This window comes from Mizuhopecten yessoensis, unplaced genomic scaffold, assembly GCF_002113885.1.
Source record: "Mizuhopecten yessoensis strain PY_sf001 unplaced genomic scaffold, ASM211388v2 scaffold11145, whole genome shotgun sequence".
In the NCBI taxonomy this organism is placed as follows: Eukaryota; Metazoa; Mollusca; class Bivalvia; order Pectinida; family Pectinidae; genus Mizuhopecten; species Mizuhopecten yessoensis.
This window is the reverse complement of record NW_018408902.1, coordinates 2,615,313-2,676,260: the sequence shown is the minus strand read 5'-3', so window position 1 is coordinate 2,676,260 and position 60,948 is coordinate 2,615,313. Positions and strand designations below refer to the sequence as shown.

General features: G+C 34.7%; 4 protein-coding genes across 7 annotated transcripts in view; all 4 read right to left on the bottom strand.

Annotated features, from left to right (window-relative positions):
- Window positions 1-779: 779 nt before the first annotated feature.
- Window positions 780-26,234, bottom strand: LOC110466834 (proline-rich transmembrane protein 2-like). Of its 3 annotated transcripts, none has more exons than XM_021523606.1 (12): window positions 25,957-26,234; window positions 14,917-14,992; window positions 11,288-12,568; window positions 9,844-9,938; window positions 9,457-9,552; window positions 5,767-8,381; window positions 4,659-4,727; window positions 3,251-3,364; window positions 2,818-2,877; window positions 1,786-1,877; window positions 1,411-1,506; window positions 780-1,130 (listed from the first exon to the last, which is right to left on the bottom strand). In XM_021523606.1, exons 7-12 carry the CDS (start codon window positions 4,723-4,725, stop codon window positions 990-992), a joined length of 570 nt encoding a protein of 189 aa, XP_021379281.1. In that variant the 5' UTR covers window positions 4,726-4,727; window positions 5,767-8,381; window positions 9,457-9,552; window positions 9,844-9,938; window positions 11,288-12,568; window positions 14,917-14,992; window positions 25,957-26,234; the 3' UTR covers window positions 780-989. The 3 variants fall into 3 exon arrangements, with proteins under 3 accessions (XP_021379281.1, XP_021379282.1, XP_021379280.1); XM_021523607.1 differs by having other exon boundaries at window positions 11,302-12,568; XM_021523605.1 differs by lacking the exon at window positions 11,288-12,568.
- Window positions 26,235-28,242: 2,008 nt separating this feature from the next.
- On the bottom strand, window positions 28,243-34,953 carry LOC110466833 (proline-rich transmembrane protein 1-like). The gene is made up of 8 exons (XM_021523604.1): window positions 34,926-34,953; window positions 34,071-34,180; window positions 32,490-32,558; window positions 30,491-30,607; window positions 30,155-30,214; window positions 29,196-29,287; window positions 28,847-28,942; window positions 28,243-28,561 (listed from the first exon to the last, which is right to left on the bottom strand). Exons 3-8 carry the CDS (start codon window positions 32,554-32,556, stop codon window positions 28,421-28,423), a joined length of 573 nt encoding a protein of 190 aa, XP_021379279.1. The 5' UTR covers window positions 32,557-32,558; window positions 34,071-34,180; window positions 34,926-34,953; the 3' UTR covers window positions 28,243-28,420.
- A 242-nt stretch (window positions 34,954-35,195) lies between these two features.
- LOC110466826 lies at window positions 35,196-44,350 on the bottom strand. The gene is made up of 4 exons (XM_021523592.1): window positions 44,320-44,350; window positions 37,973-38,067; window positions 37,612-37,707; window positions 35,196-36,800 (listed from the first exon to the last, which is right to left on the bottom strand). The coding sequence occupies exons 2-4, from the start codon at window positions 38,027-38,029 to the stop codon at window positions 36,513-36,515; spliced, it is 441 nt and encodes a 146-aa protein (XP_021379267.1). The 5' UTR covers window positions 38,030-38,067; window positions 44,320-44,350; the 3' UTR covers window positions 35,196-36,512.
- Window positions 44,351-57,621: 13,271 nt separating this feature from the next.
- LOC110466744 (alpha-protein kinase vwkA-like) overlaps window positions 57,622-60,948 on the bottom strand; it is a 32,308-nt gene continuing 28,981 nt past the window's right edge. For both annotated transcript variants that reach the window (XM_021523466.1, XM_021523467.1), the window contains exon 3: window positions 57,622-59,958. In XM_021523466.1, the coding sequence (XP_021379141.1) occupies window positions 58,942-59,931 (990 nt within the window). In that variant the 5' untranslated portion in view covers window positions 59,932-59,958 and the 3' untranslated portion in view covers window positions 57,622-58,941. The remainder of the gene's footprint in view (window positions 59,959-60,948) is intronic.

The window sequence follows — 60,948 nt, the reverse complement described above, 5'->3', positions numbered from 1 at the left end:
CGGTCCCTGGGTCTGTATCTAGTTATCGATTTATCAGTATAACCTATGAACATTCCATTTGGTTCTGAATAAGTTTCACATAAGAACCGATATCCGCTCTAATGCTGTTTTACCCGGTGGTTTTTTTTAGCTTTTATTCTGTATTTAACAAAGAATCGATAGGTTGATCCTCGGCATTGATAATGATTTGTCCAATGCAATAAATTTAAGACTCTTTTTGTTTAGCTCAAAAAAGTTGTTTTTACGCCTAAATAAAACAGATATCCATTTAAGGAAGGTAAATGATAGCTCAAAGATTTTCTTTCAAAGACGGAAGACAATTTTACGCAGAAGCATTCAAACGTAGCTTTATAATTAGTAGTGAATAGGCCATACCTATTTGAGGCCGGCCACAGACGAGATCCTTTTAGATTGCAGCGAAATTGAACATTTTGTCGAACTGAAGGGTGCGAGGAAAAAAACCCAATTACCTGTAACTGAGCGAGATCAGCTTTCTCAGTCTCGGGCTAACATTCTGTAACATCCCAACCTTTGCTAACGCCTCTGTTGGGATTATGTTACATAATCCTAGCCCTCGATTGAGATCATCTAAATTAGCTCAGTTACAGGGAATACATTTATTTGTGACTTTAAGTAAACCCGTTATACATGTCACATGTCAATTTTTACCGATATTTTGTGCTCTGGTCATCAGAAAACAATATGGCATACCATTCAGGTATTAGATCAGTATACACATGTCCTTCACTTTCCTATTGATATGTAAAGAATAATTTTGTGAGAGAAACTTTATTATACATTTAGTGTAGTAAACAACACACACTGTATAAATGGCATTACTGTTCTTACACTGAATGTACATACAATTTTATATATCGACCTGACATTACACACATCTATAATTCTGTTATATACTTTCATATACGATTATGTTCTTATTTATCCATCATAATTGTCATGTTGTACTGATTCACACGTAGCCTTTGGGATCAAACACCTAGGCCGAACCTGAGTAGACAGTACGTCATTAGGACAACTCCGAGCACCATGTTGATGAAGTTCAGTCTCAAAGCACATAGAGAGCTGGTTTTGGCATTGACCATATCTCCTTGGAACGCTGCTCTACGAGACTGAAAGAAAACACAAGTCATTTCAAACTGATGGGCTCTATTTACAAGATACAAACCAAGTTGGATATATATTACGTAATTAAACTAAAGTTACATGCTTTTTAATACGTAAAATCACAAATGCATTTCTACTCACTACTGATTTCTTCAATGAAATCAATTTTGAATTAATTAGTAAGCGTTGTTCCTCTTCAACGAGTTGTTTTTAAATTGGATTTTATTAATAATCTGCGAAAGCTAGGATAAAATTTAACTGATAGTTTTCTGCATGACTACTCACATCGTACGAAGAGATAATGGCGCATATTCCTATCGACCACACACAACACAGACAGCCACATATGGACCAGCCCAGATAATCATTAGGAGTAGAAGTCTGAAGTTCATAAGCAACAACAACAGGTTTTCGTCCTCATGGCACATTGTAAGCATGTAAGAATCATCCCCTTACTTTCTCAGGGATTTTTTTTCGCATATGATAATAACATTATTTATCGTTACTTATTTCTCAGTTTAAAACAATATGAATCGTTACAAGCACTTGGAAGTACTGTTTTCTATTCAATATTTGACGTTTGCACTATTACAGCAAAATCATATGCTTTGTATGATAGATTGGCTTGAAATGGCAAATAGGAAATGTGGATATATTTACGACTGTGGGTAGCTCAGTGCCATTAGGTTGTTGAATGGTTACGCTTGTGTCATTGGTGGGGGCGTTGTTAGTAGGATGTCCATTCTCCGTGTCTGTCATCGTGAATTAAAAAAGGTTAACAGTTATTGCGTACAGTAACAAAGGGCAATATATATACATCTATCCTTGATCTTAAGTATTGGTACATAACATATAAGTTATTCATAATATATAGGTTTTCACTATTGCATGCCATATACAGTGGGCAATACATACATATTCATCCTTGACACCTTCACATTTTTTTCACATGCTCTCATTGATTTATTATAGGTTTAAACGGTTGAGTGCTATGTATGTTTATATCTTGTTGAGTGATTTACAACATTTATTTACAACATGTTTATTATTGTAAAATTTACACATGATATTTGCGATTCATATCCAATTTCTTGTGATTTATATAATTTATTTTTATGTTATCGATATTCTAAACATTGTAAGGAAAATCAAAAATTTATTAATTTATATTTGCAGTATGACTAAATCACTTTTTTAGTAACCGCATTTTCCATTGGCTTGTTTACTTTATTTTAAGAAAAATTGGTATGTATGAAGTCCTTATACGGATACGGAGAACGAAAATTCACATTAGATGGAAAGACAATGTATAACATTAGATCATCAGCTAATGGCAGCAACAGACTTTTCTGCTACTTTCGCTTTGAAAATTTCTTAGTCGATGGAAAATTCCTGGATTTTTTGGAAGAAAATTCTTGAAATTATCCAAGATATATTCAAAATTCATCTGGAAATTTTGAATATGCATGTAAGTAGCATGATTAAAATAATACAAAACACATCATAAGATTAATCAAGAATACAAGTCACGTGATTTCGAATAATGAATATACATTACAGGACTTCCATTATAAATCAAAATTTTAATAAAAGAAAAAAGTTTCAAATATTGACAACATGCTTTGGATCCCAAATAAAATAAACTGAAGAACCAAAATCAAGTTTATCGATAAAATTGCATGTGGAACTTACCCTGTAAATTATATGGTGGCAGTGTATCATTGTCTCTATACGGTGGCGGTCTTGGGCCATCTGATATAAAGGAATAAAATGTCCATGTAAATCTCTCATTTGTTCATGTTTTGCCCTAGTTTTAATCAATTTTGAGTTCAAATCATGGTTTGGCTGTTTTTTCACTTCCTTGGTACGTTGATTAGAATGTTATTAATGCTATTGAATAAATGATATAATAACCTTTGCGTATTTACTTTGTCTGCGTCAGCTTTTTTTTAATAATTATACCACATTGCGCGCCTTACATCGCCCTAATGGCCTGAGTATTGTGCCATACTCATTCACCCCTCAAATTTCATAATGACTATTCCAATCATTGAATTGGAAAAGTTCAAATGTGTGTTCCGGATTGAGTGAGTTAAAGGTATGGTGGGCGAAGAGCAATGCTTACCAATTTGCATTGACGTCACACTCTGATAACATGCCGGGCGATCTCCCCACGTGTACTGTGCGTTTCCTTCGTCTGTAGGCGGAAAATATGGCGGAGGACAGTCAGCACTACGATCTAATTTAAAATAACAAAGACAGATGGATACACATGTACACAAAACTCGTATAAACTTTATATTAAGCCAGAGTCTCCACAGGTCTTGACACCAGTCTTAAACATTTTGACAAATATATGTCTATTATATCATTGTGCCAGGGTCAGAGGAAACTCTGACTACTTCAAACATTATATCGACTCAGTTGAAGATAGAACGGAAACATATTTAATTTGACAATACGTAGCTTAATCGAACTACTATTGATTATTAGGCGTGATTGCAAATTTGTATCTTTCCATTGATCGCAAATTTATAAGTTTTGAAGATAATTAATAACCCATTCACACAGGATATTGACCTTTGGGCCTTTTATGAGGCCTTAAAACGTGTCAGGTTGCCGTTGGAAACCGCAAGGTTCTCTAGGTCGTTTAAAGGTAGCATACAGGATTTTCAGACATGGTCATGGACGCCATGGTAGCCGTAAATGTTTTGAACATGTCCAAAACAGTCGCACAAAGGTAGCCGGAGAGGTTGGTTGTTAAAGTTGGCTCAAATGAGGCAGAAGGGAGGCCGAACATTGCCTTGGCTGCATAATGGATGCACGATGTTCGGCAAATGGTCGCCATCTAAATTTTTCTGTCAATCTGGGTGATGCTTTTGCCTCCCTTGTGCCTCCTTGGTAGCCGATGATGGAATAGAGGAGGTACATAGTAGGTACAATGTTTACCCAAACATTGCTTGGGGTCGTCTATGTTGCTAGTGGACGCACAGGTTGTACATAGCTCGACATTGAAATGCCCGACAATTGCAGTTTTGGTGTTTCAAGAGCCGCAATTCTGACCTCAGCGCGTAAGTCTACGACGTCATATACTTGTCCTTGGCGTGCCGTCTCAATTGAAACATACAACCAATCAAAGGGCTGATAGGTCATATTATATCGGTTAATACGCAAACATATCTGACATGGTTATATTCACTGGATATCAACTTAGGTGATAGATACGATCTTTAACCCTATTCTTCTCACGTTTTGTTGATATCTTCATGTCAAAAACACATATAAGAGCATAATTTTTTGATGTAATTAAGTTAGTAATTAATTGATAAGGAAAAGAGGAAACATCAAAGACAAAAAGGAAAGAGACAGCGTGAACTCCCCCGAAAAAAATCTATCATTGATAAATATGAAATTCATTGTGAAGTATAGCGACACTTTTAACTTCGAGATCGTTTATATACTCGCTGGAGTCAGTGTATTTCCTATCGTGTTTATCGGAATCCATTTTTTATTATCGTCATGATCGTACGTACCTGCTTGCAGCAGAGACGGAGACCCGGGGCAGGAGTCCTCATTAGGAAACTGGTGGTATTCAGACATTGCTGAAATTAAAAATTACTCTCCATTCTTTTGACATCATTACCTTTCATAACGACGGAACGTGTTGAAGTCATTCAACCTTCAAGCTCCAATCCGTAAAGTTATGGTGGCAATGCACTCTAAACAAAATATCTCCCTATGTGATTCACCCAGTGAATTGTCCAGAAACATACGAACATGTGACAAGATACCACGGAGGACCGATTGTCAGAACATAAGTGGAAGAGACAGAACGTTTACGACCACTAAAAGACTGAACACCAGTGGAAGAGATAGAACGACCGACGAAGGACAGTATATTTGAACACCAATGGAAAGATGAAATAAACATGAAGGAAACACTTGTAGGGTATACACTTATGAAAGACTAAGTGGTAAACATTCATGACCAGAGTTCCAAGTTACGCATGCCAAAGTATACATATACACATGATGATGATGATGATGATGATGATGTACACACCCAAACATAATGACGAGATTCACACATACGCATGATGACAATTTAAACACATACACATGATGATGATTTATACACATGATGTCGATGTACACCCACACACACACACTCACACACATACACACATGATGAAGATGTAAATACATACACATGATGACAATTTACACACATACACATGGTAACGATGTACACTCTAAAACATGAAGTAGATGTTCACACATACACTTCATAAAAGAGATACACACATACACATGCTGGCAATGTACACACCTACACGTGATGACGATTTACACACATACACATGATGACGATGTACACACATATACATGACGACGAGGTACCAACATACACATGATGACGATGTACACACATACACATGACGACGAGGGACACACATACACATGATGACGAGGTAAACACATACACATGATGACGAGGTACACATACACATGATGAAGTGGTAAACAGTTACACATGACAAAATGGAGCACAACATGCAATCGTCTGAATTATCATTTAAGGTGATAAAATATTTCAGAAGAATCATCCAAAAACATCATCTTGAATTCAGCTATACATACCTGTTTTGAAATGACTGGAAAAAATGGAGTAACTCAGAATAATTTATGCTGTTTTTGCGTAGTAATCATCACAGCGGCACTGTACTTGTTGATCATTCCACTCCGTTATAAACAATACAGCTCTGTGTCAAGAGTCCATGCAGAAAAGGATTAATTAGTGTGTCATGGCTCTCACGTAAACAGTTATCATTTAATAGGATTGATGTAATGATATATAGAGTGTATCGTATCTCTTCACTATACGACTAATTATATGTGATGAATTATATTATAATGGCAATAAATACGTAATGTAACATTTCAGAGAATCGTATTGATTTCCACGTTTCCAGGATATAAACATTTAAACTTATCATTCTTATAACACTTATGCTTGTGGAACATATTCCGAGGTCTGTAACATCATGTAATGAAATAATGACTTTGAATACTAAAGAGCTCCGTACTGCTGTGTTTGGTATGTCTCTTCAAATTATTGTATCACAGGATTTTATAATGTAACAATGACATTATCGAGTAAATCGTATCGTTTTAGTACAAAACTATAATGTTTGCCATATTTAGATAATGTGAAAGATTTCACCTTCCTGAATTGTTTTATCCTCAAAGCAATCCAAAATTCAATTTTTACTGTGATACTGCATGATCCGCACATTGTTTTGTAAATTGTATTGATACTCGACAGACAGAAATTCTTTATTTCTCCCTTTTCTTCATGAATTTCGAATTCATCATATACGATGCAGTATTGAAATCTTACACGATTCAATTGTCATGGATGTTATGGTTATGTAACTTAGGTATCGAGTATCAGACCCACATCAGGCACCAGCACAGGTAGCGATACATGTGTTGTGAAGCACACGTTTTTCTTAACTAACCCGTGCACCTGTTCAATCTCTCACCCCCTCTGTCCGATTTACCTGGCCTGTCGTCACTCCGTCACTGGCTGTACAGGTGAACATTCTTTAGTTTTCTATATAACTTCGTGGTGATTAATATTAAGTGTGAATCGGTGTGCGAATGGTGATTGTGTATCTATGTATTTGCAGGTCTATCGACCTAATAAATATGGAATAACCAATGACCTGTCTTGCATCATTTTTGGCATGGAACAAAATAATACTGAAATGTATATTGATGACACCACAATATAAAACAAAAAAGAATAAAGTTTTATTTTCGTAAGTGACGTTAATTATGCAAGGAGTTATATAATATCACCCATGTCCCAAAGCTTTTACGATATTGTTTTGTTAACGCCACTCCATAAATTAATTATAAAGTCGTTTAGCAATCCAAGTGACGAAATGTATCTTTATCAATTAAGATGAAAGCACAAACATTACCTTTGCCCTGTCGATCACATAGTATTGTGTAAACATTTGACCCCTTTGAACACATAGTCGCCATTCGTTGGATTCTGCTCTCGTGACACCTCGAGAATTCACGGTTTCTACCCTGCATCTGGTGAGATAAGTAGCAGCCGGAAAAAGGCTTCGCACGTTAATAATCTTAACCGCAGTTTTTACATTTAGCTACGGTGAGTTTATGACTTTGTCTCAAGCAATTTTATTGTTACGTGGTATGACTTTTACTAGTAGGAAAATAACCGGTCTTTTATTGTCGAAACATGTATGGTCAGCATTCCACACTTCTGGTTTAGTTATATCCGGCTAGTTAGGGTTATAATCATACAATTCACAACAGTTGCAAATAAACAAACCCGATATCACATTTGTAATTTTTCTGTATTTACACATTTAAACTGCATGTTTTAGAATATTTGAAACAAAAATTCTCGTAGAGGTTTTGTCAGATACTTTTCTACGATAATGTTTCAATAATGTTTCTATAATGTTTCTATGAAGTTTCATCACTTAAGTAGGTGTCAATTAATAGCACAATAATCCCGTCTCAGATTATTTACTAAGCAGGGTGACCTAGTATAGCTGTAGAACCGGGATTAACGTAATTCTATATAATAATAAGAAATTGTTCATGTATGACTATTGACAGCAGGATTAAGCAACAGATACATATTTTGTATGATCTTTATATACAAATTACAGGTGGCCGAAATGTACATATAATTTCAATATTATATACATAAGTATGGATAAACTTTGCGCCATGCTTTCAACTTACCAATATATTAATCAAGTGATATTCAGATATGAAATTGTTCTAAACTTGCCTAATAATGTCTTTAGAAGTCTTTCAAAGTCACTCGTTATCAATATGTCCTCCTTTCTACTAATCATGATAAGATAGAGACAGCCTTATTTTACTACACGTCGATGTAAATCAGTGCAATGCAACGTTATTCAAGGTTCGCCAATATAATATCTCCTATGTTCCAAAGTAACGATACAAATCACGACCACAGCCAACACAATTGACAGAAACAGATTTAATATGTTGATGGCTTGGACTGCCTTTGTCCCATTTGATGATTTGGCCAATGCTGCGTCTGTAAAAGATTGACATCGCATGCTAATGAGAGAGATAACCATCGCGGCTACTAGGCAGAGATTGAAGATATATACTCCTATGGCGCACACTGCTGCAATTCCTGCCCCGTAAGGATAGCCTTGATTCTTGCAGACATGAACCTAGACAGAAAAATGAATCATTGATTCACCTTATTATTTGCAATGCAACGTATAATAATAATAATACTTAAAGAGAGATAATTGTAAAAATAAGCATTCATTGTGAAAAACAAATAGGAAAATATTCTGTCAACTTAGCAAAATACACCGAATTCGATCCGTTCATGGCTTGTTCCGACAGTAAATGATAATTCAGGTAATGACAACATCTAAAAACATTTTATTAAGAAATTCTGTACCACAGTTTGGTCGATAAAGTAAAATCTTTATACGTTTGACTACATATAAAATACCCTGGAAATCATATTAACAGTCAATCGAGGACATGGGAAGTTATAAAATTAACTACTATGAAATAGTTATTTAATATTGATTTATTTATATATCAATATTTAATAACTCAAATACGTTTTCTTTACTTGACCAAAGTATTTCAGGATACAATTTCAAGGAGATTACTTCATGACTTATGCTTCGATATACACACAATATAAATCCCAACGGTAAAAAATATTTTCCAAGTGTTACCTATTTCTATGCACTAATGATTTCTAAAGATGGTTCTTACTAGGAAAGTTAGTCACATAACAAAGATTACGGTAAACAGTGATGAATATTAAGGAAAATTTTATATTAATTTCTTATACATGTTACATATAATGTAAAATTACAAATGTTATCGGTAGTCTTATCTTAGCGCTTTTCGCGCCTTAAATATTGCGCTTAATTATGACTGCGTCAAATGAATTGTTTGCTATTACATATTTTGTGGATGCCCCAACTGATCAATGCGCTAATCTGTTAAAACTCGTTAATGTGCGAACATTTGATTGCGCTATAATAAGAAATTTTGTTAGGATTTCAGACTTTATCTTTTTCATTTAGTTTAAGCCAGGCTCAAAATATAGGCGGAAGTCATTTGTTCTGTTGACTGTTTCACTGTCCTGTCGGGTTTGTCGTAAATGATAGCGACTTTGACAAGAATTAGATCTATTTTTCCACGTTTGAATTTGTATCAACTTTTGATGATTACTTACCTATAATATTTGACCACGACTTATTTTCATGAACTTACCGATATTATTGAAACAGCAGCACAAAGGACAATTGGCAGCGTACAGCAGAGGAAACGCCATATAGATATTCGAAAGGCTAGTGCGTTGGACTTCGGCTAAAATGTGAACAAAATCAGGCATCTCATTTTACAGCTTTTAAAACATTACAACTGCCAATTGTCAATACAGGAATTGGTAAAATGGCGATAAATGATACTTTGATTTAAACTCTATATCACATTTAATTTTACTGATTTCCATTGAATAAATAACACAAATTCAACAAACAATGACAAAGTAGAACTGTTTAACGTTATCCGAAACATACTGTGATAATTGCATAATTGAATGAAAACAACGTTGTGAAACAGTATATTTAAACTTAACGAATAGGATTAATGAACTACCGTATCGCCTGAGGGATTTCCCTCTGCACCAACGACCTGAAGAGGCACTTCTTGCATGTCACTTGCACAGTCCAGCAGTTCGTCAGATATTATAGCTAAGAAATACACAGAAACACAACATAGTTTACATGTTATATATACCCTTTTTACTAAAAAAATCACTATCTTTTACTATATCATAATAAAAATCATTTATTTCCTGCTTGTCTTTTTTATTGTGATGTTAACGTTAAACATATTCAATATTGAAGAATTTATATGTATTTGAAACAAATATACTTCACTTATACTTAGGCAAGAGGCAAGTGAAAATGTAGTGGTACATAGGTAGCAGTATACAGCAGAAATGGCCCGACTCTGATAAACAAGGCACATATCGAGGAAATGTAAACACAGCGGATTTACCCTACACAACACTTGTATAGATGTATATATATTTGTAAACTGCATTACATTTACAATACATATAAAGTACTGAGAAGTATATAAACCTCTTTTTTTCTATGTATGTCACTTGTGTGAAAACCATGCTTACCACATCAAAAATTACCAAAAAATGCCAAAAAATGCTATTTTTGACCCAAATTTTGACCCCCGCAACTAGTAATTTTTTTCCTAAGTTCTATCTAAAATTAAAGATTACCTTTCTGGTTGCAGAGTTATCTGGGTCCCAGTAAAGTTGTAAAACTTGATTTTTTGCAATTTTGCGTCGTGAGCTGTTGTCAAAATTGTACCTCCTGTAAAGCTAGCTTTTCATGTGCAGGCACCCTTTCGGATTATGGCCAAATTTTATTCTCGAACCAAAAAAATCTTTTTTTTTTTTACAAATGTGAAGCTCACATAGCCCACTTCATCATGCTTATACCAATTTTAGTACAGTTTTATTTTTATAATTTTTTTACATATCATTATAAAGGGGTTAGCCATTTAACAAAAATATCACCCATGGCCACAACCCTCTACTGTATACTGCTACCATAGTATTGATATTTGTTTCTTAGCTATTTGGTAGCTTTATATAGATTGTATTTGTGAGTATGATAAATATAACAGTTGGTCTATGAGACTAGATAGACTGTACATGAATGAGAACAATAATTTAATCCTCTACAAAGGTTTATTCCCTGAATAACAACGTAATGATTCAGACAGGATTTTATTAATTTCTTATATCACGAACATGTAGTTTGAGTGTGGCAATCCGTAAAAATACCGTTAAAGCGTAAGTAGACCCTAATGAGGTAACACTGTGAGACCATATAATAGTTAGCAGGTTTTGTAATGCGCACCCAGCAATATTTTTGTCTCCGTCAGACAATTACCACGTCAGTCGAGTAGCTACCTGTACGCTAGTACGGTGGTGAATCCACCAAAATAAACCACTGGTTGTGGCGTACAGAAATTATGTAACCTGATACTTTATTTCATTGTAGAAAGCAATTACTTCTTGCGATTTACCCTCTGGAAAATTATCCTGCTTCCGGCCTCCTTGACCCCTGCCTTGGACCTGCTCCTAAATTAATCCCTGCACGTCGTCTCGGTAGTTTCTTATGTACAAACATGTATTTTGTATTTGCCATGTTTTCGTGTATGTGTGTACTACTGTGGATGTACGATGCATGTGTTGGTCACAATAGTCTATATATATGATACATATGTTTAAAGCATGTTACTACTCATTACATGAATAGATCGGAGATAGGATTGCCGGTAACCGTATACATAGATTCACCTCTTATCTCAATTCGATTTTATTTTTCAAATAATGGTCGCGTGGGCTCACGTTTTCGAATGATTATTACATGTTACAACATTGTGTGAAGGAGGACATTACAAAAGTATAAGCTTATAAAATAGTGTATGTCGTATTAAAATTAATGTGAAAGGACAGAAAAAGAAATATGTTAGAGATAATTTTGGTTTCCATAAAAACTGGATTTATCTAAATATAGACAACAATCTCACTTTCATAAATGTAGCTACAATTCAGGTGTAAAGCGGCAAACAGAATCATGAGTTTTTGTTACTAATTGATGTGAAAGCGATCTGGTGAGATATATATTGAGCTACCATTGACTTATGAATGCAATGTTTCTAATCATCAAAGGATGTTAGATTTTTAGTCAATAACGATGTGTTACTAATGAGCTTCGAGTTTGAGGTGTGATCTAGTGAACTGTACTATTATGTAATTAAAGTTATATCACGATTCAATTATCTATGTTTGTTATGTTTCGAGAGAGCTTTGATATAATGTTATTAGTGAGCTACCAGTATTGTCACAAGTAAGCTATGTTTATTGTCTCTAGTGAGCTCTGTGTATTCTTTCTAGTGATCTACATGTATCAATTTTCGTGCTAGCTTTTGGTATTTTGTTACGGGTGAGCTATGAGCATTTTGTTGAATGTGAGCTGTAGCAATATGTTTTCTAGTGAGTTATAATTAGAATATTACTACTGAGCTATTCACATTAAGTTACTAATGAGCTGCAAGCATTACAGTATGTTGGTAATCAGCTGCGAGTGTTGTTTTGCATTTGTACCAAGGATAGTATAAAACAAAATGGTTTGTGAGTAGTGTATTACTTTGATCTACGGGTATTATATTATAGTGAGTTATGCATGTTCAATTGTTATATGATTGTTCTGCTGCTAGTGAACTATGAGAATTATGCTAAAAGTGAAATCATTTCAAGCTTCAAAGATACGTTTTGAAGAAATGTATCCTGAAAATAAACAAAACAATTATAGATCATAATTTATCAGTAATATTCTGTGTTATCTGTTTATTTTTATGTAATATTGTAATTCAATATTTGAAAAAAGACGAGAAATAAAATAAAGCAGATACAAAAATTGGTGAACAATATAAAGATATGAGACATATCGTAATATTAAATTGATAACCAGGTCAGCGGGCCTCACTTTTAAATTATTAGTAACTGTGGACATGGGCATATGTGTTTATCTCTGTTTTTTATTCTTTACTTACATACTTAGTACATATAGAGAGAAGCGACTTACACGCATGTTGAATACCTTTTGTACATGTGAACTGTATGACAGAGTATTGAACATTCCATACATATTTTACGTACAATGTACCGTCAAACCTCCGGGCTAATTTTCTAAATTATGAATGGCGCTATATAAATGATGAAAATGTTTAGTATTGCTGTCTATGCTATTACAGTAGTGATGACACAAACAAAAAAGCTTTTATGCCAACAATGAATCGAAAGATATCAATATTTAATTTTATAACTATATACATATGTTTAGTTTGATACTTATAGGTAATTAACACTGTGCTATGAAAGTTATCCAATTACATGATATGTACGTGGACTTCGGCTCCAAAATGAAGGTAATCCAATCACATGACATGTACCCGGACTTATGCTCCAACAAAATGAAAGAAATCCAATGCCATGATATGTACCCAGACTTTGGCTCCAACAAAAGAGAAGGTAAACTAATCACAGGATATGTACCTTGTCTTTGGCTCAAACAAAGGATAAAGTTATCCAATCACATGCTTTGTAGGTGGACTTCATCTCCAAAAGGAAAGTAATCCAATACCAAGATATGAACCTAGTCTTTGGTTCCAACAAAGGATACAGTTATCGAATTACATTATTTGAACCTGGACTTCAGCTCCAAAGGTAAGATAATCCAATCACATTATATGTTCCTAGACTTTGGCTCCAACGAAGGAGAAAGTTATCCAATCGCATGATATGCACGTTGAGTTCAGCTCAAAAGGGAAGGTAATCCAATCACATGATATGCACCTGGATTTCGGTCCAACAAAAGGCAAAGTAATCTAGTCACATGGTATGTACCTGGACTTTCGCTCCAAAGGGGAAAGACAGCTACATACCATAACGATAAGATGAATACTTAAGGCTGTGAAACAGCATATTTATATTAAACGATAATATAGCTAAGAAAAACACAGAGGATTTCGAACGGATGATAGGATGATTATCACCTAGAAGATTTGTTTGGGGGATTGACGTGGTTTGAGGCATCAAAGGGAGAAGTTAGCATGATGACATGAACAAAGATATTTTGGGGCTCGTGAGCATGCTGATGTACCTGGAATTTGGACCCAACAAATCGGAAAGTTATCCAATCAAATGATATGTACTTGGACTCCAGCTCCAAAAGGAAGGTAATCCAATCACATGATATGTACCAGGATCAAGTTTTACTAAACGTTGTAAGTCTACACGTAGACGTAAGCGTAACTTATGTGTAATACAAGTTACACTAAAGGTCGTAACGTAAAGTTACGTCTGTATTTACGTGTAAGTCTACGCCTGCCCTTATGTACACGTAAGATTAAACGTAACTTATGTGTAATACAAGTTTCACTAAAGGTCGTAACGTAAAGTTACGTCTGTATTTACGTGTAAGTCTACGTCTGCCCTTATGTACACGTAAGATTAAACGTAACTTTGAACAACAACACACGATGTCCTTGATTTTTATTTTGCCACGGAATATCAATAAAGCGAACATAAGAAGAGAATAGCTTTTCGTGCGTGGAGTCAGCCGTTAGATATGTTCAGAGTTGAAGAATTTATTAGCATGAATACGTTTACATTCAAAAGTACAGCCACTATGGTGCTTTGTGAGACGGACTTAGGGTAAACATAAATAAAATCCTAACTCCATTTACGTCAACGTTTACGTCTACGTTTACGTGTAACTTTACGACTTTTAGTGAAACTGGGTCCTGGACTTCGGCTCCAACAAAGGTGAAAGTAATCCGATCACATGATATGTACCTGGACTTTAGCTCCAAAAAAGGGGATGGTTATCTTGACTTCGGCTTCAACATAGGGGAACGATAACTACATGACATAACGATAAGATTGGCGCTAAGGGCAAAAGCTGATTTTGAACGGACCATAGGAGGATTTTTACCTGGAAGGAGGGGTATTATTTGGTCAACAAGTTGGGAAGTAAGCGCGCGATAAAAGGCGGCTGTTAGAATGCCGATGCGTCGATACGTACCTAGGGGTTAAAAATTGGAATATAAGCATGGTGACATGGCGATACATACCTTGCATGACTTCAGGAGGAGTGAACATATGCATTTCGAATATTCAATGGTTCGTCTGTTAAAATAACGTCGTTACCTATAATATAATAATGGATAATTAATTGAAATGATGACAATGTTGTGTATTTATCCATGCTAAACTAACGGTTGAGCAATACTTTCATACAAGGATCAGAAAGACAAAATTTTAACTAAAGAAATTGTTTTGACTGAACGAATATATACATCAGAATGTTAAATAGATACTTATAATATTTATTGAAATATATTGCAACTCACGCTGAGAGGAAAGTTCTTGGCATACACTAAAGGAAAGACTATTGACATTTCAGTAAGACAATGATATCGTTTTTGAAAAATCTGATTATCAAAAGGTAGATCGATTCATTGTTTGTGTTGTGAAATACACGAAACAAATCAAAAGGTTGTATTACAAATTATTCTTGTTTTCACTATGATGTATAAACCCTAGGTGTGTTACCTTTCATGCCGACAATAGATATGTTACAAAGGCAGTGTTATCCATAAAGTTATGCTACCCATCACACAGACTATAGCCTTAACACATAAAGTTATGTTACCTATCACATTGACTTTAGACAAAACACATAAAGTTATATTACCTATCACACAGACTATAGCCTTAACAGATAAATTATGTTACCTATCACACAGACTGTAGACATAACACATAAAGTTCTGTTACCTATCACATTGACTATAGCCTTAACACATAAATTATGTTACCTATCACACAGACTGTAGACATAACACATAAAGTTATGTTACCTATCACATTGACTATAGCCTTAACACATAGGGTTATGTTACCTATCACACTGCCATTAGTCTTAACACATAAAGTTATGTTACCTATCACACAGCCTATAGCCTTAACACATAAAGGTATGTTACCTATCACACAGACTATAGTCTTAACACATAAAGTTATGTTACCTATCACACAGCGTATAGTCTCAACACATAAAGTTATGTTACCTATCACACAGACTATAGTCTTAACACACAAAGTTATGTTACTTATCACACAGACTATAGCCTTAACACATAAAGTTATGTTACCTATCAAACCGACTATAGCCTTAACACATAAAGTTATGTTACCTATCACACAGACTATAGCCTTAACACATAAAGTTATGTTACCTATCACACAGACTATAGCCTTAACACATAAAGTTATGTTACCTATCACACAGACTATAGCCTTAACACATAAAGTTATGTTACCTATCACACAGACTATAGCCTTAACACATAAAGTTATGTTACCTATCACACAGACTATAGCCTTAACACATAAAGTTATGTTACCTATCACACAGACTATAGCCTTAACACATAAAGTTATGTTACCTATCACACAGACTATAGCCTTAACACATAAAGTTATGTTACCTATCACACAGACTATAGCCTTAACACATAAAGTTATGTTACCTATCACACAGACTATAGCCTTAACACATAAAGTTATGTTACCTATCACACAGACTATAGCCTTAACACATAAAGTTATGTTACCTATCACACAGACTATAGCCTTAACACATAAAGTTATGTTACCTATCACACAGACTATAGCCTTAACACATAAAGTTATGTTACCTATCACACAGACTATAGCCTTAACACATAAAGTTATGTTACCTATCACACAGACTATAGCCTTAACACATAAAGTTATGTTACCTATCACACAGACTATAGCCTTAACACATAAAGTTATGTTACCTATCACACAGACTATAGCCTTAACACATAAAGTTATGTTACCTATCACACAGACTATAGCCTTAACACATAAAGTTATGTTACCTATCACACAGACTATAGCCTTAACACATAAAGTTATGTTACCTATCACACAGACTATAGCCTTAACACATAAAGTTATGTTACCTATCACACAGACTATAGCCTTAACACATAAAGTTATGTTACCTATCACACAGACTATAGCCTTAACACATAAAGTTATGTTACCTATCACACTGACTATAGCCTTAACACATAAAGTTATGTTACCTATCACACAGACTATAGCCTTAACACATAAAGTTATGTTACCTATCTTACAGACTATAGCCTTAACACATACAGTAATGTTACCTATCACACAGACTATAGTCCTAACACATAAAGTTATGTTACTTATCACACAGACTATAGCCTTAACACATTGGTTATGTTACCTATCACACCGACTATAGCCTTAACACAAAAAGTTATGTTACCTATAACACAGACTATAGCCTTAACACATAAAGTTATGCTATATATCTTACAGACTATAGCCTTAACACATACAGTAATGTTACCTATCACATAGACTATAGTCCTAACACATCAAGTTATGTTACTTATCACACAGACTATAGCCTTAACACATTGGTTATGTTACCTATCACACCGACTATAGCCTTAACACAAAAAGTTATGTTACCTATCACACAGACTATAGCCTTATGATACCTATCACACAGACTATAGCCTTAACACATAAAGTTATGTTATAGATCTTACAGACTATAGCCTTAACACATACAGTAATGTTACCTATCACACAGACTATAGTCCTAACACATAAAGTTATGTTAGTTATCACACAGACTATAGCCTTAACACATACAGTAATGTTACCTATCCCACAGACTATAGTCCTAACACATAAAGTTATGTTACTTATCACACAGACTATAGCCTTAACACATAAAGTTATGTTACCTATCACACAGACTAAAGTCTTATGTTACCAATCACACAGACTATAGCCTGAGCACATAAAGTTATGTTACCTATCACATTGACTATAGCCTTATGTTACCTATCACAAAGACTATAGCCTTAACACATAAAGTTATGCTACCTATCACACAGACTATAGCCTGAACACATAAGGTTATGTTACCTATCACACATACTATAGCTTTAACACATAAAGTTATGTTACCTATCACACAGACTATAGCCATAACACATAAAGTTGTGTTACCTATCACACATACTATAGCCTTAACACATAAAGTTATGTTACCTATCACACATACTATAGCCTTAACACATAAAGTTATGTTACCTATCAAACTGACTATAGCCTTATGTTACCTATCACACAGACTATATTCTGAACACATAAAGTTATGTTACCTATCACACAGACAATAGCCTTAACACATAAAGTTATGTTACTTATCACACAGACTATAGCCTTAACACATTGGTTATGTTACCTATCACACCGACTATAGCCTTAACACAAAAAGTTATGTTACCTATCACACAGACTATAGACTTAACACATAAAGTTATGTTATATATATCACAGACTATAGCCTTAACACATACAGTAATGTTACCTATCACATAGACTATAGTCCTAACACATCAAGTTATGTTACTTATCACACAGACTATAGCCTTAACAAATTGGTTATGTCACCTATCACACCGACTATAGCCTTAACACAAAAAGTTATGTTACCTATCACACAGACTATAGTCTCAACACATAAAGTTATGTTACCTATCACACCCCCTATAGCCTAAACACATGATGTTATGTTACCTATCACACAGACTATAGCCCTATGTTACCCATCACACAGACTATAGCCTTAACACATAACGTTATGTTACCTATCACACAGACTATAGCCATAACACATAAAGGTATGTTACCTATCACACAGACTATAGACATAACACATACAGTCAGGCTACCTATCACACAGACTATAGCCTTAACACATAAAGTTATGTTACCTATCACATTGACTATAGCCTTATGTTACCTATCACACAGACTCCTTACCACATAAAGGTATGTTACCTATCACACAGACTATAGTCTGAACACATAAAGTTATGTTACCTATCACACAGACTATAGCCTTAACAGATAAAGTTAAGTTACCTATCACACATACTATAGCCTAAACACATAATGTTATGTTACCTATCACACAGACTATAGCATTAACACATAAAGTTATGTTACCTATCACATTGACTATAGCCTTATGATACCTATCACACAGACTCCTTTACACATAAAGGTATGTTACCTATCACATAGACTATAGCCTTAACACATAAAGTTATGTTGCCTATCACAGAGACTATAGCCTCAACATATAAAGTTATGTGACCTATCACACATACTATAGCCTTAACACCTAAAGTTATGTTACCTATCACATTGACTATAGCCTTATGTTACAGTTATGTTACCTATCACACAGACTATAGACATAACACATACAGTCAGGCTACCTATCACACAGACTATAGCCTTAACAGATAAAGTTATGTTACCTATCACCCATACTATAGCCTAAACACATAATGTTATGTTACCTATCACACAGACTATAGCCCTATGTTACCCATCACACAGACTATAGCCTTAACACATAAAGTTGTGTTACCTATCACACATACTATAGCCTTAACACATAAAGTTGTGTTACCTATCACACTAACTATAGACATAACACATAAAGTCATGCTTCCCATCACACAGACTATAGCCTTAACACATAAAGTTATTTTACCTATCACACAGACTATAGCCTTAACCCATAAAGTTATGTTACCTATCACACAGACTATCACACAGACTATAGCCATAACACATAAAGTTGTGTTACCTATCACACTAACTATAGACATAACACATAAAGTCATGCTTCCCACCACACAGCCTATAGCCTTAACACATAAAGGTATGTTATTTATCACACAGACTATAGCCTTAACACATAAAGTTATGTTGCCTATCACAGAGACTATAGCCTCAACATATAAAGTTATGTGACCTATCACACATACTATAGCCTTAACACCTAAAGTTATGTTACCTATCACATTGACTATAGCCTTATGTTACCTATCACACATACAATAGCCTTAACACATAAAGTTGTGTTACCTATCACACTAACTATAGACATAACACATAAAGTCATGCTTCCCACCACACAGCCTATAGCCTTAACACATAAAGGTATGTTACCTATCACATTGACTATAGCCTTATGTTACAGTTATGTTACCTATCACACAGACTATAGACATAACACATACAGTCAGGCTACCTATCACACAGACTATAGCCTTAACAGATAAAGTTATGTTACCTATCACCCATACTATAGCCTAAACACATAATGTTATGTTACCTATCACACAGACTATAGCATTAACACATAAAGTTATGTTACCTATCACATTGACTATAGCCTTATGTTACAGTTATGTTACCTATCACACAGACTATAGTTATGTTACCTATCACACAGACTATAGACATAACACATACAGTTATGTTACCTATCACACAGACTATAGTTATGTTACCTATCACACAGACTATAGTTATGTTACCTATCACACAGACTATAGCCTTAACACATAAAGTTATGTTACCTATCACACAGACTATAGCCCTATGTTACCCATCACACAGACTATAGCCTTAACACATAAAGTTATGTTACATATCACACAGACTATAGTCTTAACACATAAAGTTATGTTACCTATCACACAGACTATAGCCATAACACATACAGGTATGTTACCTATCACACTGACTATAGCCTTATGTTACCTATCACACACACTATAGCCTTAACACATAAAGTTATGTTACATATCACACAGACTATAGTCTTAACACATAAAGTTATGTTACCTATCACACAGAAAATAGTCTCAACACATAAAGTTATGTTTCCTATCAGACAGACTATAGCCTTAACACATAAAGTTATGTTACCTATCACACAGACTATAGTCTTAACACATAAAGTTATGTTACTTATCACACAGACTATAGCCTTAACACATTGGTTATGTTACCTATCACACCGACTATAGCCTTAACACAAAAAGGTATGTTACCTATCACACCGACTATAGCCTTAACACATACAGTAAGGTTACCTATCACACAGACTATAGCCTTAACACATAAAGTTATGTTACCCATCACACAGACTATAGCCTTAACACATAAAGGTATGTTACCTATCACATTGACTATAGCCTTATGTTACCTATCACACAGACTCCTTTACACATAAAGGTATGTTACCTATCACATAGACTATAGCCTTAACACATAAAGTTATGTTACCTATCACACAGACTATAGCCTTAACACATAAAGTTATGTTACCTATCACACAGACTATAGCCTTAACACATAAAGTTATGTTACCTATCACACAGACTATAGCCTTAACACATAAAGTTATGTTACCTATCACACAGACTATAGCCTTAACACATAAAGTTATGTTACCTATCACACAGACTATAGCCTTAACACATAAAGTTATGTTACCTATCACACAGACTATAGCCTTAACACATAAAGTTATGTTACCTATCACACAGACTATAGCCTTAACACATAAAGTTATGTTACCTATCACACAGACTATAGCCTTAACACATAAAGTTATGTTACCTATCACACAGACTATAGCCTTAACACATAAAGTTATGTTACCTATCACACAGACTATAGCCTTAACACATAAAGTTATGTTACCTATCACACAGACTATAGCCTTAACACATAAAGTTATGTTACCTATCACACAGACTATAGCCTTAACACATAAAGTTATGTTACCTATCACACAGACTATAGCCTTAACACATAAAGTTATGTTACCTATCACACAGACTATAGCCTTAACACATAAAGTTATGTTACCTATCACACAGACTATAGCCTTAACACATAAAGTTATGTTACCTATCACACAGACTATAGCCTTAACACATAAAGTTATGTTACCTATCACACAGACTATAGCCTTAACACATAAAGTTATGTTACCTATCACACAGACTATAGCCTTAACACATAAAGTTATGTTACCTATCACACAGACTATAGCCTTAACACATAAAGTTATGTTACCTATCACACAGACTATAGCCTTAACACATAAAGTTATGTTACCTATCACACAGACTATAGCCTTAACACATAAAGTTATGTTACCTATCACACAGACTATAGCCTTAACACATAAAGTTATGTTACCTATCACACAGACTATAGCCTTAACACATAAAGTTATGTTACCTATCACACAGACTATAGCCTTAACACATAAAGTTATGTTACCTATCACACAGACTATAGCCTTAACACATAAAGTTATGTTACCTATCACACAGACTATAGCCTTAACACATAAAGTTATGTTACCTATCACACAGACTATAGCCTTAACACATAAAGTTATGTTACCTATCACACAGACTATAGCCTTAACACATAAAGTTATGTTACCTATCACACAGACTATAGCCTTAACACATAAAGTTATGTTACCTATCACACAGACTATAGCCTTAACACATAAAGTTATGTTACCTATCACACAGACTATAGCCTTAACACATAAAGTTATGTTACCTATCACACAGACTATAGCCTTAACACATAAAGTTATGTTACCTATCACACAGACTATAGCCTTAACACATAAAGTTATGTTACCTATCACACAGACTATAGCCTTAACACATAAAGTTATGTTACCTATCACACAGACTATAGCCTTAACACATAAAGTTATGTTACCTATCACACAGACTATAGCCTTAACACATAAAGTTATGTTACCTATCACACAGACTATAGCCTTAACACATAAAGTTATGTTACCTATCACACAGACTATAGCCTTAACACATAAAGTTATGTTACCTATCACACAGACTATAGCCTTAACACATAAAGTTATGTTACCTATCACACAGACTATAGCCTTAACACATAAAGTTATGTTACCTATCACACAGACTATAGCCTTAACACATAAAGTTATGTTACCTATCACACAGACTATAGCCTTAACACATAAAGTTATGTTACCTATCACACAGACTATAGCCTTAACACATAAAGTTATGTTACCTATCACACAGACTATAGCCTTAACACATAAAGTTATGTTACCTATCACACAGACTATAGCCTTAACACATAAAGTTATGTTACCTATCACACAGACTATAGCCTTAACACATAAAGTTATGTTACCTATCACACAGACTATAGCCTTAACACATAAAGTTATGTTACCTATCACACAGACTATAGCCTTAACACATAAAGTTATGTTACCTATCACACAGACTATAGCCTTAACACATAAAGTTATGTTACCTATCACACAGACTATAGCCTTAACACATAAAGTTATGTTACCTATCACACAGACTATAGCCTTAACACATAAAGTTATGTTACCTATCACACAGACTATAGCCTTAACACATAAAGTTATGTTACCTATCACACAGACTATAAACTTATGTTACCTATCACACAGACTATAGCCTTAACACATAAAGTTATGTTACCTATCGCACAGACTATAACCTTAACACATAAAATTGTTACATATCACACAGACTATAGCCTTATGTTACCTATCACACAGACTATAGCCTTAACACATAAAGGTATGTTACCTATCACACAGACTATATCCTTAACACATAAAGTTATGTTATCTATCACACAGACTATAGCCGTAACACATAAAGTTATGTTACCTATCACACAGACTATAGCCTTATGTTACCTATCACACAGACTATAGCCTTAACACATAAAGTTATGTTGCCTATCACACTGACTAAAGACATAACACATAAAGTCATGCTTCCCATCACACAGACTATAGCCTTAACACATAAAGTTATGTTACCTATCACACAGAATATAGCCTGAACACATAAAGTTATGTTACCTATCACACAGACTATAGCCTTAACACTTAAAGTTACGTTACCTATCACACAGACTATAGTCTCAACACATAACGTTATGTTACCTATCACACAGCCTATAGCCTTAACACATAAAGTTATGTTACCCATCACACAGATTAAAACATAACACATACAGCTGTGTTTTCCATAACACATATTATAAACAAAACACATAAAGCCATAACACATTAATTATGATACCCATCATACATATTGTAGACATATAACATATGAAGTTATGTTAGCCATCACGCAGACTATAGACATAACACATAAAGTTATGTTCCCATCACACAGACTATAGACATTACACATTAAGCTGTGTTCCCATTAAACAGACTATATACATAACATATAAAGATATGTTCCCATCACACAGACTATAGACATAACAAATTAAACTGTGTTCCCATCACACAGACTATATACATAACACATAAAGATATGTTCCCATTACACAGACTGTAGACATAACACATTAAGCTGTGTTCCCATTTCACAGACTATTGACATAACACATAAAGTAATGTAACTCATCACACAGACTGTAGACATAAAACATTAAAGCATGTTCCCATCACAAATGATATAGACATAACACATAAAGCTGTGTTCCCATTATACAAAATATATGTATATATAACTTACAAAGTTAAGTTCCCACCACACATGCTATAAAAACGATACACAAAGCTGCGTTCCCATCATACAAACTATATATATATAACTTATAAAGTTAAGTTCCAATCTCACAAACTATTGACATATCACATAAAGTAATGTTACTCATCACACAGACTGTAGACATAATACATTAAAATATGTTCCCATCACACAGGCTATGTACATAACACATAAAATCATGTTGTTCCCATCACACAGGCTATTTACATAACACATAAAATCATGTTGTTCCAATCACACAGACTATAAACATAACACATAATGATGTGTTCCTATTTCACAGACTATAGATATAACAAATGAAGTTATGTTCCAATCATACAGACATGATTAGGTTATGGCCATGATTAGACATAACACATAAACTATCACACAGACTATAAACATAACACATAAAGCTGTGTTCCCATTTCACAGGCAGACAAAAGACATAACACATAAGGCTTTACCTAAAATAGTAAATATCACACTAAGATATACATGTTGGCAAGTTGATGGCACGCAGTAGGTGTACCACTCGTGAGACTACCTATTCGACGAATGGATAGGTAAAATACCAAGGATTTGAGAGGTCGGGGATGAATCATAATTCGAGAAACACGGGTATTCGAGCAATGGTAGTTCAAGTATTCTCAGGATAATTTACAAAGAATAATTACTGGGCGGATTGGTCGAGTGGTTAACACTCCGGCCTTTCACGTAGCCGGGGTTCAATCCCCGAAGTCGTCGTAGGCATGGATATTCAGAGAAAGGGTTTTTCTTCTGCCCACACAACTCCAACAACCCAGGTGGAGTATACAATGGTCTGGGGTGGATGTTGCGGTATCTGTACTGTACGATTCAAGTGAGGTGGTACTATAAATGATGCTGTTGGACGCACGGTTCCACTACAAACAGAACACACCAAATATCCAGCACACACGCAGGCATACACACATAGAGAGATTTTAGCCAGGTGGCATAGAACTAGTAGTTAGCGCCTGATAAGACAGCTCCTGCGAATTCCTAAAAAAATGTATTTATTAATGAAAATGCTAATTGAATTAATTGTTTATCTGTGTACTGTAAAGCGCTTTAGAGTAACTTAAGTTAGCTTGATAGGGCGCTATATCAAATGTTGTATATTATTAATATATATGGTCGGAACCAGGCGAACTCTTCGGGGAACAGGGGGTATTCAAGTAATGTAAGTTCGAGTAAATGGGGTTTCATTGTATAGCTAAAACTGCCTTATTCAACCATACATTATTCTGTCACCTTTTTCATCAACATTTTATGTAAACTACAAAATGAGACCCGTTTATTAAAACTTCCTTTTAAATCTGATCAGTATGATGCATCTCACAGGATCATACAAGTTTCATTGTAAATGAAACAGAATTCAAAATGCGTATAATATATACACTGATGAAATATTACAATGCTTTTAATTACTGTAACCTATACCAATTGAAAATATATATGATGTATGCTTATTATAAACAGGAATTCTAACTCTTAATTAGCTAAATTATTATCACTTACCCGAAAGCAGATTTGTTGTGTGTGTGGTTCAGCTACTTATACACGAAACCAACCAACCTTGACGCACTTCCTGGTCAAATATGCATACAAAACTTGTAATAGATACTGTAACGCCGTCTCAAACGTAACTGATATTTTGTAATTGGTTCAAACATGCGACAGGCTAACATAATGGTTATTTGACATTTTTTCTTATATTGCTGATTTTAGAAGATATGCTATTTAGTTATTATTTCTCCTGCGTAGGTTTTTCTTTGATAAATATTTTTCCTTTGTTGCCTTCTGTTTAGAATATTTTTCTGTGCTGGCTAAAGTTCATATTTCTTTCTGTTTATATTCTTTCTGTGTTGGCTTCTTTTAAGTATTGTTTTTGTGCTGGTGTCTATTACTTTATATTTCTTCCGTGCTGGCTTCTCTTTAGATAATATTTGTCATTTGTTGATTTCTCTTTAGTATATATGCCTTCTGTGCTGGTTTCGTTTTGGTTAATATTTCTCCTATTTTGGTTTCTCTTTAGTAAATGTTTCTTCAATCTTGTTTTTTTTTGTGATAATAATTCTCCTGTACTGCTTTTTATTTAATTAATTTAAAATTCCTTCTGTCCTGACTTTTTGTTATTCTTTGGTATGTATTCCTTCTGTGCTGGCTTTTCTTTAGTTAATATTTTTCTCTGTGCTGGATTATCTTCAATTAATTATTCTCCTATGATCTGTGATAGCTCATATTTATCATGTGTTTACATCACTTTGGTTTATATTTCTTTAGACGTGTATGTTATTTTGGATTTTGATATGATATTCTGTTATGGTGTTATTTCGAATATACCTGTTTCTTTCCATGTTTGTGTTATTTCGGATCATTGCTTTTCCTTCTGTAATTAAAATGTTCTTCTCTGGGCTTTTCTTTTCGGTTCACAAATCTCCTTCTATGTCGTTTTACCTTTTTTGCCACTTTTTGTCATTTTTGTGCACTTTTATTAACTTTGTCTTTTTATGATGAAACTTTTGAAATTCCTTGTCCGCAGCTTAGAACATTTGTTCATTAGACGTATCAAAGCAGCGAAGACTGAGGCATAAACAATTTCACCAAGGAATGATTACTGTTCATACTTATCATTTTATCTCATTATACGCGACGCTTGCTATTTCGATATTGTCTATTAGTAATCCTATTATTCTGCTGATATGTGCGTGTTGCTGAAATATAGGTATATCATAATTTGAGAGAAACATATCTTAATCTGTTGTTAATTGGACATTATAAACCTAACTGTCGATTTATCAGTATAACATATGAACATTCCATTTGGTTCTGATTGATAACAGTTTATTTTCTACACTGTATCATATAAGAACTGATGTCCGGTTTAATGCTGTTTTACCAGTTTTCTACAGCTTTTATTTAGTATTGACGAAAATCACTATTTCAAAATATCAACATTTTGATCCTCGGCATTGTTAATGAGATGTCCGATGCAATAAATTTGAGATTTACTTTGATTAGTTCAAAAAGGTTTTTTTCAGACTAAATGAAATAGATATCTAATTAAGGAAGGTAAATGTTAGCTCAAAGCTTTGTTTAGGTTTCAAATCTAAATAAATTGATTAATAATTGATGTAACATACATAGAACAGAAGGTGCTTTTTCGCACCTCATAAAGGGACTTGTCCTAACAGCGATGTATTTTTCCGCGCGATAACGACTTGAAATTGACAATGTGAATTATAAATAATCTGTTTTGTTGTTATATGTTTTATGTTGGTGCTGTTACACTCCCGATGTTGTCGAAAAATATATTCTTCACTGTAAAATACGCTGTCTTTCTTTCAAAGACGGACGACAATTTTACGCAGAAGCATTCAAACGTAGCTTTATAATTAGTAGTGAATTGGCCATACGTATTATTGGCTGGCCCCAGGTGGGATACTTGTAGACTGCAGCGAAATTGAACAGTTTGTCAAAATAAATTGCTAGAAAAGAAACAATTACCTGTAACTGAGCGAGATCGACTTCCTCTGTAACATGCCAACATTTGCTAACGCCTCTTTAGGGATTATGTTACATAATCCTCGCCCTTAATTACGATAATCTAAATTCGCTCAGTTACAGGTAATAGATTTATTTGTGACTTTAAGTAACCCCCCCCCCCCCCTTTACATGTCACATGTCAGTTTTACCGATACTTTGTGCTCTGGTCATCAGAAAGTTATGGAATACTGTCTAATTATTGATACACATGTCCCACATTTTCTTATTGATATGTTAAGAACAATTTTGTGAGAAAAACTTCACTTTATAATACATTTGGTATAGTATACAACACACACTGTATTAATGACACTACTATTCTTATATTGAATGTACATACAGTTAAAGATATCGGCCTGACATTACACATATCTTTAAATGTGTCAGTGACAATTACTCTCATATAGTATCATGTTCTTATATATCCCTTCTGGTATCAAACACCTAGGCCGAACCGGAGTAGACAGTACGTCATTAGGACAACTCCGAGCACCATGTTGATAACGTTCAGTCTCAAAGCACATAGAGAGCTGGTTTTGGCATTGACCATATCTCCTTCGTACGCTGCCCTACGAGACTGAAATAAAACACATTTGTCATTCCACACTGATGAACTCTATTTACAAGATACAGACCACGTACAATATTTCTAAAGTTGAACTTTCAAAACTGAGTTATGGTTCAATATATATTACGTAACTAAACTCACCACTAATATCTAAAATGGAATTAGTTTCGAATTAATTAGTTACTTAACCAAGAATTCACATTTTTCTTTATCGAATTATTTTGAAACTTATTCTATTTATAGTCATGAAAGCTACGATACATTTGAATTATATTTTTAAGCATGACTACTTACATCGTACGAAGAGAAAATGGCACATATTCCTATTGACCACACACAACACAGACAGCCACATATGGACCAGCCCAGATAATCATTAGGTGTAGAAGTCTGAAGTTCATAAGGTGCAACATCAAGTCAACGTCCTCATGGTACATAGCAAACATGTTAGAATCATTCCAATATTTTCTCAGGAATTTATTTTTGCTATCTTTCCTTTTTTCTCAGTTAAGTGCAATCTGAATCGTAAAAAACAATTTAAAATGCTGTTTTCTATATTCGAAGTTTGCCGTTTGCACTATTAGAACAAAGAAATAAGCTTTTTTTTTATTAAAGATTAGCTTGAAATGGCGGATATATTTACTACTGGTGGTAGCTCAGTGCCATTGGGTTGTTGAATGGTTACGCTTGTGTCATTGGTGGGGGCGTTGTTAGTAGGATGTCCATTCTCCGTGTCTGTCATCGTGAATTTAAAAGGTTAGCAGTTATTGCGTACAGTAACAAAGGGCAATATATATACATCTATCCTTGATCTTAAGTATTGGTTATTTATAATATATAGGTTTTCACTATTGCATGCCATGTACATCGGGTAATACATACATATTCATCCTTGACCTTCATGTTTTTTTCACATGCTATCATTTATTTAGTAAAGGTTTATACGGATGATTGCCATGTATGTTAATATCTTGTTAAGTGATTTACAACATCTATTATGTTTTTTATTGTAAAACTAACACATGATATTTGCGGTTCATATCCAATTTCTTGTGATTTATATAATTTATTTTCAAAATATGTTATTGACATTAAAAATTTATCAATTTATATTTGCAGTATGACTAAATCGCTTTTTTAGTAACCGCATTCCATTTGCTTGTTTACTTTATTTTAAGAAAAATTGGTATGTATGAAGTCCTTATACGGATTCGGAGAACGAAAATTCACATTAGATGGAAAGACAATGTATAACATTAGATCATCAGCTAATGGCAGCGACAGACTTTTCTGCTACTTTCGCTTTGAAAATATCTTAGTCGATGGAAAATTCCCGGACGTTTTTGTAAAAAGAAATCTTGAAATTATCCAAGAGATATTCAAGATTTATCTGGAAATGTTGAATATACATGTAAGTAGCATGATTAAAATAATGCAAAACACATCATAAGACTAATCAAGAATACAAGTCACGTCGAATAATGAATATCAATTATCAATCATATTTTTTATAAAAGAAACATGCTTTATGATCTCAAATGAAAACAAATTGAAGAACCAAAAATCCGTTTATATATTAGTAATTTTACATGTGGAACTTACCCTGTAAAATAAATGGTGGAGGTGTATCATTGTCTATATAGGGTGGCGGTCTAGGGCCATCTGATATAAAGGGAAAAAACGTGCAAATAAATATTTTCTTTGTTTATGTTTAACCCTAGTTTTATCGATTTTGAGTTCAAATTATGGTTTGGTTGTTTTTTCAAATCATTGTTACGTTATTTAGATTGTTAGGAATGTAATTGAACAAACGAGATAATACATTTTGCGTATTTGCTTTAACCACATGAGCCGTTTTTTATAAGTATACCACAATGCATCGCCCTAATGGCCTGAATATCGTGTTTAAATGTAAAGTGGGCGAAGAGCAATGTTAACCTATTGGAAGTAGTGATGTCACACTCTGATGACATGCCGGGCGATATCCCCACGTGTACTGTGCATTTCCCTCGTCTGTAGGCGGAAAATATGGTGGAGGACAGTCCGCACTACGTTCTAATTCAAAATAACAAAGACAGATGGTTACATATGAACACAAAACTCTTATCAACTTTAAATAAAGCCACAGTCTCCTCTGGTCCTGACACCAGTCTTAGACACTTTGACAAATAAATGTTTATTACATCATTGTGCCAGTGTCAGAGGAAACTCTGACTTCTTCAAACATTATATCGACTCAGTAAAAGATAGGACGTGAACATATTTAACTTGACAATACGCAGCGTATTCGAACTACTATTATCAGGCGTGATTGTAAATGTTTTACCTTTCCAATGGTCGCAGTTTTATAATGAATACCACCTTATCACAGAATATTGAGCTTTGGAGCTTATACTCTTGCGGCCTTAAAACTGTCCAGGTCACCATTGGAGACCGCATGGTTGCCTAGGTGGTTCAAAGCTGGTAAACAGGATGTTCAGACATTGCCATGGACGCCATGGTCGCCGTAAATGTTTTGACCATGTTCAAAACAGTCGCACAAAGGTCGCCAAAGAGGTTGGTTGTTAAAAGGTGACTCAAATGAGGCAAAAGGCAGGCACAAACATTGTCATGGTTACATTATGGATGCACGATTGGTGGTAAATTGTCACCTACCTAATAGATGCGTTTTGTTGCAAATTTTGCCGTCAATCTAGGTGTTGCTTCTTCCTCCCTTGTGCCTCCGTGGTCGCCAACAATGGCATAGAGGAGGCACAGAGGAGGCGCAATGTTTACCCAAACATTGCTTGGGGTGGTCTAAGTTGCTTTTAATCGCGTTGGTTGACGTAGGTTGCACTGGGGAAACACAGTGGTGGTAGGTAAGTGGCTAAATGGACGCGCAGGTCGTTCATAGCACGACATTGAAATGCCCGACAATTGCAGTTTTGGTGTTTCAAAGGAGGCACAACGATCGCTGGAGCAGTTACATCTATATAGGATCTTACATGAGTTTCCATTTCATATGAGATTTATGAAACGAGTCTAGGATTCTTTTTCTCAATATAACGAGCCTGTCAGCCTCTGGCGAGCTAAAATGAAAATGAGTTTAATGAATTTCATATGAATTGAAAACGAGTGTAAGATCCTTTTTATCACATGGTCAAAATTTATGGCATTTATTCGTATGAAACGATAATTTTCTTGCAACTTTGAAATGTAAAAAAGCTGCAACTTTGACTCCAGTGTGTAAGTCTATGACGTCATGTACTTGTCCTTGGCTTGACGTCCCAATTAAAACTTACAATCAATCAAAGGGCTGATAGGTCATATTACATACGCAATCATTTATGGCATGAGTATATTCACTGGATAACACAGTACATTATGTGATAAAACAGGATTGCCTGGTCTAAGGCGACCATTGAGCGTCCTGGCAATTTTGTTTGGTCGCTCATAGGTGGCACAAATATCGCATCCCTTTTGTAAAGGGGGCTTAACTGTTACTACACCACCTACACACAAGGAACAACATAAGTAAACGTGGCCGGTTATCTAAACTACCTTATAACTTAAATTTACTCTGCTGAGAAAACCGTACTCAGAGGTCGGAACTAGTTCAACTTAGATGATAGGTACGCTCTTTAACCCGTTTTCTATTCTTATTCACACTCTTGTTGATATCTTCATGTCAAAGACACATATAACAGCATTATTTTCTATCTGTTTAAGTGAGTAATTAATTGATATAGAAAAGAGGAACTTTCAAAGACGAAATGGAAAAAGACATCGTGAACTCCCCCGAATAAACTTCTACCATTGATAATATGAAATGCAATGTAAATAATTGCGACTCTTGTAACTTCGATATCATACAGATACTCTCTGAAGTCAGTATATTTCCTAACATGTTTATCGGAATCCAGTCACCATTTTTTATTATCGTCATGATCGTACGTACCTGCTTGCAGCAAAGACGGAGAGCAGGGGCGGGAATCCTCATTAGTAAACTGGTGGTATTCAGACATTGCTGAAATTAAAATTACTCTACATTAGCTTGACATCATTCCCTGTCATACCGACGGTACTTGTTGAAATTATTCAACATTCATCTTCAAGCTCCAATACGTAAAGTGATTGTGGCAATGCACTCTAAACAAAATATCTCCCTCTGTGACTCACCCCGTGCATTGTCCAGAATCATATATACGTACATGTGAGAAGATACCACGAGGGATAGATGGTCAGACATTGGTTGAAGAGACAGAACGTGTACGACCACTAAAAGACTGAACACCAGTGGAAGAGATTGAACGACCGATGAAGGACAGTTGGTTTGAACACCAATGGAAAGATGAAATATACATGTAAGGAAACACCTGTATGGTATAAACTTATGGAAGACTAAGTGTTAGACATACATGACCAGAGTTCCAACTTACGCATGACGAAGTATACACATACACATACACATGATGACGATGTACACACAAAAACATGATGACGATGTACACACATACACATGATGCCAATTTATACACATACACATGGTGACGATTTACACACATACTTGATGACGATGTATACACATGATGTCGATGAACACACATACACATGATAAAGATGTACACACCTAAACATGATGGCAATTTACACACATACTTGATGACGATTTACACTCATACACATGACGACGATATACACACATACACAGGATAACGATTTACATACACAGGATGAAGATGTACACACATACACATGATGACAATTTAAACACATACACATGATGACAATTTACACACATACACATGATGCCAATTTATACACATACACATGGTGACGATTTACACTTATGCACTTGATGACGATTTATACACATGATGTCGATGTACACACATACACATGATGACGAAGTATACACATACACATACACATGATGACGATGTACACACAAAACATGATGACGATGTACACACATACACATGATGCCAATTTATACACATACACATGGTTACGATTTACACACATACGTGATGACGATGTATACACATGATGTCGATGAACACAAATACACATGATAAAGATGTACACATCTAAACATGATGGCAATTTACACACATACTTGATGACGATTTACACTCATACACATGACGGCGATATACACACATACACAGGATAACGATTTACATACACAGGATGAAGATGTACACACATACACATGATGACAATTTAAACACATACACATGATGACAATTTACACACATACACATGATGCCAATTTATACACATACACATGGTGACGATTTACACTCATGCACTTGATGACGATGTATACACATGATGTCGATGTACACACATACACATGATGTCGATGTACACACATACACATGATGACGAGGTACACACATACACATAATGAAGTGGTACAGTTACACATGACAAAAGGAGCACAAAATGTAATCATCTGAATTAGAATTTAAGGTGATGAAAATATTTTAGAATAATAATTTTAAAACATAATCTTCAATTCAGCTATACATACCTGTTTTGAAATGACTGGAAGGAGGAATAGAGTAACTCAGAATAATTGATGCTGTTTTCGCGTAGTAATCATCACAACGACACTGTACTTGATGAACATTCCACTCCGTTCTAAACAATACAGCTCTGTGTCACGAGTCCATGCAGAAATGGATTAATTAGTGTGTCATGGCTCTCATGTAAACAGCTATTATTTAATAGGATTAATTTAATGATATATAGAATCTATCTCTTCGATATTCATGCAGTTTTACGACTGTTTATATGCTTTGAATTATATCATTTTTACAATAAATACGTAATATAACATTTCAGAGAATCGTATTCATTTAAACTTATCATTCTTATAACACGTATGCTTGTTGAAGATATTCCGAGGTCTGTAGCAACATGTAATGAAATAATGACTTTAAATACTAAAGAGCTCCGTACTGCTGTGTTTGTCTCTTTCAACTTACAGGATTTCATAATGAAACAATGACATCATTATCGAGTAAATCATACCTTTTTTAGTACAAAACTATAATCTTTGCCATATTCAGATAATTTGCAAGATTTCACCTTCCTGAATTGATTTATGTTCAAAGCAATCCAAATTTCAAATGTTACTGTGATACTTTATAATCCGCAAATTATTTTGTAAATTATATCGGTACTCGACAGACAGACAGACAGACAGACAGACATTCTCTATTTCCCCATTTACCTACTCTTCATGAATTTTGTATTCATCAAATACGTTGTAGTATTGAAATCAATTGATTATGTAACATAGGAATCGAGTATCAGACCCACAACGGGCACCAGCACAGGTAGCGACATCTGTGTTGTGAATCACACGTTCTTCTTAACTAACCTATGCACCTGTTTAACTTCTCACCACCTCAGTTCGATTCGCCTGGCCTGTTGTCAATCTGTCACTGGCTGTACGGGCGATTCTTCTTTAGTTTTCTATATAACTTCGTGTAGATTAATATAAAGTGTGAATGGATGTGCGAATGGTGATTGTGTATCTATATTTGCAGGTCTATGGACCTAATAAATATCGAATAACCATCTTTGGCATGGAACAAAATAATAATGAAATGTATATTGATGACACCAAAATATCAAACAAAAAGGAATAAAGTTTTATTTTCGTACGTGACGTACATTATGCAATGAGTTACATGATATCACCCTTTCCCCAAAGCTTTTATGATATTTTTTTGGTGACGCCACTCCATAAATTAATTATAAAGTCGTTTAGCAAACCAAGTGACGTAATACAGCTTTACAATTTAAGATGAAATCACAAACATTACCTTTGGCCTGTCGATCACATAATATTGTGTAAACATTACCTCTGACCCCGTCGAACACATAGTCGCCATTCGTTGGATTCTGCTCTCGTGACACCTCGTGAATTCACGGTTTCTACCCTGCATCTTGTGAGATAAGTAGCACCCGAAAAAAGGCCTCGCACGTTAATAATCTTAACCTCATTTTTACATTAAGCTACAGTCAGTGTATGACTTTGTCTCAAGCAATTTTATTGTTACGTGGTATGACTTTTACATGTAGGAAAATAACCGGTCTTTTATTGTCTAAACATGTATGGTCAGCATTCCACACTTCTGGTTTAGTTATATCCGGCCAGTTATGGTTATAATCATACAATTCACAACAGTTGCAAATAACCAAACTGAGATCCCATTTGTTATATTTCAATATGATACAGATTTAAACTGCATGCTTCAGAATATTTGAAATAAAAATTCTAGTAGAGGTTTTGTCAGATACTTTTCTACGATAACGTTTCAATAATGTTTCTATAATGTTTCTATGAAGTTTCATCACTTAAATAGGTGTCAATTATAAGCACAATAATCCCATCTCAGATTATTTTCTAAGCAGGGGGAGCCTAAGTACAGCTGTAGAGCCTGGATTAACGTAGTTATATATATAATTATATGGTCTCTTATATAATTATAAATATATTCTACATATGAATTAGACAAGTTACGCCCCTTTAAACGACAATGGGATTTGTAGAATTGTCAAATACACAAAGAGATTGTTCATTAATAACTATTGACAGCAGGATTAAGCAACAGATACATATTTTGTTTGATCTTTATATACAAATTACAGGTGGCCGAAATGTACATATAGTTTCAATATTATATACATAAGTATGGATAAACTTTGCGACAAGCTTTCAATTAACCAATATATTAGTTAGGTTTAGTATAATTAGAATGACATTCAGATATGAAACTGTTTTAATTTGCCTAATGTTGTGTTAAGAAGTCTTTCAATATATTCAGAATCTCGTTATCAAATGAAATTCAGCTGATTTACAATATTTCTGCCTTTCTACTAATCATGATAAGATAGAGACAGCCTTATACGTGAAACATCTTACTTCACGTAGATATACATCAATGCAAGGCAACGTTAGTCAAGGTTCGCCAATATAATATCTCCTATGTTCCAAAGTAACGATACAAATCACGACCACAGCCAACACAATTGACAGAAACAGATTGAATATGTTGATGGCATTGATTGCCGTTGTCCCATTCGAGGATTTGGCCAATGCTGCGTCTGTACAAAATGGACATCGCAAGCTGATGAGATAGGTAACCATTGCGGCCACTAGGCAGAGATTAAAGATATATACTCCTATGGCGCACACTGCTGCAATTCCTGCCCCGTAAGGAAACCCCTGATTCTTGCAGACATGAACCTAGACACAGAAAAAAAGGAACATTGATGCACCTTATTATTTGCAATGCAACGTATACTAATAACATTTAAAGAGAGATAATTGTAAAAATAAGCATTCATTGTGAGAGAAAAAAATATAAAAGACCCTGGAAATCATATTAACAGTCAAGGACATATGTAGTTATTAAATTATTAAATCAGGATATTATTTCAAGTAACTTACTTCATGTCTTGTGCTTCGATATACACACAATATTTTGAATTCCAAAGGTGAAAAAGCTTTCCAAGTGTTTCCTATTTCTATGCACTTATGATTTATATAGATTGTTCTTATTAGGGGCGTTAATCACATAACAGAAATTACGGTAAACAGTGATGAATATTAAAGAAAATGTTATATTAATCACTAATACATGGTACATATCATGTAAACGTACACATGATATCGGTAGTCTTATCTTAGAGCTTTTCGCGCCTTAAATATTGCGCTTAATTATGACTGCGCCAAATGAAGCTCCCGTCTATTGTTTGCTATAACATATTTTGTGGATGCGCCAACTGATAAATGCGCTAATCTGTTAAAATTCGTTAATGCGCGAACAGTTGAGTGCGTTAAAATAAGAAACTGTGTTTGGATTTCAGAAGCCAGACTCAAAATATAGGCGGAAGTCATTTGTTCTGTTGACTGTTTCACTGTCCTGTCGGGTTTGTCATAAATGATGGCGACTTTGACAAGAATTAGATCTATTTTTGACCATTGAATTTGTATCAACTTTTGATGAAAACTTACCTATAATATATTTGACCACGACGACTTTACATAAACTTACCGATATTATTGAAACAACTGCGCAAAGGACAATTGGCAGCGTACAGCAGAGGAAACGCCATATAGATATTCGAAAGACTAGTGGGTTGGACTTCGGCTAAAATGTGAGCAAAATCAGGCTTTTAAAATATTACAACTGCCAATTGTCAATACAGGAGTTGGTAAAATGTCGATAAATGATACTTTAACTTAAAATCTATATCACATTTAATATTACTTATTTCACTTAAATAAATAACACACAAGGACAAAATAGAACTGATTAACGTTATCCGAAACACACTGTGATAATCGCATAATTGAATGAATACAACGGTGTGAAACAGTATATTTAAACTTAACGAATAGGATTAATGAACTACCGTATCGCCTGAGGGATTATCCTCTGCAACAACGACCTGAAGAGGCACTTCTTGCATGTCTCTTGCACAGTCCAGCAGTTCGTCAGATATTATAGCTAAGAAATACACAGAAAAACAACATAGCTTACACGTAATATATACCCTTTTTACTACAAAATGCACTATCTTTTTCTATATATTTACATTTGCATGGCATTGTCACTATATAGGCTATTTGAAAGCTGTGTCGTTGATGGGACTTTAAATACCATGCACCACGATACATAATTATTAGCGTATTAATACAACATCGACCGGAACTATATTATCCAATGTAAACAAACATGACGGCTGCTGAAATATCGCTGGGCATCATGAGACATGACAATGTAATTGTAACTGTGTAAAAGAAAAGAAAATATTAAAAAAAAAACACTTTTATTACAACAAAAGCAAGACCAACGTCTGCAATCATAACCAATGCCAGCAATGGAAACAATTTTAACACTCGTGCAATTTATCAGAAATATCGACTGTTACACTGCACTGATCCACAGGGGTTCGTTACAAATGTCTGAAATACACATATGTTATAGACCTACTGATATGAGTCACGCAACAAATAAACATACACAAGGCATATTTCAGACATTTGTAACGAACCCCTTTGCTCTGTCGTAAGATCACTCACTTCAAACGCTATCAGTATCACGCGTCTATCAGTCACGGTTTCCTCAGTTTCTGACGTCATGTCAAATAACGAGGCTGTTGTAGAATCTACCTACTGTAGTCAGGTTCCAATACAATCAACAAAAAAAATCACGCCTGGTTTTTCACAAATTAGAACTTGCGTCCCTGATCATTCAACTTTCAAAAATAACTCGGATTACAGTGTACACTGTATTTATCCATGCGCGAAATTTGTTCCAGGGAAAAATCGAAACAATTTTAAATCTAACCTTCAGCTCAGATTTCTATTGATAAACTTAAATCACCATATAGACATAGCATACGCAATTGTATTAATACTGAATTGTGGAATAAAATTTAAGTGTTTGTTAAAGTTTCAAAATACAACTTTGTTTGCCAGTCAGCACGCGACAACACGTTGTTCCAAGCTATTGATCGAATTTGTGTGAACTGTCGATAAGGCGGGAATTTTAAACTTAAGATATAAATTGTAAGTTGAAAAAGAACATAAACGGCAGAGAAAACGTAAATATAAGTATTGAACTGATTTTGTATGGTATTTATGATCTATTTGTCATTCAAATAGATCATAAATACCATACAAAAACAGTTCAATGCTTAAATAATAATAAAATCCCTTATTTCCTCCTTGGTTTTTTTTTCTTTCTTTTTTTGCAATATCCCTATACAGGGTTGGTACATTGCTTTGAGAATACCTTAAAGGGTCCAACTTTATTGTGATGTTTTTAAACACATTCAAAATGAAGCATTTATATTGATTTGAAACAAATATACTTGACTTATACTTAAGCAAGAGGCAATGGTACATAGTTTTGCTATTTGTTGCTTAGCTATTTGGTAGCTATACCTAGTACATAGATTGTATTTGTGAGCATGATGTAGATATAACAGTTAGTCTATGAGGCTAGATGGACTGTGAATGAATGAGAGCAATAATTTAATCCGCTACAAAGGTTTATTCCCTGAATAACAACGTAATGTTTCAGACAGGATTTTATTTATTTCCTTATATCACGAGCATGCAGTTCGAGTGTGGCAATCCGTAAAAATACCGTTAAAGCGTAACTAGACCCTAATGAGGGGTTTAAACACGTTTCAGACTGACAATCAGTTGTTTTTGTTTTGTAGATACAGAGCGTAACACTGTGGAATTATATAATAGCTAGCAGGTTTTGTAATACGCAGACGATAAATGTCCTCGTCAGATATGTCCCACGTCAGCCGCGTAGCTGCCTGTATGCTAGTACAGAGGTGAGTCCAACAAAATAAACCACTGGCTGTTTCTTCAGCAAATATGTATACATGATATTATTGTAGAATGTCTCATTCTGGCAATCACTTCCAGTGATTTACCCTCTTTAAAAATATCCTGAGAAATCTAAAATTTGTATATTTATTTTTCCTCCTTTGGGCTCCGGCCCCGGACCCACTAGTCACTGCCTTGGACCCGTTCCTAAATTAATCAACTCCTAGCAAGGGCTCGCTACGTTCCTACCGACGTCGTCTCGGTAGTGTCCTGCCATGTTTTCTTATATATGTGTGTACTACGATGGATGAATTTGTACGATGTATTTGTTGGTCACAATATTATACAAATATGCTACATGATACATAGAAAGCATGTTACTATTCATTACATGGATAGGTCGGAGATATGATTGCCGGTGACCTATAATACATAGATTTATTTATTTAAATGATATTAAAACACCCTCTTATCTCAATTTTCATTTAAAATAAACAATGGTCGCGTGGGCTCACGTTTTCGAATGATTATAAGATATTACAACATTGTGTTAAGGAGGACATTACAAAAGTATAAGCTTGTAACATATTATATGCCGTATTACAATTAAGGAAACGGGAAAGAAAAATTAATATTTTGTAGGTTAATTTAGTTTTTGCATAAAAAAACAACTAAATTCCCACTAACATAAATGCAGTTACAATTAAGGTGTAATGCGGCAAACAGAATTATGAGTTTATGTTACTTATTGAATTTAAAAAAGCGATCTGATGAGATATATATATTATATATGCTACCATTGAGTTATGAATGCAATGGTTCTAATCCTCTAAGGATGCTAGATTAGATTTTAAGTGAATTATAAACGTTTTGTTACAAATAGGCTTTGAGTTTTATAGCTTGTGATCTTAAATATTGTGTTTCTGGTGAGCTGTATCATTATGTAATTAATTTGTTTTAACATCACGATTCAATTATCTATGTTTGTTATGTTTCGAGACAGCTTTGATATAATGTTATTAGTGATTTATCAGTAGTGTCACAAGTAAGCTATATTTATTGTCTCTAGTGAGCTATGTACATTGTTTCTAGTGATATACAGTTATCAATTTTCTAGCGAGCTATTAGTATTTTGTTACGAGTGAGCTATGCGCATCTTGTTTCATGTGAGCTGAAGCAATACGTTTTCTAGTGGGCTGAAACAATATGTTTTCTATTGAGCTATAATTAGTATATTACTACTGAGCTAAGAGCAGTATGTTGGTAATGAGCTATGAGTCTTGTGTTTCATTTGTACCAAGGATATTATAAATAAATCAAATCGGTCTGTGAGTAGTATATTAATTTGATCTACGGGTATTATGTTATAGTGAGTTATGACTATTCAATTGCTTATGATTGTTCTGCTGCTAGTGAACTATGATAAATTTGCTAAAAGTGAAATCATTTCATTGCTCAAAGTTAGGTTTTGTAGGAATGTATCCTGGAATTAAACAAAGCGATGAAATATCACAATTGTAACTGATTCAGTTATATTCTGTGTTTCGGAAAAAGACCAGATATATGATAAAGCAGATACAAAAATTCGTGTAAAGTATAGAGATATGAGACATTTCGTAATATTAAATTGAAAACCAGGTCAGTGGGCTTCAGTTTTAAATAATCAGTAACTGTGTACCAATAAATGTACATGGGCATATGTGTTTATCTCTGTTTTTTCTTTACTTACATACTTTGTACATAAAGAGAGTAACGACTATATAAATGATGAACATGCTATTTATTACTGTCTATGCTTTTACAGTAGCGATGACACAAACAAAATAGTTTTTATGCTAACAATGAATCGAAAGATATCAATATCTAATTTTATAACTATATACAATTATAAGTTAGATAATAATGGGTATTTACCATTCTGCACAACTAACACGACTGTTTCCCCAAATTACGCTCTAAAAATTATATACAACGATATCAATCAGCCATGCGCATATTCGCTCACATTCTTTGGTACTGTATTTTACGTTCACGCTAAATTTTTACTCGATGTTCTTGTACACATTCATTCTGACAAAACATAAACAGCCACAATGCTTAGTCTATGCATGGGAGAAAGGTTGGTACGAATATTATGCTAGCGGTGATGACCTACATGGCAAGTTATAAATACCATTTCTCTCCCGACATTGCTGCTATTGAAGTTCCCAATGAGAGTGATAAATGTTACTATTTTAGTATTTCTACATATAATACAAGATTTCGATGAATTTTTACTTACCACAGCAAATACTTTTCAGCTTAAAACATTCCACTAGCTTATACACTACAGCATAAAAACAATAACAAACAACTCTGAGAGGACCTCGTTAATTGGCTGATGATATGTGAAGCTGTCTAGCATACAAATTGACGTAGATGTTTGTGTAATAACTATAAGTATTTGTCAGAAAGAGTGTGAGCTATCTTGTAACATACCAGAGTCTTATTATATGTGCGATGCATGAGTCAATTATCTCTAGTATCCTTCCTTGAAATGTCATAATGTCATTCGATTAGAAATAGGTTGTCCAAGGGGAACTGTTACGGATTATTTTGTAGCAGCCAGCTATTTCTGTGTACATCTACTGATGATTTTTTTCAATGAGGAAAACACGCCGGTTCAGTATCGGACCTGTTCTGTATTGTAATATGTGTAACACAAAAATTGAAACTATAGAACATATTTTCTGGGAATGTCCTCATTCTTTCAGACTTTGGCAAGATTTGAAAAACAAAATATGCCACAACTTAGATAAATTAACTGATTTTAGATAAGAAACAATACTATTTGGAGAGCCAGAAAATGTTGCCAATTAACTTTATTATCCTTTATGCAAAATATTATATAAACACTGTATCAAGAAAAAAACAAAGAATCAGGTTAGGTGGTTTGATTGAGTTTCTAGCATTCCGATATAACATAGAAAACAATTCAGCCTCAAAAAATATACGCAACGAAAAATTTGATCAAATATGGTTTGAATGGAAAGATATTTTTTAACAGATTAAAAAAAAAACAAGTTTACACAATTCATACATCTTTGTATCTTTGTTTATATAATTGATACTCTTCCTCTTGAAATGAATATTTAAATTTCATCTTTATTTTGTAATCTGATAAAAATAAAACTGCATATATCCGGTATGTTATAGTGTGAGTGGATGTATGTGCTGTTTTTTGTTTGTTTTGTTTTATAATTACCCTTTTAGCGGACTTAAAAACCTGTATGAAAAACGGTTTTAAAATGCTATTTGAAAATTGATGTCAGTATATGTCCATATCAATGTGAATGACCACATGCATGTGTCATAGAAATATTCATACACATGGGTGTGTATATATATATGTACATCTGACACTGTTTGCACAGTGTATTTATTATTGTTTCTTAACTGCTTGAAATTATGCGTGCATAATGATGCATCTGATTCAATGTATGTAAGTCTGTCTCAATGTATACATGTATGTATGTACTGTCTGTATGAGTGTGTGTCTGTCTGTGAGTCTGTGTGTCTGTGTGTCTGTCTCATGTATATATGTATGTGTGTATGAGTATATATGTGGATGTATTTGTATGTGTGTTATGTTTTTTTGTATACTAGACGTGCTATATGTTTATCATTGTTTGTAATATTATGTTGTATATGGAATTTGTTTGGGTGTGAAAGAAGTATGTTTTGTGTTCTTGTCCTGTACTCTATTTGAAAATATTTTATTTTCCCATTGCCCTTCCTATTTGTTTATTTAGTGTTTGACTGATGGATGTTGAATGAGAACCCTCCTGCGTGAGGACACCATATTGTTCAGGGGCTGACTCCAGGGCTCCCCAACCCTGGCATCCCCTATCAAAATATTTATATATGTATATATATCTGCTTCGAAGCAGTATGTGTATATACGGGGGGAAAATTGGGGAATAAAATATTTGTAAAAAAAAACCCCAAAAAAACATATCTTATAGCTATATACATATGTTAAGTTTGATAAATATGGGTATTTACCATTCTGCACAACTAACACGACTGTTTCCCCATATAACGCCCTAAATTATAAACAACGATATCAATCATCCATGTGCATATTCGCTCACATTCTTTGGTACTGTATTTTACGTTCACGGTAATTTTTTACTCGATGTACTTGTGCACATTCATTCTGACAAAACATAAACAGTCACAATGCTTAAAGTCTATGTATGGGAGAAAGGTTGGTACGAATATTATGCTAGCGATGATGACCTACATGGCAAGTTGTAAATACCATTTCTCTCCCGACATTGCTGCTATTGAAGTTCCCAATGAGAGTGATAAATGTTACTATTTAAGTATTTCTACATATAATACAAGATTTCGATGAATTTTTACTTACCACAGCAAATACTTTTCAGCTTAAAACATTCCACTAGCTTATACACTACAGCATAAAAACAATAACAAACTACTCTGAGAGGACCTCATTAATTGGCTGATGATATGTGAAGCTGTCTAGCATACAAATTGACGTAGATGTTTGTGTAATAACTATAAGTATTTGTCACAAAGAGTGTGAGCTATCTTGTAACATACCAGAGCCTTATTATATGTGCGATGCATGAGTCAATTATCTCTAGTATCCTTCCTTGAAATGTCGTAATGTCATTCGATTAGAAATAGGTTGTCCAAGGGGAACTGTTACGGATTATTTTGTAGCAGCCAGCTATTTCTGTGTACATCTACTGATGAATATTTACAATGAGGAAAACACGCCGGTTCAGTATCGGACCCGTTCTGTATCGCACAACATTTCTCCCCGAGCTGCCCTATAAATAGCACCAGACTACAGGAGCTTGCGTGTAGCAGTTTAAAATAACCTCAATAAAGAAATATAGTACCACGGTTGAAAAAAGTTTGAAACTGATCTAAAACATGAATTAAAACCGCTGTGATTAAAAGGGTCAAAGATTGTGATTAAAATTCAAAACATGCACTAATAGCGTTAAATAATGACGTTTGTGGAAACAGTCCATTTTGGATTGAGAATCTGCTCACATTCATGTTTTTGTTATATTACTTAATGACATAAAAATTGTATGGCTCACATATGTAACATTAGGGAGTGTATGTATAACCGTTACACATTGAATGTATTCCAATTCTTCGGTATATTTTGATGACCCCCTACATATACCTCGAGCATATAGCATATGTTTCCTTTCTATATTTAGATTTACTTATGGTATCTTTTCCTTTACTCATTGTCCTTGGCTGATGTTGATGTATCATTTTTACATTCTTATCACTAAAAACAGTGGACTTTTTCTGAATATTGTGGTATCTCTTTATATTATCACCATAAAAAAAAGTGGTGCTACTACAGTCAGATGTATCTGTGAACATATTTGAACTTTTATTTCATTCTCCTATTTGTTTCTTGTTGCTGTCCTAATACCTGGTCGATATAAAACACTTATAATCTACCCTTTTGTTCATAGGCCAAAAATACAATGATGTATGTAACACGACAGGAAAAAAAGGGAAGGTCGGTAAAAAAAAAAAAAAAAAAAAAAAAAAATCAATTTCACATATCTATGGAAGCCTATTGGTTCAACTGATATCTAAAAAAAGTATTGCGTATATACGCAATACTTTCATTTGACACCAATAGGCTTCCGTATATAGGCATAGTTTTGTTGATAATATCAAAAATATCTTAGTATCTGCTGTCCTGAAACTGTCTTTATTACCGCAGCTATTGTAAAGACGTAAACAGCGAAACACACCAATCCTAAAATGTGTTTTTTTCTCCTTCACCACATGTGAGGTATCACCGGAATCAGGCTTGCTATACTGGGTAGTCACTTCACAGTACTGTGTTTAAGTATCATTTAATGGTAGTCCGGATGTATCTTGAATTTCTATGTTTCTTCTATCGTTCTAGATCATTTATACGAGTATTGTTTTGGAAGAATATTGTTACTGTAAGTTCATTATTCTCTCCAGTCCTTTATTGGTCCATGTTTGGCTGGAACGCCATTCTTTTAACTTCCTCCCTTAGATTGGCTGTCTTTTTTCCATAACCTCTTCTTGCTATTTATTCCGCAAGTTTCCTCTGTACTTTTCAAAACACTTACTTCACCAATTTTAAACAACACCACTTCATTAACATTATCATCCCATCTGAAGTTTTATTGTTTATATTGAGTCCGATAGGACACTTAGTGCACTCCTCAGATTGGTGATCCGTTATAATATTTTCACTTGTTCTTTTATTGCTTTTGATATTTTTTCAGTTATTAATGATATTCCTAGATCTGTTCCAAGAAATGTTTTTAAAAACGCCTTACTGAAATCTACAGTTGCCATAGTCAAAAGCCAGGTAAGGAAAGGTCATATTCAGGTATTGACACTAGATATTTTATATACAACAGGTAAGAAAACTCACTTAAGCGAGTACTATTTCATTCATATATGAAGAAATTATTCTTTGTAATATAATGATAAGAATAGATGTCCCCGTGAAATATGGGAAAACTAAAATATAACGACCGTATTTACCTTTCTACCACTTTCTACTACTTCTTCATATGAAGAAAATACCAGAGGATATGATTTTTTTTTTCTTTTTTTTTTCTTCTTTTAAGTCTGTATTTTAAAAACACTAGGATAGCGACTAACTTCAAACTTCCAGCTTCCACCTTTCAAAGGATTCATATTAATTATGAAATAAACTTGAAACGCTCTGTAACGGGTGAAAGCTGCTAGTTTGAAGTCGGTCTTGGTATCCTAGTTTTTTCACATAAATATACGTTTAGAAAAAAAGTAAGAATGACCAAGAAGTTGTAGAAAAGTGTAGAACGGAAAACATTGAAGATCTCAAGTACTGGATACAAACAGTTGTCCTATTTGTTCGAATTCGCTTGAGATCGTTCGATGTGTATCGATTATTGTGAATATTTCGTACAATTCAGATTGATTTGTACACGTAAAACATTTATCAAAGGATTTTTTTTAAAGTCTGGTTTGAGGATATATCAGTCTAATGGTCCAGGTTTTAGTTCATCCCATTTAACTATTTAAACATCTAAGTTGACAACAATATTTTAGAAGTCATTCTACAATGACATATTTTAGAAAACCACAGAAGTGAAGACGAAATACAAGCTTTTAAGAGCTTTAAGGATATAATCAGTTTAGACTAGGATTGCAGCTTTAACTCAAATTACTTCACTGTATATTACTTCATTGCTTCACTTTTTAAATAGAGTTTTGTAAATTTTGATATGCTAGCGGCACCACAAACATTAACGTTCAAGTAGTTGTAAGTATGCTAGCGGCACCACAAACATTAACGTTTAAGTAGTTATGTGTATGCTAGCGGCACCACAAATATTAACGTTTAAGTAGTTGTAAGTATGCTAGCGGCACCACAAACATTAACGTTTAAGTGGTTTTAGTATGCTAGCGGCACCACAAACATTAACGTTTAAGAAGTTGTTAGTATGCTAGCGGTACACAAACATTAACATAAGTAGTTGTAAGTATGCTAGCGGTACCACAAACATTAACGTTTAAGTGGTTTTAGTAGGCTAGCGGCACCACAAACATTAACGTTTAAGAAGTTGTTAGTATGCTAGCGGTACACAAACATTAACATAAGTAGTTGTAAGTATGCTAGCGGCACCACAAACATTAACGTTTAAGTAGTTGTAAGTATGCTAGCGACACCACAAACACTAACGTTTAAGTAGTTGTTAGTATGCTAGCGGTACCACAAACATTAACATAAGTAGTTGTAAGTATGATAGCGGCACCACAAACAATAACATAAGTAGTTGTAAGTATGCTCGCGGCTCCACAAACATTAACATAAGTTGTTGTAACTATGCTTGCGGCACCACAAACATTACCATAAGGAGTTGTAAGTATTCTAGCGACACCACAAACACTAACGTTTACGTAGTTGTTAGTATGCTAGCGGTACACAAACATTAACATAAGCAGTTGTAAGCAAACACTAACGTTTAAGTAGTTGAAAGTATGCTAGCGGCACCTCAAACATTAACGTTTAAGTAGTTGTAAGTATGCTAGCGGCACCACAAACATTAACATAAGTTGTTGTAACTATGCTAGCGGCACCACAAACATTAACGTTTAAGTAGTTGTAAGTATGCTAGCGGCACCACAAACATTAACATAAGTAGTTGTTAGTATGCGAGCGGAACCACACACATTAACATAAGTAGTTGTTAGTATGCTAGCGGCACCACAAACATTAACATAAGTAGTTTTAAGTATGCTAGCGGCACCACAAACATTAACGTTTAAGTAGCTGTAAGTATGCGAGCGGCACCACAAACATTAACATAAGTAGTTGTAAGTATGCTAGCGGCACCACAAACATTAACATAAGTTGTTGTAACTATGCTAGCGGCACCACAAACATTAACGTTTAAGTAGTTGTAAGTATGCTAGCGGCACCACAAACATTAACATAAGTAGTTGTAAGTATGCTAGCGGCACCACAAACATTAACATAAGTTGTTGTAACTATGCTAGCGGCACCACAAACATTAACGTTTAAGTAGTTGTAAGTATGCTAGCGGCACCACAAACATTAACATAAGTAGTTGTAAGTATGCTAGCGGCACCACAAACATTAACGTTTAAGTAGTTGTAAGTATGCGAGCGGCACCACAAACATTAACATAAGTAGTTGTAAGTATGCTAGCGGCACCACAAACATTCACATAAGTAGTTGTAAGTATGCTTGCGGCACCACAAACATTAACGTTTAAGTAGCTGTAAGTATGCGAGAGGCACCAAAAACATTAACATAAGTAGTTGTTAGGATGCGAGCGGAACCACACACATTAATATAAGTATTTGTTGGTATGCTAGCGGCATCACAAACATTAACATAAGCAGTTGTAAGTATAAGTAGTTGTAAGTATGCTAGCGGCACCGAAAACATTAACGTTAAAGTAGTTGTAAGCATGCTAGCGGCACCACAAACATTAACAAAAGTAGTTGTTAGTATGCGAGCGGAACAACACACATTAACATAAGTATTTGTTAGTATGCTAGCGGCATCACAAACATTAACGTTTAAGTAGCTGTAAGAATGCTAGGTAGTTATGTGTATGCTAGCGGCACCACAAATATTAACGTTTAAGTAGTTGTAAGTATGCGAGCGGCTCCACAAACACTATCGTTTAAGTAGTTATTAGTATGCTAGCGGCACCACAACCATTAACGTTTAAGTATTTGTAGTATGCTAGCGGCACCACAAACATTCACATAAGTAGTTGTAAGTAGTAGTTGTAAGTATGCTAGCGGCACCTCAAACATTAACGTTAAAGTAGTTGTAAGCATGCTAGCGGCACCACAAACATTAACAAAAGTAGTTGTTAGTATGCGAGCGGAAACACACACATTAACATAAGTATTTGTTGTTATGCTAGCGGCATCACAAACATTAACGTTTAAGTAGCTGTAAGTATGCTAACGGCACCACAAACATTAACGTTTAAGTAGGTGTAAGTATGCTAGCGGCACCACAACCATTAACGTTTAAGTATTTGTAGTATGCTAGCGGCACCACAAACATTCACATAAGTAGTTGTAAGTAGTAGTTGTAAGTATGCTAGCGGCACCCCAAACATTAACGTTTAAGTAGTTGTTAGTATGCTAACGGCACCACAAACATTAATATAAGTAGTTGTAAGTACGCTCGCGGCACCACAAACATGAACGTTTAAGTAGTTGTAAGTATGCTAGCGGCACCACAAACACTATCGTTTAAGTAGTTATTAGTATGCTAGCGGCACCACAAACATTAACGTTTAAGTAGTTGTAAGTATGCTAGCGGCACCACAAACATTAACGTTTAAGTAGTTGTAAGTATGCTAGCGGCACCACAAACATTAACGTTTAAGTAGTTGTAAGTATGCTAGCGGCACCACAAACATTAACATAAGTAGTTGTTAGTATGCGAGCGGAACCACACACATTAACATAAGTAGTTGTTAGTATGCTAGCGGCACCACAAACATTAACATAAGTAGTTTTAAGTACGCTAGCGGCACCACAAACATTAACGTTTAAGTAGCTGTAAGTATGCGAGCGGCACCACAAACATTAACATAAGTAGTTGTAAGTATGCTAGCGGCACCACAAACATTAACGTTTTAGTTTGTTAGTATGCTAGCGGCACCACAAACATTAACGTTTAAGTAGCTGTAAGTATGCTAGCGGCACCACAAACATTAACATAAGTAGTTGTAAGTATGCTGGCGGCACCACAAACATTAACGTTTAAGTAGTTGTTAGTATGCTAGCGGCACCACAAACATTAACATAAGTAGTTGTAAGTTCGCTAGCGGCACCACAAACATTAACGTTTAAGTAGTTGTAGGTATGCTAGCGGCACCACAAACATTAACGTTTATGTAGTTGTAAGTATGCTAGCGGCACCACAAACACTAACGTTTAAGTAGTTGTAAGTATGCTAGCGGCACCCCAAACATTAACGTTTGAGTATTTGTTAGTATGCTAGCGTTACTACAAACATTAACGTTTAAGTAGCTGTAAGGATGCGAGCGGCACCACAAACATTAACGTTTAAGTAGTTGTAGGTATGCTAGCGGCACCACAAACATTAACGTTTAAGAAGTTGTAAGTATGCTAGCGGCACCACAAACAGTAACGTTTAAGTCGGTGTAAGTATGCTAGCGGCACCACAAACAGTAACGTTTAAGTAGTTGTAAGTATGCTAGCGGCGCCACAAACATTAACGTTTAAGTAGTTGTAAGTATGCTAGCTGCACCACAAACATTAACGTTTAAGTAGTTGTAAGTATGCTAGCGGTACCACATACATTGACATAAGTAGTTGAAAGTATGCTAGCGGCACCACAAATATTAACGTTTAAGTAGTTGTAAGTATGCTAGCGGTACCACATACATTGACATAAGTAGTTGTAAGTATGCTAGCGGCACCACAAACATTAACGTTTAAGTAGTTGTTAGTATGCTAACGGCACCACAAACATTAATATAAGTAGTTGTAAGTACGCTAGCGGCACCACAAACATGAACGTTTAAGTAGTTGTAAGTATGCTAGCGACACCAAAAACATTAACGTTTAAATGCATAAATACATAATCTGCTAGTGCGTTGATTTCTAATTATGCAATTGAATTATATCGTTTTTGACCCAATACTTCCCATAGGATGACAGATTACGGGTGCCATATGTAATACAGGAAACGGTTACCTTTCCAGAAGGCTTTGGTTCAACTTTGTTGTTACCGAAAGTTCATCATTGAATTTTTCATCTCCTTCGTTTTTGTTACTTTTTTGACGTTTGAGCTAAGATTTTGTTTTTGTGCATTGACGATATGGTACACTTTTATTAAACCTATCAGGCGTTAAGCTGTTTTAAAAATGAATTTTGTTTCCGCTGATCTTACTATTATATAAGCAAGATACAAACCATTCACAGAAAAAGATATAAATATAAGGAATAGGGTTCTGTTTTCATCAGGTGGAATAGAATGCTATTCCTTAAAAGTTAAAGGAATAGTTAAAAATGACCAAAATGACGCAATAACCGTCGAGATATTGCCATAACTTAAAAGCAGAAAATCGATTTCTTATCGCTCTGCTGTAGTGAATTCATTAAAAAATCAAATAATTTGATAGAATGTACCACTTTGAACTTATAACCCATTCTATTTTCATTTAACAACCGATAGCTCGACCTGTTTCCCCAATACAAAATGTACTAAATGTTATCAGAGTTCCCTCCCTTTGAACATATCCAAGCTTCCGTCACACACTGCTGAGAGATAGATAAGCAAATTGTACATTATATAACCTGTACGATTTGTCCCGAATTTAAGTAATTTGATATCAATGGTGTCATTTAATTATATCTTCGCAAATATAAAAAAAAAAATGGCCCATTATCCTGCTTTGGATCTTTCCAATCTGCACAAGGATCGTCCGACATACGGTAGTACTTCTTATTCATGTAGCGATATCAATCAAATACGAATTTGAAAAAAACAAGAACTTCTGAAGATCTTTAAATATCCATTTTAACTCGAAGTAATATATATTAACGTTTCTGGCGCCTTTTCGTGGCGTACAACCATTATTAATGCTTAGCATAAATCCTGACCCAAAGATCCGGTATATCTGTCCTGTGCAGATCGTATGAGACGAGTTTTGTGAAACATCAGCCAGCTTTTAGTAACTAAGAGTTATGATATCATCAAGTTTTCTGATCGACAAAATTTTACAGAATTTGGTGGTAAAACTCATTTTACGAGTTTAGATAACGTCTTTGAATATTGACTGTATGTGTGTGTGTTTTTGTTTGTTTTCCTTACGGCACCTTAAAACAAGAACGGTCATTAAGGACAGACAAAATATACAGGTATTTATCATATGTATATATAAATTTCAATTATTTTTCAACAATTATGAAACAAGTTATTTCAGCTTATATTAATCACTCCCACGTGGCCGGGTACGTGCACGTGGCACATACCTTTAACGTCCGATCGTGGAATCGAACCCCGGTCGCTATTGTGTTCCTCGACCAATCAAATGAACATTTTTATTTTCATTTCACAGCTACTTTTTATTATCAGTATTACCAAAAAGGGATCGCTTAACACAATTACTTCTAAGACTTTAAGTAAATTGAAAGTTTTGGCCTAGCTACGTCCTTGTACCTGTTTATCAGAGTTCACTCCCTTGGAATACTACAAGACGCGATTTGTATACAATGAGTCAAAAACCGATGGACACTGCGGCAGACATTGTAAACACACTGCATGATAAATTTAGTTTTACTGGAAAAAAAATATCTGAAAATTATAAATTTAAGTAACTTACTTTGAAGTTTGGTATAACTTCGACAGTCGTATTACATTTACCGTTGTTATTTACGTAAGTTTGCAATTATGAATCACGATTACTACACTTTATTTGTCTTTTCTTCATTACTCGTAGTTCATAAGAGTAGATTGCATTTGAATTGGAAATAAAGTAATAATGCTAAAGTAAAAAAATATAATATGTAAATAAAAAATAAAATAAAGCCGGGACATTTTGGACCTATATTGTGAATCTCCATGGCAACAGCTCAAGACGAAAGAGAGGATGTCCACAATTCCACCACATGTACATTTTAAGACGCTCACTTCCCTTCATATAAGCAGCTAAATATATGTTCATTTTTACAGTTTTTCACTACACCAGAGAGCCGTGAGGATTCCCCTGACAGATGTGTCATGCGAACCGATAAACGACTTGGCTATGATTTTCTACCTGAGAGGTTGTACGCTATGGACGATTTATTGTTCTATATCGTGTAGTGTTTGCAGAAACAACTATCTTACCGAACTGTAATGCTACTTGACCTCAACTTGTATGAATAAAATAAGACGTTTATTTAGATTTTGTTTTACAATTTTATTTTTATTTATTTTTTGCAAATAACAACGTGTTTTATCTTGATTAGCTTATCGATTGATTTGCGATGGTTCTGTGTGGTTTTGGCTTGTACAGGTAGCTCTGGATCAGGAAATAAGATGTAGCGCAATGCTGAGGATAGTTGTTAAGCCCAGGGGACTACTTAAGGGGAACGTTGCCATCGTATATCTCGACTATGTCTAGCTGTACAGATGAAATGCTGGCACCAGACCGAAGCAATCGTAATTGTGAATTCGCAATAATACTTCCTACTTTATATACAAAACGTATTAGGCACGTGATCCGTAGAGGTATTTGGAGATAAGTATCAGTCTTAAGACGCTCAATTTCTACATCTGCCGAAAGACAGTTTTCTCCATAAGGATTTTTAAACTTTGTATTTTCTACCCAAGTACTGTTTGGTGGTTTGAAATTATATAGACGCAGAATCCGACTTACAACAGTGTACTGTGTATGCATCTGAAAGTTGTGTACGATGTATGCATTTGATAACTCTGTCTGGTTTTTGTATTTAAGAAATACTACATGGAGAATACATTTAATATCGTCAGTACTCTGAATACTACGGAAGCCGGTTAGTGCCACATCAAGTAAAACTTTTGTGTCGTAATTACGACTAAGTATGTACACAATTTGTGAAAAATGAATAAAATACAACAGAAAACAAAGGTTGACTATATACAGCACCGCTTCGACTTAACCACGAAAGGAAGTTAAAGTTTTTCCGAGCATGCGCAGAGAAAAATACGAAACTGTGCATAAAATGATATTACAGAGGTGCAATGTGCAACATTCAGTTAACTAATTACGACTTAGTATGTCATAATTACGACATAACTAACTAAGTCGTAATTACGACATTTTATTTTACTTCGTGTGGCACTAACCGGTTTCCGTAGAGTATGGATAACACAGTTTTTGTTTTTCATTATCATGCCGGTTTTAACTGCAGTGGTATACAATTGACACATATTTTTAAACCTGCAGGGTTAGAATTACAGCAGTGTATTGTGTATGTATTTGAACGTTTTGTACGATTTATGGATTTGGTAACTCTGTCTGTTAATACTTCATGGATAATACATTTGATATCGACAGTACTCTGGCTGTAGCTTCCATATGACATATACATTTGATTTAATCTCTGTATAAGGATAAAATTGTATTTGTTTTTCATCATGTTGCCGTTTTGGACTGCTGTGGTATACAATTTACATGTATTTTCAGTGAAGTGCATAACAATTAAAGTGCATAACAATTAAAAGAACCCCGTTCAATCAAAATATATTTTAGTTACATTTCTAAGACATTATTTGTTACCTGTCACTGAATTTAATGTTATCGGTGTATTGTGTGCATGTTCTGTGAAACGATATTGATGGGACAGCCTATCAGTAATCTTAGTCACTTCAGCGTTTGATTCAAATGTAGTCACTTCGTTATTTAAAGCGGTCTGACGTGCGTCACATTGACAAGAAGAACTGGTGTCAGTGGCGAACTACGTCCTTTTTTTATTCATAGTACCACAGAAACCTGTTAAAATTTTCGGATTGTTATGCAACACAAATGGAAGGCTCAATTATTTCAATTCAATAGTATAATCTCGCCAATTTGATACTCACAATGGAAGTCAGGACAAAATATTGACAAAAACAAAAATACAGAAACATGTCTATTAAGTGGTGTATGACGGGGTGAGTCAATCTTATTAAAATCAAATCCGAATTCCCGTTCCTCTACGATACTCTAAGAGAATTCGGACCTGATTTTAATTAGATTGGGTTTGAGTATGCTTACCACACGTAGAATAGCTTAGAATAGTCGGTCGTTAAAAAATCTGAAGATTCATCAGTTTCAATAGCATGAACCATTTTTGATTTCGACTACTATGTAATAATTCACATTTTTTGAAGACTTTTTTCAATAGTTTTGTCAGATATTTACAATTCTAATTTTGCAATAACCGTTTGGCATAACAAACATTACGCCTGCATGCTTTGTCATTGTTTTAATTCACATATAAAGAGCTATGGCGGAAAACTGCCCGTATTTCCCAAAGTCGGCATTTTTGAAAACAGAAAAAAATATTGATGAGTTAGTAATATTTAGTCGCAAAGAATGCATGGAATAGATATAAAACCAATTGAATATGAATTTTTGAACTGTTGAGATATTCGGTATTGTTAATATAAAACTGCAACTATAGCCCTATTCACTATATCAATGAAAGTGAAGGGTTTCCCAGACTTAAAAAAATACTTTCAATACTTTCCCATCCGAGGACCAACTTTTGAATAACCCTTTTGATTCCGTGATGTAATATGCAAAAAACAAATCGTATTCCGGAAAAGTGGTCCTCCTTTGAGAAAGTGCTGAAAATAATGAAAAACTTGGTTGATCATGTTTTTAAAACTTCGACAGATGTTTCTTGGGTTAAAGCAGTTTATATTTCCATTTTGTCTATATCCGATGTAGCCTAATGTGTAACGCAGTTAGCTTGTGACAAGAGAATATGAACAATGTAGGTTCGAATTCACATTCAGATACACTTTTTATCTTTTTTTTTAAATTAATATTTAGGCATGTGATCATTTTCCTTAATTAAGTGATAAATATTTTTCAAATCAATACAACATTTTATTGATATTTTAATAACATACCTTTTGATTTATCTTCTATGGAATCATGTCAACAAATCCCTGTATGCGTGTACAGTACACCTACACTTTGTAGTTGAGACATCATTTTAAATATTGATGAATTGTTTTACCCTCCAACTAGTATTTTTATTCATTATCTTAACGCAAACAAACGATGCCGAAATAAAAAAAAAATATATGGGATTGTTGCGTCAGAATAAAAAGAAAGGCAAAGCAAAAAAATAATGAAGATATTATTGAACATGCGGGAAAATTCATCGTCGAGGCCAGTCTCATTTGTTTTAAGTGCAGAAAGTTTAGGAGCGCAATACACGTGTAAGACATGCTATTCGAAAACTATATGCAATTTTATCATTCTAAGGTAAAGGAAGAACAAAATCAAGATGTGTGTTTTTAAGAAAACATGTAACGGCATGACGTAGGCAGTAGTAATGAAAGCTAAATCCTTTCAAATTTGTTGGTAATGATTGTACGATCTTGTGTTTTATATAGCATAATGCGAAATACGCATTTTGTTGAGTCTTTATCGTGAAACGCATGTATTATAGCCATGGCATTGAATTCGTCTGTTTACAATAATCTATGCTTAGACACGGGATTCCGATATAGCTACCTGTATAGAAATACCTGGGGACGCGTCATAACAGTGCACGGTTGGATCCGCGCACTATAGCGAATCATAGCTTTAGGGAAATAGGCATAGCAACCCGCCATAGCTCTTTGTATATTTTAATAAATGACACATTGTTTTATGATGTGGTGTGAAAAGACAACTTATTTAAGAACTGCATGTATTCTGATGCGTATGTACTAGACTGGGTAAATCTTCGACGACCAGGAAGCTCATTTGGTAGAACGTCCGTTTAGAGTTCGGAGGGTCCAGGGTTCGAATCCCGGTCTGGTCGTTCATTTCACTTTCTCTTGTTACACTGATAAGAAATACAATGTGCTAAGTCCTGTGCACAAGCTTGTCTTATGTTGTGATATAAAATAATTGGTTTATTATTTTTTGTTTATCTATACAGATATCTAACTGATACTTTAAACAAATAACGAAACAAAACTTGGATAACATCGTCTTTATTTGTATCAAATCAGCCCTAAAGTTTATATTAACAAATATAATAAAAACATAATGATACAGATTACAAACAAAACATGGAATGTGTAGACATACACGAAAATATACTTCCTTTTCTACAAAGGGTTAAAAAACAACAAATTAACAAAAACGTAAACAATTTCTGTATCTCAGTTTTACTTTATACACAAACAATGTACGTATGTACCAGACGTGTACCAATGCATCATCGAAACTCCAGGGTTTACACTCACTTTCGATCTCTCCACCCCTGGATTATGTCGTGGCAAAATTGAAAAGGTTCAAAATAATCTCGCGGTCGCGTAACGGATCAATAGACTGGCTTTGAGGTCGGTTGTAACTCCTTTGTAATCTTCAAATTGCATGCATCATCCTAGCGATTGGTCAGGTTTCTTAACCTGAGACCAATCAAATAACTAGCCCCGTTCCTACAATTTTGCTATGACATATTCCTGGGGTGCAGATAGCATTAGTGAGCGTAGCCCCTGGATATCGAGAATGGTTCATTTACTAAGCTAATGGCTGTTGACGAATTGTACGTTTGAATGGTCTACGTCCGTTTCACTACCGAGTAGTTCGACTATTCAACAGACGACTGTTGACGAAGGGACCAACCGGTCTTGAAACGTTGAGACACGTTTGATAGTACATTGTTGGTGTATAAAGTTAAACTTTGAAACATACATATTTTCAAAGTGATGAATCTTATTAAAATAATATCGATTTATTTTGTAATGACGTAAAGTGTAGTTGCTGCATTAGTCCCACGTGCTTATGCAACCAAGCATGTATATACGTTTCCTCTTATCTCTTTCACCATTGTCAAACACCATTGTTAAATACTACACGGATTTCTGTTAGATACTGACTATCATGCCATGTGATTTATCTGTTGTTACGCTTTTAAATAACATGCTGAGATTTTGTGTAATATTTGTTTGTGACTGAAACAGTAAATGATATGTCATGTGACAGATTTTATACGATGAACTGCTTTTTGAGGATTCACAAATATGATTTAAGGAAACATATTAAAAAAAAATTACAAGGAGATGATAGAAAATCAAAGTCACTACAATAAGACAACAATATCATGATATGTTGATATTTATGAACTTTGGGACCTTATACTATTGATAAAAGTCCGAATACTGTGTACGCCATTAGTCCGTACTTTGTGGACCTTTTTTTGGTTAAGAAACGCTTGTCACTAAAAAGATATGTTCAGAAAAACATGAATGATTTTAACTTAACCACTATACCCAATAGCGTCAACACAATTCCTAAACTCATATCTTACGTTTTACAACATTGTTTCATTTTCAGTGTAGTGCGAGTTTTCAAAGCCATACAATGAATGAGTACAAATACAAACATCAATATATCTATGTGGAACACTGAACACGGAACTTTATTAGTAAGAATAACGTATTTTGTCGCGTGACAATATAATTTTGATATTATGCTCGATTTTCAGAAGTAATTGATAAGACATAACGTCTTATGTAAATGTATTTTCAAAGACATTATTGCTATCAAAACCTTTGGTAGTACTGAACACTATTATCGGTCTGCGTAATCAACATAAAAAGACAATAGAATTAGAAAGCAACTGTGTCGTCATCTACAATTATTTGTAATTAATTATCCCTTCTGCATTGTATGAATTTTGATTTACATACTTTCACGTCTTTGGTTGATATTCCATCTCAAACATACCGCACGCCTCCTCATTGGGTGAAGCGTCATAGAAACACGTCATTTTCCAATGCCGACCTGGTAGTACACATTACCATGGATACTGGGTGATGCTTATGAGAACACTGTAATCCAAAGTAAGAACATGCGCAGTTTCGACTATCTTGATGACTTCCGGTTCTAATGGGATAGTTTCGCATCAGATACATATCACTCACAGACATGCGCATAGCTGCGGGTGCCGCCCCCTTTGGTTGTATTTCCGCCATGTTCTGTAGCTGGAGTGACATCATGTCTATTTCACTGTTGCTTAGTTTGGGCCGCTGTAGTACGTTATCTGGTCTTGGCCATACCCGACATAAATCGTTACAGCGATGCGTAGAAAAGAAATCCTCGATCCCTTTATACCCTTTGTCGGTATGTACAAACTTCTGGGAACGAGAATGTATTGTAGGAATTGTTAAGTTGTATTTGTTCAACTGTTGTACTCCTTTCAGTCCAGTTATCACAAATTCACCACGAGATTTCAACCATGTATAATGCGAAAACGCATGCGCAACGACAGCGTTATAATGACTCGACGATCCAAATTCGAACAGCTCAAATTTTCCGTCCAAGTATGGTTCTATCGATACTAGTTCAAACTCGTGAAACTTCTTTCGAGGTTTTCTCATGACAACGTTCATACACGTGAACATCGAAACCTCGTCGATCTCCGCTAAAATTGGAATGATGAAGTTAAAGTGAGCATCGATATCTCGATCTTTCATTTCTACACCAAACGTTTTCGCCATATCCCTTGCTGCTCGAGCTTTTTTGAGGTCACAATTCCAGTCCGCGTAGGTACCAATGCCATTCTTTAACACCTTGACGATACACTTCTCTCCGGCTTTTGGTCCTCCACCATTGAGCAGGCCAAGATAGGCTAGCTTGCGCCCACCTACTTTGCTTGGATACGGCTCAAAGCTTGACCAGTATTTTCCGCCATCGCTTTCATCCGAAGCAGTAAGAGTTTCAACACTGTACTGTTGGCCCATAGCTGCACGTTTGGTCAATCAGACAGCCTGTAAATCAGAAAAAATAGATAACTATTTGTTAGGAAAGCAAATAATACTAGTATTATATGGACGTACGATTCACTAACCAGTGTCGTATTATACTCGGGGGACTATTATTGACAGGCACATTGATACTAGTGTATGACTGCAGTAAATCACACCGTGATTACAGAATAGTTGTGAATACCTCAGCATTAGTCTCAATTGCGGGGCTTGTATTAATCGATCACATGATTGTTCAATCTCCGTTAATATATACATTGTACCTGTAGGTTTGCCTTGTTCAGTACTACATGTAGGTTTTGCCTGCTGGGTATAGTGCACGCCAGTATATTTATCTTAGTCAAAAACGACGGTACAAACTGCTTAGAGGGATGAAGCATGATGGGATTGCAGAATGAGCTCTCATATCGGTTTTCTGGCATAAAGGGTTTCACTAAATCATCAGACAAAATATTACTCTCATCTTTGTAAATTGCAAATAAATGTATTCAAAACATGATTTGTCGTAATGTCAGCCAACGTTTGAACAATATTGTGTAGTCCTTTGTACCTTTGGGTAAACACCCCTGCAGGTCGGGGATCGAGAAAAGAATATACCGTAAGAGGTGACTAATGTTTGAACCCCCAGCAGAATTGGGGATTTGCCAAAATAAATCTGCTGCACCCAAGTGCCATTGCAATATTTGGGATCATTGTATTTCTCTACTTTTAGCTACCTTTATTTACCGGTGCATTGCTTGTCAATGGCCCACTTTTGGCTTTAATGTTGAACGTTCGCCCAGGTGAGGAAGGCAATGGGATCGGTCCCCAGGCCGGTATGTACCTAAGTACTTAAGCCTGGTAGGTTTTAATTCCTGTTTAGCTTTCGGCATAGAAGGTAATAGCAACAACTGGTTCACCCGTTGCCATTATAATGTGACCGGGCGGAATGCTGTGCTGTGTGCTTTCGGCATGGTATTTCAGTTAGATAACACTACATTCGGCATCAGATCC

Coding starts and splice junctions, on each gene's coding strand:
- LOC110466834 (XM_021523606.1), bottom strand. CDS start 4,725: ATGTCTGAATACCACCAGTTTCCTAATGAGGACTCCTGCCCCGGGTCT. Junction 2,878..3,250: donor TGTGACGTCAATGCAAATTG/GTAAGCATTGCT, acceptor CCTTTATATCAG/ATGGCCCAAGACCGCCACCG. Junction 1,878..2,817: donor GCCACCATATAATTTACAGG/GTAAGTTCCACA, acceptor TCACGATGACAG/ACACGGAGAATGGACATCCT.
- LOC110466826 (XM_021523592.1), bottom strand. CDS start 38,029: ATGCAAGAAGTGCCTCTTCAGGTCGTTGTTGCAGAGGATAATCCCTCA. Junction 37,708..37,972: donor ATAATCCCTCAGGCGATACG/GTAGTTCATTAA, acceptor CTCACATTTTAG/CCGAAGTCCAACCCACTAGT. Junction 36,801..37,611: donor CAGTTGTTTCAATAATATCG/GTAAGTTTATGT, acceptor TTCTGTGTCTAG/GTTCATGTCTGCAAGAATCA.
- LOC110466833 (XM_021523604.1), bottom strand. CDS start 32,556: ATGTCTGAATACCACCAGTTTACTAATGAGGATTCCCGCCCCTGCTCT. Junction 29,288..30,154: donor TCCACCATTTATTTTACAGG/GTAAGTTCCACA, acceptor TCACGATGACAG/ACACGGAGAATGGACATCCT. Junction 28,562..28,846: donor CCATTTTCTCTTCGTACGAT/GTAAGTAGTCAT, acceptor GTTTTATTTCAG/TCTCGTAGGGCAGCGTACGA.